We start from the raw sequence: 72,089 nt of genomic DNA on the forward strand, positions 1-72,089 counted from the left end.
TTTCTAGATAAGAATGAAATTTCATTCAATTATGTTGTATTGTTGTATTGTTCTAATACCTGGAATTTTGACAGACACAGATAATTATAACAAAATTCTGTGAATAATGATTGCAATTATGTAGCATGGCTTAAACACTGAACCTGAGAGCTGGGGAAGTTTTCTCCCATTGAGATCTGCACGTTTTTACATTATACAAATATTTTTGTTGTGTTCTGATGTACAGCACTGCAAGGCGATGTCTGAAGTTGTTTATTTTTGAACTGCAAATATCTGTGTGCATATAGAACCACATGCGACCACATGTTTCAGATTAGACAAAGCTATAATTCAATAACATTTTGTTGACTTTTCATTCTACCTTCACTTTTTAAAAGTAGCATAGATATTTACCTGACTGTTCATGATTGTATTAAAGCCTAACTCACATTTCACTTTTTGTGACACTGTTACTTTCAAGGACTAAAGGTTTTGGAGGGAAAAAAAATGGCTGTGGATGATAAAGATTTAAGGCATACCCTGTTCCTATTCACCTACCCTTTAAAGAGGAGCCAGGAGGTAAGGCCTAACAGGACATTCTGCAGCCTAGCATGTATGTGACAAGAAGGGGAAGAAAACCAGCCTACAAGTGATGGGGTCATTTTAGTATCACAGAATCACAGAATCACAGAATTGTAGGGGTTGGAAGGGACCTCTAGAGATCATCGAGTCCAACCCCCCTGCCAAAGCAGGTTCCCTACACCAGGTCGCACAGGTAGGCGTCCAGGCGAGACTTGAATATCTCCAGAGAAGAAGACTCCACAACCTCCCTGGGCAGCCTGTTCCAGTGCTCCGTCACCCTCACCGTGAAGAAGTTCTTACGCACATTCGTGCGAAACTTCCTATGCTGCAGCTTATGTCCGTTTCCCCTCGTCCTGTCTCCACGTACCACTGAAAAGAGACTGGCCTCACCGCTATGGCCGCCACACCTCAGATATTTATAAACCTGGATCAGGTCCCCTCTCAGTCTTCTCAAGGCTAAACAGACCCAGTTCACTTAGCCTTTCTTCATAGGGGAGATGCTCCAGGCCCTTCACCATCTTTGTGGCCCTCCGCTGGACTCCTTCCAAGAGATCCCTGTCTTTTTTGTACTGGGGAGCCCAGAACTGGACACAGTACTCCAGATGAGGCCTTACCGGGGCAGAGTAGAGGGGGAGGATCACCTCCCTCGACCTGCTGGACACGCTCTTCTTAATGCACCCCAGAATGCCATTGGCCTTTTTGGCCACGAGGGCACACTGCTGGCTCATGGCCAACCTGTCGTCCACCAGGACGCCCAGGTCCCTCTCTGCAGAGCTCCTCTCCAGCAGCTCATCCCCCAGCCTGTATTGGTGCATGCAATTATTCCTCCCTAGGTGTAAGACCCTGCACTTGCTTTTGTTGAACCTCATCCGGTTTCTCACTGCCCAGCTCTCCAGCCTGTCCAGGTCTCGCTGAATGGCAGCACAGCCTTCAGGCGTGTCAGCCAGTCCTCCCACCCTTTCACCCTATCACCCTTTAATCTATGTGCATATTTGCACTGGCAAAAATGTGTACTAACTACGGTCCTGGTGTCAAGTGCAAGGTGGGATAATGACATGGTATTGGTAGGACAACTCAATTCACTCTTGGGATATGTTGCCAGTGGGCGGCAGCTTCAACTGTGGGCATAGCCAATACATGAAAACTGCTCCTTTGTGGTTTATCCCATGTCACAGAACCATAGAATCATAGAATCATTTATGTTAAAAAAAGCCTTTAGAATCAAGTCCAGTGATCCACTTAACACTATAAGTCCACCACTAAACCATGTAGCTAAGAACCATGCCCACGCATCGTTTAAACATGTCCAAGGATGGCAACTCCACCATATCCCTCGGTGATCCCTTGCAGTCCTAACTACCTTTCAATGAGGAAATTCTTCCTGATAACAGCCTATATCTCTCCTATTGCAACATGAGGATGCTGCCTAACATTCTATAACTTGTTACCTGAGAAAAGAGACCGGTACATTCTTTCCTGCTTTCTCCTTTAAGGTAGCTACAGAGAGTGATGCCATCTCTCCTCAGCCTCCTTGTCTCCAGACTAAGCAGCTCCAATTCCCTCTGCCACTTCTCATATTTTTGTGTTCTAATCCCTTCACCAGCTTCACTGCTCTTCTCTAGATATACTCAAGCAATTCAATGTCCTTCTTGTAGGGACTCAAATTTGAGGTGCAGTGTCACCAGTGCCTCATACAAGGGAGCAATCACTCCCCTAGCCCTGCTGGCCACAATATTTCTGATGCAGGCCAGGCTGCCTTTGGCCTTCTTAGTCACCTGGGCACACTACTGGCTCATGTTTGGCTGACTGTTGATCAGCATTCCCATGTCCCTTCTGCTTGGTAACTTTACAGGTGCTCTTTCCCAAGTCTATATCGCTGCATGCCAGTGCTTGCTTACGAGTCACCATCGGCTCTTCCCAGATTCAGTGTGGTGCAGTAGAGATAATATGTGAGTAAGAGTACCCATGGCATCTCCACCACTCTACAGACACACTCTGGAAGGAAATGAGTGGTGTGAAACTTCCCCAGGCTCAGGGGGAAGCCCTTGGGAAGCTGAGTTCTCTGCAGCATAGGGCACACCATAATTCTGAATCACACTCTTTAACTGTCAAAAAAAGTATGATCTAGACCTTTCCTAGCCTCTCAGCTGGACAGAGGCAGTTTAGCTCTCAGTAATATACTCACACAGGCATTCATGTTCTCTTGCAGGACCCGGAAGGCACTAATAACGTACAGCTTTTCACTTTCTATTCCAAGATGACTGAAAACATTTTTCATGTAGAATGAGAGGAGCTGATCTCGAACATTACAATTTGTCTGAAAACAAAGCAGGTAAGGAGTTGACAAATGAAAATCTCACAAGTCAAATTTTCTCTGAAATGTTACGTTTGTAAAAATGCATGTGGTTAGAAAGCATGTAACCAATAGAATTATTTCAAAGACTTCAGTATCCCATTAGATTGCATCCTTTTTTTTCAAACATCTCAGTATACCCCTGAAGTTTCTGAAGATAGGTCATGAGGATATTGCACTGACACAGCAAGGAGTATCAGTAAGATAAGCCATGAACAGAAGAGACAGCAACAAGTCTATTTAATGCATAAGGAATAAACAGAAGATCAATAGGGGAGTTAAGCCAGATAATCTTAGCCACACTGTAGGGGTGATTGTGGGTGTTATTGTCTGATTCCTCCACACCAGTGTCCCATGCCATACAAGATGCTTTAAAGGAATCCCTCCCAGCCCCAGCTGCTTCTCCAGAAGAGACCACCTTATGTAATACCTTACTTATCTATGGGATATCTTGGACACCCAAAGGTATTTCAAATGGCTGTATGCCTATTTTTAAGAAACCAAACCAAGTATTGGGTGCAAAATTAAGCCATTGAAATGCAGGTGTCCATGTAGAATGAGAGGAGCTGATCTCGAACATTACTTGGGCAAGTAAGGATCCTTCAATCCCGGATCCACTCACTGAGATCCCCAGAAGTTCAAAGGCTAGTAGGTCTCTACTAACTGACTCCACTGAGTCAGTCTGCCCTACTGACTAAATCTCTGCATAAAAGATGCTAAAACCACTCACACATCTGTAGTCACCTATGAACAGACCCCATAAATTCAGAGTCTCACTTCCATGCCAAATCATATTTGGGGAATTGAATCTCCCTCTTCTAGGGCGCCTGCAGAGGTCTAAGCCCAAAGCAGCTGTTGGCTGGCCAGTCTTCAAAATCCCTGGACTATCTGCAGTATGCATAGCCTCACAGAAGGTGGCTCAACTGTCAGAATGGTGGATTTGGCGTCAGCCCTCATGAGAATGAGATGGTAGCTGAAAAGCATTACTGAGGAGGATCACACGTGTAAAGTATTCAAGGGAGGAGCAAGGGCTACCACAAACATGTTCCTTCACAATGCAGTAGACACTGCCACCCCAATGCTCCAAAGGAGAGCTCCACTGCAACCAGGTAGTAGCAAATGCCTCTATCCAGGCTTTCCACAACCACCTCTTTCTCCTCATACCACAATCACTTCTTTCCTCAAGTCCAATAGGAAAATCGGTTTTTGTGGTGCAGATGTAACACTTCCTCTAAGCAGAGAATTCCATTAGAGTTATGGCTCTAGTAAACATTGCCTACTTGACAATTAAACACAACTAACTTTTGTGTCAGCTGTCATTCCTTCCTATCTCTGCAGACCAAAGGAAAATCAAAACAAAAAGTGTGGAAAAACAGTAATATAAATCTTACCATAAACAGCATTTTTGTTGTCTTTTTTAGAAGTCTTGTATTCTTGATGAGATCCTTCTGTAAAATACAATGTGTTAGTATTAATTAATCTAAGAAAAGGAAGGGAGAAAGAGCTTTTAGTCTAATTCGTACAAAACTCTGTACAGTAGTGTTTCCTACCAAGGTGTATTCTAGTCACAGTAGTAATAATAATCTTATTCAGATGTAGGATGATGTCCTTGTAAATCTGTGTTCCAATTCCAGCCTGTCTGCCGATGAACTTGTTCCATGACCTTGGCAAACTCATCCCACCTCTCCATACATCCTCTTTTTTTCCCCATCTTTACGAAAGGAGTAGAAGCATTATCCTTTCTCTCAAGAACATAGAGATACGTTCAGCTTACTGAAGCATCCAGGTGATGAATAGCAAAGCTGTCAAAGAAGCATCCATAAATAGAATAATCTTCATCTAATGGGATCAACTTACAGGAACAGATGATTTTAAACTAGTTGCCTTGGTATATAGGTTCTCTGTCACTTGGGAGAGTAGTCCTTTCCGGCAGGTACGCTTTCCTGTAGGTGACTTTTTGCCTTCTACAGTGAAAAGACAAAGTAGAACTAACAAATACCCAGATCTGAAAATAGAATACGCTTTCATCTTCACTTCCAAATCTTCGTGCTCTATAGTCACAGCAGCGTATGTGATACAGCAAGACTGGTTAGATGACAGAGGTTAACCTAATTTTGTTAACCCTCAACACAGCTTCTGCACTGAGATGCTCATGTAGATAACCTAATGCTCATGTGCTGGCTCATTAGTATTGTTGCTGTGCTTTTTTATACATGTTGCTCCACTTTCAACAAGTTTTACCACAATCATCTGTGACGTTTTCTAAACGATATCTCCATATTTACTGGCAGCAGGGTCAAGGTTTCCAAGAAAGTAGAACTTCCCTCTCAGAGAAGTCTTTCTTTTAAGTGGTGGTCATTTGAAGGAAAAGTATTTGAGCTGGTTAGTTCGGTTTCGTAACAAATTATACCAAACGTGAATTTTCTAAAATTATTTTTCCACAAAACCTTATGGCAGCAATTTTCTAACACGTAGTGGCCCGGAGACAGAAAAATTTTTGCTAATTTACACTAAAACATTTTTGAAAACCCATTATGTATAAGAAGTTAGATCTTTTAATTCTTCACTGTCCAGTCCATTGTGAAGTGTTTTTTCAGGTATCCAGCAGATAGTATCAAAGGATTTTGCTGCTTATTTTAATGGCTCTAATGAATCTTTCGCTGGGGCAAGATTTGAACCTGTAGTAGCAGCAGGTTGTGCAACACGAAAAGCAGGGCTCCAGTCGGAGCTCTCCTCATGCATCAGGGCATGTCTGGCTACCAAGCTTCCTTAAGAGCACACCAAGTACCAAAGGTCAGGAAATGGCAGGAGAGGTCCCAACCTACCCACCAGGAAGGTTGTAAAATTAAAACTGTAGAGTCTGATGCTTGCTTTTCTACACTCATGCCCAGACAGAGATTGGGCAATCTGTATCTCTGGCCTGCTTTTGTTGCTGGGAGCAACAGAGCTGTCCATCCCAGTTGGATGACTGGGATAAATTCATCTCAGGTACCACTCCATTCAAACAAGGAACATCACACCAAGGATGGACTTAGAAATCCTGAAGTGATACCATCAGTGTGAGGCTATAAAGTAATGAACTGGTGAAGTCAGCCATCAAGACCCCAATGACCTGTATGACCCCCATTTCTATGTATAATAGAAATAGGAGAAAGCAGCTTTTGGTCCAGCATACCAACTCTTCCACCTACAGTGACAGCAGGTTTGGGAGAAAGGATGAGATAAGCTAGATAGTAAATTGACCCCAGCATTGATCCCACTGTCTATTTATGGAATCAAATATGCCTGCATTCTCAGTCAAGATGGACTCACATTCAGCTCCAGGGATCTCACTTGTAACATCTCCTGGAAAGGAGTTTTACTACATGACCAATCCACATATTCCAGTAGCTTCACTCTATGCTCCTGGGGCTCAGGACCAAAGAATTGACAAGAGGAGGAGAGTTAAGACCTTTGGTTACGTGGAGATGATGGAGACCTGAGGCCCTGTATGCCCTTCAGTGTTCGTTTGATCTCCGGTCTGTGTTTAAGCTCTCTAAATGCTGTCAGATTTGTTTGATGAGATACACTAAAGACCATCATTCAAGGCATGTGGACAGCAGATTAAACACTTTCTTTTAGTTTGCTCCCAGAGAAGGATCTCAGGCAATACCAGTAGCAGAGTCAGAATGCATAACTGTCTTACTTTCCCCAAGTTGTGGTACTCTCTGGTCAATAGATTTACTCTAGATGGAATAAATGTGTCATGTAGCCAGACTGTAATGGCTTTTCACAAGAAAATCAATAGTTTTAAACATCTCTGAAAACTCCTGTTGTTGCTGGAAAACCCTTGAACCCACAAGTTTCATTTTGTCTGTTCTGCAAGCTCCTACCACTGTGCTATAGTAGTTACACTGATGCATTAGGCTTTAGAAAGCTTCCTTGGTGACTCAGCACACGTCTTGCTGAATCCGGCTGGCTTTTCCGTAGAGTTGTGTAAATGGATGCAGGTGGATGTAAATGTATGGTCTCCATATTAAAAAATAATATAGGATGTAGGGTTTCCTTATCTTTCCTATCATAGGAGGATGGTGCTTACTATCAGATCCTGTAAAGTCAGTTAACATTTTGTTACCTGTTCAGAACAAAGATTTTTTTTTTTTTTTTTTTGGTGGAGTGCCTCATTTAGTGCTCTGTACACTGCAGTTTAGTACCACTTTGGCACTCAGTTGTAGTAATGTTATAAATAATATAGAACACAAAAGAACTGATATTATTCAGTATTTTAAAGTTGTATGAAGTAGAGGAAGAAAGACTTTCAGACACGGATCTTTTAGAAATGAACATCGAAAAGTGCTGCAAAGCTTTGTGTGCGTGGTAGAACTGATACATCCTGAGCTATCCTGAAGACAGCAGCAAAACACACCACAAATCATGCTGACTTCCAGACGTGAGTTGAGAATCATAGGAATATAAGGAAATCACCTCAGTGCAAATGTGTTCTCACAGTACAGACAAATCTAGACGCATATCATCGCGAATACTTAAGGAACAGTACAATACTGATAGAACATGAAACTTACTTTCATTCATTACTTTAATACAAATTCTGTAAAGTGTGAATGAAAGAGAAAGAGAACCACTAAGAATAAGAAAAAACTAACAGGATGACCAACATATTAGAGAAGAAAATCTTGCCAAATTTGCCCTGGCTAGGGACTTAGTTTCAAAGAGGGCTGTGTGTAATTTACAAGTGCAAAAATCCACGTCAACGCAGGCTCAGTGCACAGGAACATCACCATGGAGAGAATTTTTTCTTCACTATCTTGTTGTGAATCATGGAACTGACTCGATCTATATGAGTTAACTAGACATTATTAATATTAAATTCTCTTGGTCTGTATAAAGCAAATGGATACATCTACCACTGCTACGAAGTTCTTAGTCAATTTAAGGTAACAAACATACTATTATTTTGCAGCTTAGTTGGTTTTTTTATCTGCATCCATAAAATACCCCATCTAATTTCTTACTTCTGAATCTTCTAATCTTTCACATTTTCTGTTGATTTTATTTCCTGTTAGTGTAACTAGAACTAGAACTAAATTAGCTCTATGCTTCCTATAGACAATTTTTTTCAGTTAATTTTAGTCTCCTGAAAAATAGTATTCTACATGAAGAACAGCAGTATTTATGCACCAAAATATGTTTGGATGAGTAATGATGAAGTTTATTGAGATTTTCCCAAAACGGATGGTTTTGATACCTATCAAAAAATAAAATAAAATAAAATAAAATAAAATAAAATAAAAATCCTAATACCTCCATAGACAGAAGTTTGGGAAGGAGCATCTCTTAGCATCCAAAGAAGATTCTGCAGTTTTTGGAACATGGTTGTAATGAATATAGTCATATAGATAGACACAAAATACCCATCGGCACTTGAGAACTGCTCCTTTTAACCTTCTTCACTGTCTGAAGTAATAAGAGACTTTGGAGCTGGTACAGATTTTTGACAATTACTAAACATTTATGTGCCGACTTTTCAGACATGAGGGCCTAGACTATCCGTGCAAACTCAGCACATGGGCACCCAGTGATTCACTAACACATCTTCAACAGTCAGCAGAGCAGCTCTTGCTTAAATATTGTATGCGCACTGCTATGGTTTGGGGAAAAAAAAAAAAGAAAGAAAAAAAAGAAAAGAAAAGAAATCCACCTTGAAACTGGGATAGTCTAAGAAAGGTTGCAAACATTTGATGCCTAACATGGGATGTCAGTCTGGTGCCTTTCCCACCCCTATGACTACAATTGTTCCCATGATGCACTCACAGTGTATGGTGCCTGCATGGATGCTCCTCAACTACCTTTGTTGAATATGTTCAAGAAGCATAGAATGTCTCTGGATGGCCAGGCCCTCTGGATCCATCTACTCCAACCTCTGCCCAGCACAGGGTGCCCAGAGCCATGTTCAGTCAGCTTTGAAAGATTTCCAGGGAGGAGATTCCAAAACCTCTCTAGGCAGCTTATGCAAGTGCTCTGTCACCCACACAGCACAGAAGTGCTGCTTGGTGTTCAGAGGCAATCTCCTGTGTTGCATAATATACCCATTCCCTCTCTCCATTCTCTTTCACTCTCCTTTCAGATATTTCTGTACACTGATAAGATCCCCCTTGAGCCTTCTCTTCTCCAAACTGAACAGTCTCAGCTCTCTCAGACTGCCCTTGATGCTCCAGGTTCTTAATCATCTTTGCGTCCATGCACCAGCAAGACCATGTGTCCAGACAGAACTTATTCACTCTATGCCTTAGATGAATCTAATAAAAATTTTAAGATATTAAGTAAAACAGAAATCATAGTCAAACCTAGGTGAAAAAGAAAAACCAAGCAAAAAAAAAAAAAAAAGAGAGAGAGAAAAAGAAAAAAAAAAATAGAAACCCCAAACCCAATTACATTTCCTCCAGGCATTTGCATCTCTTTGCTCAGTATGAGTAACATCTCATGAAGAAGTCTCAAATGTGAATTGCTATAAAACATACTGATAATGTCCTCTCATCTTCAGGAAAAGACACAGACAGTCTTGTATGATGGGTCTCTCTAGGCTACTGGTCTGGTTCTGTATTTCAGTTTGGTGGCAGCCAGCAGTCTGCCAAGCAATTCTTATTTCAGCCACGTTTAGCATGCTCAGTCTCCCCAGAGACAGTGCACAGAGGGTCCAGTTTGAAATCACCAAGGTACTAAAACTGATCTTTTCTCTCTACACACAGAAAATAAACAGGAGTTTAAGATTTCATAGCAGTAGTGAACCATTGCACCCATTGGTTAGGTACCTTGGAAGAATGCTCAGCACTACCTGAGTATCTCAGGATGCTGTTCAGTATCTGCAACTGTGCAACTAAAAATCACTTCATGGCTAGGTAAAGATTTGCATTTGACATAAAACCTTTATGTAGATAGCCTTTACTAGTCATGCTTTTGTAGTCTGATGGAGATATTGCTATTTGAGAGAATATTGAATATGAGGAAACGTTCAGGTGCATTCACATTGTTCCCATCAACCAGTTAAGTGATCTCACTTAATGACAGATATTCAGTCTCTAACCCCATTATAAAATGTTAGTCTAATGCCATCAAACTCTTATTAGGAAATTTCTGTACAGAAGTATTGTTCCTTGGTTTACAGACATGGTGGGCAGTAACAGACATCTCAGCTTCCCCACACTGGGAGATGTCTATTCCAAAGTCTTTGCTTGCTCTTGCACATATTCAGATGTCTGTGACTTGCTTTCTCTTGCAATGCCATTGCAGCCTTATTAAAAAGTAGTCCTAAACTTGTAAAAGAAAAACCAAATCACATGGAAACCTGAGCATGGTTTTGGGAGAGGAGAATGCCTACATCTGCTAGGCTGGTGGAAATGGGTTGGTTTGTATAGTACCAAATTCACATTGAAAATCTCTCTCATTCTACCTTTATAACTCTTTCTTCAGTTTTCTCTCCTTGTTGTTGCTTGTTTGTTCTTTACTCTTCCTGCTTTGTGTAATTTTTTTTTTTTAACTTGTAAAATTTAGCTTTTAAAGTGGCTCCCCTCTGTTCTCTCTCCCAGTCCATCCCTGATCACCTTGGCAATGCCTATAGATTGTGCTCAGAGGGCTCTCAGAGCCCATGTCAGCTGGGAGCTGGACTAGAAGACTGTGGAGATTGTGGAAAAAAAGAAGGTTGTTGAAGGTGTGAACCCCAGCTACTGTTGGTCCTACTGCCATGGTACTACTGCAAATTTCCCCAACAGTAACACCAGAAAACAACAGCAAAGGAAGCAACAGCACTGTGGGTAACAAAATTATGTTCTAAAGTTTTTTCCATTTGAGGTAGCATCCTCCCTCTGGTGAACTTAAACCTAATGGTAATAGAAGTGATTCCTTCCACTACATTTCCCTTGGGAACCATCTTGGGAGTTCCGTGACCTAAAGTCAGAGATTGTTGCCTTGGCACTCTTCCTCTAGCTTTCATCCAACAGCCCTCAGTGTCCTCAGATTTCTCCAATTCCCACTGTATATCTGCTTTCTATGTGAAATATCGCTTTGAATGAATCTCATCAGTAGGGTCCTTTCTTGAGGGAAATATATTTTTTATATATGACTACATCTGGTGATTTTTTTTTCCAGCAAAAGATATAGGGGCTGAATAATGAATTACTCACACTGGATTTATTTACCAAGGCACATAAAATCTTGCAAGCATAGGTCACATAGATAAGCACAGAGAAGGACCTGGGGGTGGAGTAAAATCTAAATTTCTTGTTGGCAATATTTAAATGAAAGAAAGTTTATTGTAGAAATTCTATAAGTTACAGAAAAAATTATCACAAAATATGAATATCACACAGACAGATGTGCCAAATGTCAAAACATGCATTAAGATTTTGACTTACAATATACTATTACGACAAGTATAACAAAATATAAATCAGTAGCTATTGATTATGACAGTAACTAGATCTAGAAAATCAGGAGACAATGAATTTCACATTTCCTGAACATTTGAAGTAATTTTAGAAATAAAGTAAAACACGGATTATATCTAACTTTGCGTAACTCTCTTCTCTGAACTTTTCTGTTTATTTACTATTAACTTGGTCTGAAGCCCAATATTTTAAATTGCAAAAGGGGTGATTAATTCATTTAAGAAATCAGAAATACTCCAATTTTTATTGTTTGTAGGTTTAGTAAAGCTTTTAGGGAATCCTTATGCACAAAATGACAACTACAGACCTGAGCCCTAAATTTAAAAACCCCATATATTCCATAAACTTTGTACCTGTAACAGAAGTTTGAAGAATCTCAAGTGTTTGTAGGACTGAATTTGAAACCAGTTCTAAAATTTTTGAACTTTCATATGAAAATAATTTCTTTTTTAAAAAATAAAGATCCACCTTTTACTGCAAACCATCATTGAAGACAGATTGGCTTTTTTTTTTCCATTTTTGAAGAGCTACTTCTTCAAAATACTACTTGACTTTTCAGTTTTTTAATTTCCAGGAGAAAATCAACACTTAAGTAGAAAAGCAGCAAAAACATTCATTTCTTCACAAAACCCATCTTCTACCAGTGGAAAATGAAGTAAAATATTTCAATGGAAAAAAAAAAAACAAAAAACTTCCATTATTAATCAAACCTTTAAAAAAGGAAAGAGAAAAGAATTAAAGAGTAATCCTCTGTCATCGTTTTTCTTTTTGTACTCCGATCATGCAAGACCTTGAAAGTATCCCAGGTCTGAAGTATTTGACCAAAATCTGAGTTCTACTGAGGTTTGTTCTTACTATTCTGTCACTTCTGAAAGCAAACATTTAATTTATTGCAGCAAAGAACAGGAGATAATTTGTCAACTTGCAACCTCTCTCTTACCTCAATTCTGATAATGAGGTTACAGCATAAACCCAAGCCTCTCGGCCAAGACTTCAAACTGCATCTCTGAGACATTTTCTGTTTTACTTTTCAGAACTGTAGAAAAGATGAGTTGCTCTATTCTTCCTATTTTCAGAGAAACTTGTACGTTCTTCTAGTCTAAAACATATTCTTTATTATTAAGTATACATTTCCAGCATCACCAGGTTACCAACATAAATCAAATTTCCTAACTGCAAGTAATGATAAAAATGTCACTGGGAAATGGCTAAGAATTGAAAAACAAAATCTAAATTTAATGTCAAATGTTTCCAAAGTAAAATGGCAATACTACTTGTTGCTGGTTCTCTCACTTGCTGGTAGCTTGATCTGGTAGGAACACAATATCCTTCAGTCCATGACTGGGATTTCTCATGGCTGGACACAAACTTTAGGGGTTTGGATCTCTGAATGCATGTTCATCACCAGGGGTTCTTTCTGTGGCTGACAGAAGGGAACATGCCCTCAGAGGACACCTCACTTCATCTGCCTGACATCCTTGCTGCCAAAGGTTCTAGAGATATATGTCTACAGCACTGTCTCTGTGGGGGCCTATGGGCACCAAGATTTTGTTGGCTAGTTTTCTGGCACCCAAGGTGCCAGAGGGGACATGACTAACACAAGGTCACTATGAAAATGGATAAGCCAATTGTACTGGCTTGCTGGATCGGAGGGTTGGTCGCTGCTTTGCTTTTCATTCCCAGTCACTGACTAGAAGTTCTTATCACATAACAGCTGGATCACTGACAGAAGCAAAATGAGAGCATGAAGCCATTGTTGAGCAGATTCCTTTTATGGAGGCCTTATGTCAAGTTAAATCAAACAGTTGGTGGTGATGTGGTTTAACCTGGCATGTGGCTGAGCACCACACAGTCATTTGTTCACTTACCGCATTCCCAGTTTGATGGGGGAGAGAATCAAAAAACCAAGTAGAACTTGTGGGTTGAGATAAAAACTATTTACTACATTAGAGAAAAAGAAAAGGGTAATAATTATGATAAATATATACATATATATACATAAATATAAATGTATGTAACAAGTGATGAACAAGGAATCGCTCACTATCCCCCAACCAAAGCTCAGCAGAAGAGAGCCAGATGAACTCCCACTCCCTTTAAAATTCCTTCCACTTGATGTCATATGGCAATATCCCTTTAGCCAGTTTAAGTCAGCTGTCCTAATTCTGTTCCCTCCCATCTCCTTGGGCCCTTCACTGAAAATGGCCTTGGCTCTATACAATACTGCTTAGCAGTATCTATTGATGTCTGTGTGTTATCATTGTTTTTCTCCTAGAACCAAAACAGAACACCATACCAGACACTGTTGAGAAAAAAATTCCACCCCAGCTTAAACTAAGATGGATGTCTAAGTAGCTGTCTTGCAGTTTCTGAGAAAGGCATAAGTCCCACCAAACCAAAAATGTCTAAACATTAGATAACTTCTGTTATGTGCAGCAGCAATGACCACTGTGATGTAGTTAACAAGCTAATGCTTATAAATGAGACGTATTTTTGCCAAATTCTGTGCATGACAAACAAGTGTTCTCCATTTTTGAGTTACCCGGGGAAGAATGGGTATCAGATTTGATAACCTCTAAATCTGGGATTATCTATCTAAAATATCAGTTATTCATTTCTGCGGGGATAAAACACGAAAAAGAGAGAAAGAATCTGAATCTTCTTCTGCTGTTCAGGACTGGAAGGAAGTACATTTTAAAGAACTACAAACCAGAAATTTTAGAGACATGCTTGATGAGAAGTATTAACCTAAGACAAAGTCTAGATAGTTAAATATATTTAATGTTGTGCCTTAATAAACTTTATAACCAAGAAAACATTTACATTTAGGTCTAATGAGTCAATTTGTTGAAGTTGATTATTTTTCAGTTTTCTCTTAGAGAAGGAAAGATGCAAGAATACTTTCCTTTCTAAATCTTTAATCTGTATATTACAAATGAAAAGGCAGATATCAATATATTTGTGAATTTGGTCAGGGATCTGAAATTTAAAACTTAAGCAGAGAGCAACTTTCTAGACTTCAGAATAAAACTTTTCACATACATCTTAGTTTAGCACTTTTTCTAGTGGTGAAATTCATACAGTTTATCTGATAAGATCTGGTTATGTGTTATCTCAGAAAAAGTTGCTGCAAATAGATACAATTTTAGAGCCACATGTGGCCCCAGAAATATCATCAGTCTCAACACATTTTGTATTTAACCATTTCTCTCTTCCAAATATATCTTGCTAACAAATTCTTGAACAACACGGAATTGTGATCATGAGAGTCTGCATTACTTTCTAATCCAAATATCTTCGTTTATGTACCATGTCATTGGGTAGCTGCCTCCCAAATATCCCCAGAGTCCCACAGAACCATGATTAGGTTTTCCTTCTTTACAATGGTCTTTATCTTCTTCATCAGTAACAGTAATCAGCAACACCAGTGATGAGCCTGAGATCGACTTCAATGTCTCTGCCAACCCTGCTTCACAGTAATAGGCCAGTTCTGCTCCAGATCACACTCATTTAACAAACATCTATTGGCTACTGATTATGGTTATGAATGAAAGGATTACCAGGCATTTATGGCTGTTCAATGGAATCCATATGCTCTTCAAAGCAGAGTTTAATTAGCTGTGCTTTAAAGCACAGGCTGCTGGGTAACCATTGGGATAGCTTCAGCTCTGCATTCTCTAGAATATAATTCCAGCAGCAAATTGGAAAAATTGACGCTTTCTTATTCTAGGTCACTTGAAGAGTATATATTCAGACGCTGAATATGTAAATCTTGTAACTGAGTAATGCTCAATATTATGTATTTAAGAGAGGTTTCCTGACATGTCACCAATACTTACTGAGCAGGATGTGGAAACTTCTCTGCATTGGGTTCCCTTGTCTTCTCTACACAAAGTTTCAGAGTTAGATAAATGTTTTATAGTTATCTATTTAGCAAAAAAAGTGTCTGTTCCAGTCCCCAAATGTAAGCAACAGGGAGGAAAAGTCAACAAAAAGCAAATTTGGCAGTAGGTAGTTCTGTCCATTTTTTGCCCCATGAGAAGTCCCCCACCATCTACAACAGAGGTGTTCACAGTGAAGGATGTGGAGCAAATACGCTCCCTAACAACATTAGGTCAAGGATCTCTTGGAATTGCAAACTGTCCATGACTTGTCTAGGGTAGGAGTGAGGAGAGGAAAATAGGGCAACGGAAATTAGAATTGTGTGAACAACGGAGTTTCTGTTGGGTAACCCAACTGAAAAATCAAACAAAAAAATTAATTTGGAGTCAGTCCAAAGCGCTCATCCAACTCAAAATGAAACAGCTCATTTTGCTTTCAAATCTCTTTTTATCACTTGAGACAAAATGTAAGTAAAGCTCTAAACCAAAGCACTATTTCCAAGTGCAAAACTATTTTCTTTAGAATCAGAATGAAATATTTCAATTTGATTTCCCTTTTCTGATCTGTAACTATTGACTGAAATGAAACCCAATTTGCTTGACTGAAAATACATCTTTATTTCCTTCTGGTCAGTAACTGCCCCAGACATTTCCCCTGTTGTAAGGGAAATCCTACCCACCATCCTTCACACATCCACAAGCCACATGTATCTTGCAAGAAAAACTTAGTAGGACATTCTGCACGTGCTGCTGTGTGACATTTCCAGGGCTCCAGCTCATTAGGTTTCCATTGTAGAATCTCTTAGCTAGTGGTTTTCAAGATTAGAGAAGTTAATAAATAGATGAATGACTGTCTTTTGCATTTGTGGACAAATGGTTTGTTTAGGTTTAGCCAGAACTTGGAAAGCTCAAGAGATGCATCTGACATTTCTGGATAGGGCAGCTCAAAAAAAGGGCAGCGTAGAAGGGGACTAGAAGAAGTAGAAGAAAGAAGAAAGTTAATCATCCATTGGTAAAGAGATTGTATCAGTGAGCAATAGTACAACTAGTTCTTGGTCTAGTCTTTCTTAATGAGGAAGAAAACAGGTACTTCTAGAACAAAGCCATCTTATTCTCTTAAGAGACATTTCCTACATAAACTTCGAATGGAGTTCAAACAAATCACACCTGGATAATTCCTTTTACCTTCCATCAGCTGTAAAGGGAGCTAGGTGTATCTTTGGGAGAAGGTCATCGATAGACAGTGAGATAAATTCCCTAATTTGTGTTTAGCTTCCCTCTCTTTGCTGTCAGCTGTTGCAAGTTTGAATGATAAGAGAAAGGATGTCAGCCAAGAACTCTTAACAATATAATTCCTTATCCCATCAGTTAGAAAATAAATATCCTATTCAATATAATAAAAGGTTAAATCCCTAAAACTGTCATAATGTAACAAATTGGGTCACTTCTTCCTTGACTGTGAACAGGCATGTAATTCATATGTCATCAGATACAAAGGAGAGTGTGGAGCAAAGCAAACCATGTTGATTGCACCTAGTTTGACAGGTGATGCACATTGTTACCCAGATGGATCATGTATCACTTTAGAATGTGAGTTCCTACAAATGTTATTTCAGCTCTCATAAAATTTTTCCATAGTGGGTATGAACAATTGCTTTTGTCTTGAAATCCCTCTGGATCACAATCAACAAGGCATAATTTAACCTGCTTTAATGTTAATTCATTACAATAGCTGATGTAAGACATTGAGACTACATCTGGTTTAGCTTTGATTTCTCTTTGAGTAATTGAGGAAGCTACACAGGCAGAAATATTTTCCTGCCAGTATTTTTAGCACATAACAATACCCACTCATGAGGAGTCTTTAAGATGCCTCTTTGGCACACATTTTAGAATTTGGATTTCCCTAAGATGCTGTGTTCACAAAACTTCACCTGTACTGCCAACTCAACTGGATCATTTATTTGAGGAAAACTGTGGTGACTTTTTTTCTCCTTCTTTTTCCTTTCTTTTTCTTTTTCTTTTTTTTTTTTTTTTTTTTCCTTTTCTTCAAGATGTGGGCAAGATGCATGCTCTTCTGATGAAGAAATGGTAAAGCCTTGCTCAAGAGGGCTTCACCAGTTTCTGACAATCCACAATTACATATCTCTGACTTTTTCACTATTTGGATGCTTTTTGACATCTGTAACCTTCATGCAGCCACTAATGATCCGGGGTCTACCAGAGCGACTTGTCTGTCTGCCCAGGGGACACTGCTGAAGGAACAGATAATGACACCAAGCAATTCTCTTCTGAAGTGCTCCCAAATCCATGGTGCTGCTGAGCACTCTTTCGTCTTAGCACTATGGGTCAGTGAGTAGCTTTTACTACTTGTCCATTTATCTCCATCTCATCTGACTCAGGGGTGGACAATCTGAAACTTTCTGTTATCAGTTGTTCAAGATAGGACCTTACCTAAGGAGAATTGCTTAGGCAGATTCAATGAACCACACCAAAGACTCTCAGGAGAAGTGCTATTTTTCCAACAACTCCTCACAAGAAAATCTGATCCACACACTCCCCACAAAGCCCTGGCCTATGGTAAGTTGAAATTTCAGATTTGGTGTCCCCAGACTGAGTTTGGATCCTTTCTGAATATAAGAATATAGCCACTCGGCCCAGCAGCCCCCCAGACATGATACATCACCTCCCTTGCCTTTCAGTAAAAGAGAAAAGCTGTATAAGATGGCAGTATTTGAAAACAAATATATTTATTATAATAAATTAAAAAATAAGCCTTTATAAAACAATCCATCTGCATATAAATATTACAGAGATTTTAATTTTACAGTTCACTCTGAAGCCTCTGGTCTCCATAAATACATTCCTGTGGCTATGTTTTAATTAATCTGTATAAATACAAGTACTGTATAATTAATACAAAATTATTACTTTAAAATAAGTTATTATTAAATATGAGCAACAAAACTAATTTCTGAATGTCTAAAGTTCCAGCTTTTCAGGTAAAGGTCAGAAGAGGGCAACATACGCAAGAGAGATTTTGAAGTCAAAGGCTGAAAACTTCCTTGGCTACGGAGCACTGCCTACCTTGGCCAAAACTGACTCAGAGGTGTCAAATCTCAGCCTATGAAATACAGAAAGAGTTGTCTGATTCCAGTGCAGATGAGAAGGATAGGAGCATGCTTTTGAAAGTAATCAGTGTGCAACACTGAAGTGGAGTCACAAACACTGCTCTGCAGTCTTCGTTTTCAAAGAAGGCAGCAATACATATCCATCTGTGCCCAGCTGGTTTGCTATTTCTGGTACAGATTAAAAAATGTACTGCAGCTATGGGCAGGATTTTTTCCACAGTAGTTAATCAATTTGGGTAGTAGTAAGAGCTTTTGGAGACATTCCTTCAAGACTAATCTGTTTTTTTTTCAGTTTTTCTTCTTGTTCCCTCCCTTCTTTGGGGCATCGGTACAAGCATTTTCTATGTAGTCAAACAGTAAATCCAGTTCTCCAATGGCTTTGTTCTTTCCATTCTCTCCCAACTAGAAAAGAGCAGAACACAGGTTTTAAAATCTCTACATTTTTCAAAAGATTTAAATTAGGCACGTTGAAGAAACTGCGTAGAAAACTTACTCTCCTTTCTCATAAGCAGTTCTGTTAAAGTCCTTATATCACAAAATATAAACTAGCTCATTCAGATCCAGTCTAGTATACACAGTGACTTGCAACTCAATTTCTAAGGGCTAATTAATAATTACGCAAAATATGCAGAGAGTTAACACCATAAATGAAGGAACTCTGGAACTGGAAACATCACTAGTCCCCTCTTTAACATCCCTGCAAACTTCACCTCTTACATAAATTCCAGAGCTCGCTTCAAAACTTTGTCAGCTTTAATTTAGCTAAACAACTGGAGTTTTGAATTGCACTTTTTAAAAACGGGAAAAATATACCTCTTTCATTTTGCTCTTCATTTCTTCCAGGTTCTTTTCAATATGCTCTCTGTTTCCTGAGTATTTCTAAAAAAGAGAAAATATCCAGAGGTTATATTGACAGCTGCATGTGACAATATGCTGCTTTTTTTTTTTTTTTCCCCTTTTTCACACGTTTTTATCAACCTCTAGTTTGATATCTTAGATCTGAGGTTTCCTTTCATATCACTGCCTCTTGCCACTGTTTGCAGCTTTCTGAGATTCAAGAGCAATGACAAGAATGACAGTCAGGGGAAAGAAACCCAGTACTACTTACACATCTGCCCAGCTCCGAGGTCAGGGATGCCAGAAACTGTGCCACATCCTCAGCATACGGGTACCTCTCCTTGGCCTCTGTGAGGAGGACGTCCTTCAATATAATCTCTGTAATTCTCTTCATCATGTAGCAACGGTTGTTCTCCTATGCATGCAAGTAAGAGGTCATGTTAAATTGTGGAAAGAGGCCAATGAGTGCTGAAGAGGGACATGGAATCTGTCTCTAGCTGGGAGACTCACCCTGATGTTGACGTAGATTTGCTGACCAATAAATCTATTGTCAGTGTCTTGATCTGAGACTCTGGCCTGAGGGGAAAAAAAGGGAAACGTCAGGTGAGGATTAACAGTGAACCCTGAGGTTTCATCAATAACAGTTCCAGTGACAAAAGAAATGGACACTATAAGCAGGTAGATAAGGTACAGGAAGATAAGCTTGGAAATTTTGGCTGTTTCTCTCCATAACTGCATAAGAATCAAGGTCACAGGAAAGTAAATAAGCAGAAATCTGAATTCCTGTCCCTCTTGTAAACATCAGAGGTCGTAGTGGTTATGATGACTAAACCAGAACCTGCGGGTGGCCATCCACAGCATCTCCCACAGTGCTGCATCATCTCCCACAGTGCTGCATTGTCTCCCACAGTGCAGCCCTCAAAGGTGTATGTGTGGGGGATCCACACATAGTAGAGATGGCCAAGAAACCTGTCCAGTTGGAAAGCCAGACACGTCCAGCTCTGAGAGCAAGAGTAATTAAAGATTATGTCTCGCAACTGTCCCTCTGTAGCAGCAGCCACTCCAGAGGAGCTAAGCAGCTTTCCTCGGCCACACCACCACTGGGCAATGGGACTATTCCTCATATCAACCTCTATCCTACTGCAAATGTCTGTGTTGTTTTTTTTCTGGAGAAGTGCAGAAGAAGGAAAGAGAAACGATGAAAGCAAGAAACCAGGGCACAGAAGGAGGTCCTCACATCTTGCCATGAAGGGAAAGTGGGTTACCATACCATTTCAGCCAAGGTGTAGGTGCGATTCCTGATGTAGGGCCGCTGGAAGTTGATCTTCCTGAGCCTGCAGGCTTGATGGGCACTGGAAACCATCCCTGTCCCTTTTGGAGGCAGGGGACTGGTGAGAAGAAGAGGGAGACAGCAACAGCAGCAGAAAATGACCCATACTGAGAAGCTCCTGGTCATGGTGTGCAGGGTGGCCATGGTTCACGTCCGTCCCAGGAGCTGCAGTTATAGCACTCAGCACTGTTGAGAAAGAGCAGTGTTAGCATCGGAGAGAGCAAGCAAGGGCAAAGGGAGAGAGGCACAAAGGCTGTAAGCCTTACCTTTGCTGTGATTCTAGATCAGATTCTAGTGCTCTGAAGGAGGTGAGGTGCGCCTTATATAGGGCTATCAACATCTCTCTCAGCTTTTTTGGGGGGGAGTATTGGTGGTGAATTAAAAATGACATCAGCAAGTCTCTTACTTTCCTGTATCTTCTTCTGAGAACTTCCTAACCACTACAAAACCCACAAATACAACTTCAAGGCAATAGCAACCTTCAGGTTCTTATAAAGTAAACCAATTTTTAATGCAGGGACAAAGCAGGGGCTTTTACTGGGACTGGGATCTTGAATCCTTTTCTCATAAAAACATCTGAGAAGTTCATAGATTTGTGCCTTCTGTCCTGATTGTGCCACACTAACTCGATTGGCAATTCGATGGCAAATAACATCATATATTTATGTTCATCTTCTATAATATAAGACTAGTGACCCACTGGAGCTGACGGGCGAACACAAATGGTCAGAGATCGCTCCAGACCTTGAGCACTCTGACCAGGTGTGGTTCTCACCCCAAAAAATCCCTTCCCACACTGGGCTGCACTGGAGCCATGGGCTGTCTGCCCATCACTGCATTTCTCTCTGGACATTGGAAACTGTATAGGACCAACACAGAATTTATCACATCCCTTATCCTCACACTCCCATTTTCCAAAAAATGATCCATTTTTCAGATTGTAACCAGGGCTAATAACCAGAGCTGAAGCCATGCACTTACACTTTATCTTCTTCTGACACATTCACATCCTTCAATTCTGCGTGCCTCTGTCACCCCAGTTATCTCCCATCTCATCTCTGCATGGCTCTGCGGCCTTTGGAGCTGCACCTACTCACCCTGAAGCTGCTTCCAGCAGAGCCACCATCACCACGACCTTTTCCATGACTCTCAAGTGTATTCCACCCATTCTCATGCCTGGCCTCCAACAGCAAGCCTGGATTCAGGATGCTGACCACACAGTTCATAAGCCAGGTGTACCAAAAGACTATTCAAGAACATGTTTATAAACTCTTTTCTGTGAATTTGTCATTTGCCAGGTGAATAAGCCCAGTGGGGGAGCAGGTCAATAAGAAGATGGGAGGGTGCATTACAGGTAGACAAAAACGCCAGTGAAGAACAAACTGGGAGAAATACAGGCAGAGACTGTTTCAAAGGATTGGCCTCTGAAGTGCACTCCCATGAACTCCTCTTCAAGGGCTAACACAGTCTGATAACCACCACCTGCTTTGAATTCTAAGCTAGGTTTCTCTCATTTCTCTACCAGCTCATCCAGCAGTTCAGATGTCCCAAACCCAGAACAAAAGCTGTGAACAGGAACTCTGACCCTTTCCAAGGGGAGCAATAGCCCCCTTTCTTGCTCCAGATCCTGTCCTCCTGAACTTCTAGACCCCACCTCACATCCCTCTGATCACTCAATCTCATTTGACATGGTTCCAGTTTTGCCTGACCTCTTCTGGTAGCTCTGATCTCATGGAAAGTGTTTGTGGCCTGTGCAAGCACAAGCTGTAGTACACACATCTGTTCAAATTGCGGTGAGGAGAACCACATGGTCTCAAGATTCCCACAGTGATGGATATCTAAATAACATCAGGCAGATAGATGAGGAATTAGATGCTGAATCTGCCTCCTGCCCTCTTTTATGCAGTGATTACAGGATCTCTTCTATCTGGCTTCTCTAGTATTTGCAAATCATAGACTGGGATGCATATATTTCCAGAGGAAGCATTAAGACATACTTCATGAGCCTCTCTCCCATCAGTGCTGTCAGAAATCTCTCTCAGTCATACATCATTGGCTGTGCCATGCTGTCTTCCTTCTGAGGCTTGCAAAATGTCCTCATTTCATTTGTTTGCTTTATATCTGCTGCTCACCTTTATTTTCCAGACATCGAAAGGAAAATTTAAGTTTTCATTAATTCATACTTCATGAATTTCCTTTTTATGATATTTGTAAAGCCTTTCCATTACTTAATCTTTTGCTTGCCTTTGTGGGTTATAACAACATTGCTTCCCTCTTTCTAGCTTGCTGTGAATATGGCCAAGCCCAAAAATGAATATTCAGAGTCTTTCTGGACACTAATTTTAGCAGTTCACACAGTTCTGCTTGCACATCTGTCCACAGTTGGACGTTTCCTGGCCACTTTTCACCAGGTGACTGCTGGTTCTTGATGTACCTCTGAGTTATGACACAGCCATGGTCATGGCTGCAGTTATTCCTCTTAGTATGTCAAGATAAGATGATCGGGAATGGAGATAGGCCTCCCATATTGCCAGGAGGGTCCATTTTCATTTTCAATTCGTGATTTTCTGTAGGTTTAATGTTATTTTAATATTTTAGGCTACTAGTACTGTTTAAAAAAATTAATAAGATAACATACATGTTATGGTTCTATTTTAATCAAAAAGAACAAAAAAACCCTCTCCTTTTCTATAAAGTATCTTTTGCATTGTATTTCTGAGTGTAATCACTTCAAAAATAATTATGAAATTGTTCACAGAATGCATTTTCTTCTCCATGACGTCCCAAGAACCAAACATGTATCCTACCACTGACCTCACTAATATAATTTTTAAGCGTAATTATGTGGAGTTTCCCTAATTCATTAAGAAACCATAGTGGTTGAATATTCTCGACAATGACTTCTTGACCCATATTGAACACAGAGGATTTTTTGAGGAGGACTGGAACCCTACATCATGTCTACCTCAAAAGCCACAGGCACTTCCTTCTTGCTTTGAATGAGGCCACAGGTGAATAACCAATACTGTACTTCCATGTTGTACTTCAATCTGTGTATCACTAGCACACTGCCATGCAGAAGGTTCTTCCAGCTTTAATACATTTTCAATTAGATGGGTTTGCACTGTATCATTAGAAACATCCTCAGGATCAAGCATTGGACTGGAAACATTGTCAAAAGCAGAGGTGTTGAAGACTCTCTGCATGGTCCTCTTAGGTCTTTCACCTGAAGAATGTAATTCTCGTAAGTATTTGTACAAATATACCATAGATGACAAAGTGCTCAAAACTGAACAGGCAAAACCCCTGAGCACAAGAAAGATGCAGAGCTCTTGGAAGAGGTCCAGAGGAGGGCATCTAAGGTGATCAGAGGGCTGGAGCACCTCTCCTATGAGGAAAGTTTGAGGGAACTGGGCCTGTTTAGCTTGGAGAAGAGCAGGTTCGGGGGAGACCTCATTGTGGCCTTCCAATACTTGAAGGGAGTGTATAAACCGGAGGGAGTATGACTGTTTATATGAGTGGATAGTGATAGGACAAGGGGAATGTTTTTAAACTAAGACAGGAGAGGTTTAGGTTAGATATTAGGAGGAATTTTTTCACACAGAGGATGGTGACACACTGGAACAGTTCGTCCAATGAGGTTGTGGATGCCCCATCCCTGGAGGCATTCAAGGCCAGGCTGGATGTGGCTCTGGGCAGCCTGGTCTGGTGGTTGGTGAATCTGCACATAGCAGGGGGGTTGAAACTAAATGATGACGTTTGGGGTCTTTCTCAACCCAGGCCATTCTATGATTCTGTGAATCTATCTGAAAACATCTCCAATTTTCAGGTCACTCTCATCCCCTTCACTTAGCTTCACAAGTAATTGATTATTTACTTAATCAATTTTGGATTACATTTTATTTTATTATGATAAATACTTTTAAAATGCATTATCTCATGACTGAGCTAATTCACTGCACTTTATGCAAGCTCTTCTAAGTAAGATTTTTCTTAGTCTTCCAAGGTTGGAAAACAGTAAAGCAGACTCTGAAAATATTTCAGATCACAGCAACAGAGTGGCTGAGGTTGGCCAGGCCCTCTGAGTCCATCTGCTCCATTCTTCTTACAGAGTACATACAATATTTGAAATGCATATTTTTGCCTGTCTTCATCAAAGGCCTAATGATGAATTAGACAGAGAGAATTTGTGGGAAGGAGGATTATATTATTAAAATTGCGTTGCCTGGGAACATTAGTTGAATCTGGAAAAGACCTCCGTATGGGGACACGCCAGTTCTCAGAGCAGATACCACTGACTCAGGTATTTTCCAGAGGATGTGCGATTTATATACCTCCCATGACCATGACACTTTTATACAGTGAGTAACATATTTCCTCTGTCAGTAACACTTTTGCTTGTATATCTCATATTTCATCAAACACTTTTTCTGATCTTCACTCAATTCTGCTACATAATCTCTGGATCTCTTACATAAAGAATTTTATACAATAAAAATTGTAAAATTGGTATTTCATCTTATATAAAGTCTAAGTGGATGAGAACTAATAATTCACTGTGGTCTCAATTTTCAATTACATTCTACAACAGACAATCCTTCATGGCATGAAAGCCTTTATTGTCACCTCAGAAACAGTGACATAGCGGAGCTCCAAGATAAAGCCACTCAAAGCCACAGTGAGATGACATTATGAAGCTGCTTCTGATAGTACTACTGCTACCCCAGGATCACTGATGCTATAACTTCCACTGCAGTGTCAGGAGGATTCCGTGGTGAGAAAGAAAACAGTAATTAACAGAGCCAGTGGAAGTGCAATAGATGTTAGCCCAATGGCTCTGCTTCTGCACAACTGTTGTTGACATCGATAAAACATAAAGAAAATTTTAGTTGGACTTCCCAGTGGATCCATCATTTAGCCTACATGGATGGGAGAAAAGAGAACTGAATCCATCTCAGTGCACACAGCTTCATGCCTCCATAGGTATCACTACTCACCCTTCCACCAAACAGTTCTCCTAGTTCAGAGTGTAAAATCAAGCACATACTCTGTCACTTTGTATAGTGACCTACATATCCAACTGTGTCTCGCAAAGAGTCAGATCAGGTGAACTGAAACTTCTGTGCTTCCTGTTAATGTGGTGTGCTTGCACAGCAGTGACTCAGTGGCATGGCAAAGTGGAATTACTGACATAGTGCACATTGAAGAAAACCACTCTAACTAGGAACAGAATTATGCAAGCTGGCTTATAATCTGAAATTCATGGTACATGGTTCATTAGGTTAAGAAATAACCTCAGCATCATGCATCTTGATTTACCAAGTAAAGACTTATCACGTAACAATTCCACATCATTTTCAGTAATTAAAGATGTTTTAAAGGGAAGCAACAAATTCAAGGTGAAGTACTTCTACCCAGACACTGCCCATACATCAGCACTTTCCATTGAGGCTCCTGGAGAAGACCTCAGCTGCTCAGTTACAGGGTGCTGGAGAAAGTCACAGCTCCTATCTCCTTAACAGTGGCCTTCTAGCTAGCATCTGTCCCTAGGAAGCCACAAGCCCGTGCCCCAGCCCTTTTCCATCCCAAAGTGATGCAATTATCCATCCTCAGGAGAATAACACAGCCAGCGAGCTTCCTGTTGGAGTGGGACTATTGTCAAGATCATAAGATTTATGGAGCCAAAAGGAGTCCCAAAGAAAACAACTTGCTGCCTAGCACTTAGGATGCTGTTTTCCTGGGTTATCTGTTTTTAGCTGCATATCGTGTAAGCTAAAACAGATAAACCGGCCAGAGCCAGCTTCCCCTGGAAGCATACTGCACACTCCTCATGACAGCACTCCTCAGGGAGCACGCAGCCCCATATGGCCTGGCAGGACACAAGCAAGGCTTGTCAGGACAGGAGCAATCTGCTCATCCCCCATCTCCACCACAGAGCTGGACACGCAACGCCCTGGGACGGGAAGCAGGCTCCTGTGCGTGTGTGATGAGCCCAGTGACTGGAAAGGGACCAGAGACAGGACTATCCCAGAACGATGAGTTTTCTGGATCCTGTCAGCCATTACCATTCAGCTTCAATTGGCTGGAGACACCCCAGGACACAAACACAAACCTTGAGCAAGAAGTGTTAATATATACATATGTACACACCTATAATACTCGTACACCTCAGACATAAATACAGTTAAAAGGAAAAGCATTGGGGCCCATTCAAGAATCTGCATACTTTATGACTTTAGTTACCGCAGGAAAGGTAAGTTAGCAGAAACCTAATTAGTCACATTTACAAGGCAAATGAGTGCTTTGTTGTATTTTTATTCCAGCCCCACGCCCTCTCTACAGCTTCTGCTCCCAGTGGGATTGCTGCCACATGAGATAACACCTTCCTACTGGGTTTCAAAGCCAGATGGGATCCGCACCAAAGTGCTGGCTGTGCCCAGTGGATTAATGGCAACTCCACAGCCTTCCCTGCTCCTCAGCAGATCTATAAAAGTCTGAGCAGTGGCTGGAGCCGGGGTGTTTATTTAGGTCGCTTCAAATGAAAGCTGTTGTTTGAAACAATTTGTTGGTTGCCGTGGTTTTCTTAATTGGTAAAACAACTTACATACTAATTAGAACTTTGTGTTCTCTCTCATTTCTCTGCCTAAAGGAAGTATTTTGCTTCAGGCTCTGCTAAAAGTCAGTTGAATAGCGCATAGCAGAGCTCCCACTTGCAACAGATGGCAACGGAGCTCTTTGCTGACAAAATGTACCACACAGTAAGAGCTGCTCTGACAGCAGAGCATCAGTTGCCTGCCCAGCCTTGCAGAACAGGCAGCTGTAATGAGGCGCTATGGCATTATGCAAATAAGAGCACACTAGATTTTTCAAAGAAGTTCTGCTTCTTACTGCATCTTCAAATACTATAAAGTAGTTCACTGGCTGTTTTGGATAGCAGTAGAGGAAAAAAGAAACTCCCAGTGCTATCTGTCAGGAACGATATTGGGTTTCAGGTAAAGAAAATATCTTAGTACATGGGTTTGAGTTTGAACGAAGGATAAAATGGATGACTGGTGGCTTCACATCCCTTGACCCTTCCGCAACATAGGCATGTTTTCAGCCTTAGGCCCAAGGAAAACTCAGACTGCTTGCAAGTATCAGTGAAAGCAAAACCATTTTCAGGAGGCTATTACCCACTGCACAAAGATCCAGATAAGTAATACAGAAACACAAGTCTATTTAACTACTTATTGGCATGAATCATAGAGTGGCTTGGGTTGGAAGAGACCTCAAAGATTACCTAGTTCCAACCTCTCTGCAGCAGGCAGAGCTGCCAACCACTTGATTTAAGTGCTAGATTAGGTTGCTCAGGTAAGAGAATACCAGGTAATGAAAGGCCTTTTCCCTGCTAGCAGTGGTCCATGAGAAGCTGGCTTATCTACTTCTACAGATAGTGGAGAGCTGTGAATCCACAGCAGTGAGATTCACAAAACACAGGAGCTGAAATTGTGCAATTCAACAGTTATTGCCTGGGTCCATTGTTAGGGCGCTGTATTTGTAGATCTTGTCCTTGGCAAGCTTGCAAAGCTGTTTATTCCTCAGATATATCACTTATTAGCATCTGCCTTCCTCCTTTATCTTTTTGGTCTCTCCACTTCAAGGCTTCTACGATTTCCTTGTCAGAAAACAATACACATTCACTGTATAGCACGCATTTGTAATTATTAATAAAGTGTGCACTTTTGAACTGGAAATCATAACAGGAAACATATCTGAAGGTTGGACTGAGACAGTAAGGATAACAAAAAAAAAAAAAACAAACAATTGAAATAACTAGACAAACAATAGTAGAAAGCAGGCATAAAGAATTTTGTGCTTGCCTCAAAGGCTTCAGAAGCTTTACACCAGCACTATTTTAAAGGGATATTTTGTCTATATTTCTCCTAAACACTTCTGTCCAAAAATAAATTCACTTAGAGCATTTGAAGCAAAGGCTAAAATCTGTTCACATGAGAAATGCCATGATGACATGTAGCATGCCACAGGCTTCCATTTTCATCCCTAAAGTGGTTTTTACACTCATGCAACAAAAACATCTTCCTCCTTTACCATTTTCATCGTCTTCTTGCCATCCATCACTGGACTCACAGTGCAACACTGTAAGCAAAATTGGCACATAAGCTGTTAAAACATTTTTTACTTCCAGGCTTCAATTGTATTTTATTTTTTAAAGAGGACAGTTAACAAAACTCAGATTACAGGTATCACAGAGAAGTAATGGGAGATAGGAGTTCTTGGCTTTTACGTACATTGAACTGTATGTAGAACATGGACAGAAGACTGACAAATTAACCCTGCCATAATGCATTGCAGTAACACTTCCATCTTAACAAAATTTTTTCCAGTTTTAGACATTACATTTTCCACTGTAAAACCATTATTTTACAGGAAAACTGACAGTTTTCATAAAAGTTGCTTCACAAGAAAATAAAGTCTCATTTTCAGTAGGAACCTTCTGACCAATTATAACTTAAGTATAAGTGTATCCCAAAGAATAAGCACAGAAGTCTTTGAGATGAAATAAAATATCTTGATTGGTTTGAAACAACTCTACTGGTAGGAAAATATTCCAGTGCAGAACATCTGGAAGATGTGGACAGTGATTTCTAACATAATCAAAGCTGAATATCATCCTGTTTGTAAGCCAACAGCTCATTTGTTGGGAGGCTGGCCCTTTGGGCACTGCAACCCTTCAGCTCGTGCAGCACTCATCTGCTCCAAATATGAACATACCTGGTTTAGTAAATTATTCTTTCTAAAGACTAGTTATTAGGAAACTTCTTGTCTTTCAGAAGTCCACTGACATTCCACCTGAACAGCTGTTCCACTAAATAGAGAAGTACCAACTTAACAGACTCTAACAATTTATCTTGTGTAACTCTAAAAGAAACAAAGCCAACAAAACCAATTTGACCTTTTTTATTTTAAGTAATACATGGACATTAATTGAGTAGAAAATCAAAATGTATACAAACTTGTACAAAATTCAAATTGTTACTGTACAAAATTTTCAAATTCAATAATATTAAAAATTGAAGCCAGCAAAGAAGAACCAAACCACTGAAAGAATTGGCTGCTAGCCATCCATTTCTTCTATTTCATGTTGACTTGTCTGCATCACATACAATGGAAAAACAAGCTATCAGCACAAATCACAAATATTTTTGCTCTGACAATTGTAACAGTATTCCAGTTTCCCATAAACAGGTAACTGGAAAGAGAGGTAATTAAAACATCAACATCAAGAAAATATTCTTCAGAGTTTACTTAAAGGTATCGATTACTCCTAAGTACCTGAGGTTGAACAATGCTGGGACAGACCACAGTTCAAATGGTTAAGGTTGCTTTTTCTAGAGAAGCTGACATTAAAACTAACTATGGATCTTGCCCACAAAACATCAGTACATCTGATAGGCTGCAGAACCGTATGCATTGACCTTTAATAGTCATTCTGGCCAAAAACAAAAAAAAAAACAAAAAAACGTGGGCAATCAACAAGCCCTGAAGCTTAGCATCCTTTTCTCAAATTTTTTTATGTGCCATGTCAGCTTTCTTAAGTAGTAATAAGGAGTTTTTGGTAACAGCTTAAAAGTAGTAAGTAGCAAAAGCAACGGATTTTGTTACAGCGCTGTATTGTACTCAAATTCATGAAGTAGCATAATGAAATGTACCACGGTTGCCTTTAAGATACCTGGTTAAAAAAATCAAGCAGCTGAGATGTTTTGTGAGTGATAATGCTGCCCCTGAATACTGCCCCAGGTCATACTGCCTCACTGCAGCAGAACATCTTGATAATAAAGACACAGGTTACACAAAAATAATTGTCTCAGTTTCAAGAGGTTGCATTAAAAAACAAACAAACAAACAACAAAAAAAAAAAACTCCATCTTCTGTAACATAATTCTCAAACATAAAGATCTGCATTTTCAACACTGGTTTAAATATTGAAATTTTAAATTGGGATGGCAAGTTCTAAAGAGGAACTGTAGTAGTAACAAGTAAAAGGATGCTACATGATATCTACAATTTTTAAAAATGTACAACCTATAAAAATAAATCATTTTACAGAACAATTTGTAGAAAACAGGTGAGAGAGATTATGTCTTGCCCCAGAAATCCTCCTTCCTCTTCTGAGCTCGTTCCAGTATCTGAGATGCAAGTGAGCTAGAGGCTGCTGAGCGAGCAGAAATCTGAGACAGCCTGTCATCTGGAGGAAGAGTAACAAGGGAAAAATAAAGAAAAATTAAATATGCATTTAAAACACAGTTACATTCATGGCAGGTTTGGAAAGCACAAACTCCAGAATTGAGATCTGCAGCCTCACCTGGGGAATTTTGACACCAATACCCAATTCTCCAAGGCATCTTTACATACAGTCTCCTTTGCAGGAGATCTCAACATCATCCCTCTGCCACTGATCTTTGTACAGACTCTTAAGAAAAACATACTCATGAAAGCAACTCACCACTTCAAGCAAACAGGACAACCCTAGAATGCTACAACTAAAATAGCAGATCCTACCCTGTCAAAATGTCCTTTTGTGCCAAAACTTATCTGTGTGCAACAAGCTGCTGAAAGCAATGTGTCTTCTGAAGAAAACAGGAAGTTTAACACAACAGTAAGCAAGCTTTACAAATGTACTTTTGAAAGGTCTTCTTTTTCAATACAAGATTCATTTCACACCCAACAGAACTTGTAAAATTAAGCAGCCTGGACCATGCTTCTCTGGCAAAGCATGACATTATATTCCTATAACAAAATTTTTAAAAGGTTGCCATAGCTCTGTAAAGATGCTCTCTACAAAAGAAAAAAAAATCTCAATTACATTAATTCTCTTGCAATGGATTAAAAAAATTGTAGCACTGCTTCTCAGCCCTGTCACCAGAAAACAACAAAGATTCCACAACTAACAGGCCGTTCTTTGTCAGAGTGCCAATAATTTTTCAGTGGCATTTGTTAATCTTTGAAATCCAGTGAAAACAGCCCATAACAGACTTAAACACTATGCATACAACTATATTCCCAAGTATGAGAAAACTGCTAACTGTACTTTTGCAATCAGGCACACCATTAGAGTAACTTCTGGGTTTGTACGCTGGTATTTGTTGATGTACATACAAAATATCTGGCACACTGCAACATTTCTGAAAGCTCGGACATCATTGCTCAGATCGTAGTAAAAGAAGTTAAAAAAACCAAAGGTATTTACAGCACTTAAACTGTGAACAGAAAAGCTTGTGGGAAGCTGCAGAGTACTATAGGATATTGCATGCTTTATGTAGATACACAGATGCTTGGCTGAACCATCTGCACAACCCACACATTTTCCAGCCAAATGCAATGACTAAAATAGAGAATCAGCCCGAACCTTGGTTAAAACCAAGGACAGAACCAACGTAAGGGGTATAAGAAAGAGTGCGTGTTTATTCTGGGGTATACTTATAAATAGCTTACTGTCAGATATAATCTCACTCTGCCCATGCTCTGAACCAAAGGCAGGTGATTGCAAGTAGCACAGCACCAAACCAGTGTACACCAAACGCCCTGCTATGAAATGATGTGAAGTGGCCCACACTATTGAAGCTACAGAGCCTTTGGTTGATTCATAATACTACAAGAGTTTATTTGGGGCTGCTCACAGAAGGGCCAACAAGATGCACTGGTGGCCCACACACATACCATCTGCTCCTCAGAGTAACTTTATAGTAAATGCAAAAAAAAGGCCGAAACAGCAATCAGAGTAGGAGGATGCCATAAGTATCCCTAATGCGAGGAGCAGAGGAATAGGTGTGAAAATCAGAGGAATAGGTGTGAAGTCAGATGAATCATTTTATGTGTGCCACATACTTGCTGGTAAAGTTTCAAGCCCATGTGGTACCTTTTAAGTTGCACACATAATTAGTGAAGCTGCAACCTGAGCTGTGATCATTTTGAAGTTTGCTGCCAACACAAAGATTTAAAAAAAAAATTGTGGGGAGGAAATGATTTAGGTATGGAATTGAGCAAGCTATATTAAGCAAACTGAACCGCAATGGTTTGTTTGATTTTCAGCTGTGTTCATAGTGTTTGTTTATGCTGGAACATAACTTCATGCTCTTACTTCACATTACTGGGATGAACATTTTTATTTTTCTTTCTGTGAAGCCAAGAGGTATTTATGCACTACCAGTATATTATAACTACCCATGTAACAAACCAGTATTAGACCTCCCACATTAGTGCAAAAGTTAAAGTCAGTCCGGATAACAGAGACATGATATGCAATAATATTTTGTGATGATAAATACCTTCATTGTTGTAGTTTCTTTCCTGAAGAGGTAGCTGGAAAGATCTCATTTTTGGATTCCCAATATTTCCTAAGAGCAAAAAGTCAAGTTGCTTTTTAGAATAATTTCTAAGTAGGCAAAGGATTTCATTTCAGAACATTTTAAAATGTCAGAATATTATTACTGTCATCAACATCAGTCTTCCAAATAACAAATATGCCCAAAACTCCATGAAACCCCTTTACTTGAGGCTGAGGTAAAATTTATTCCATTGTGTTCTCCTCACCTGTCTTTCATAGACACTGTAACAGTTACTTGGTGAGCAGCACTCCAGGTGCACAGATAGAACACAGCACCAGTTCTAACTCTTTGCAGGGAAATTCTCTGGATTCCACCAATCCACTTAACCTGACCAGTTCTTGCTCCATTCTAGAATGGAAATTTTACCTTAGTCCAACAAATCTTTATAACGCAAGGCCCAAGAATTGTGGGACTACTGTGATCAGCTATTGAAAGCCTTACCACAAGGGCAGTGTAAGCAGGTAAGCTTTATTCTGACTAAGGGGTAAAGGACTCTGCTTTATCAGATGTGACTTCAATAGTTGCTAAAAATCTCTGAAATGCTCCAGCACAAATTCCTCCTAAGCAAAGAATTTTCACTGAAGAGTCAAAAATACACTTTACATGATTTTCCTCAATACCCAATAACTTTTTAATAATTGTTTTGTTTTCTTTCCAACTTCTGTAGAAATAGTTAAGGAGCTTATTTCTCAGAAATTCATCTCCCCCACAATATAACGACATGCTCTAAAGGTCTTGTTCCATATCTCTGTTGGTTGCTCCAGCTGGATGGACTTACACATCACTGTAGCCTAACGATTAAATATTACAACTGTCTGTGGTAAACCAAATAGTTCTCGTAGTAAGTGGGTACTTACTGATATTAACAGAAGAGAATTAGACAACAAACCACAGAATAGAATTATATTAGTGGAATCTGAAACTAAAGTGGATAGATAGTCATGCACACCTTTCCTTCAGATCCTCAACAGGACTAAACATACTAGTATAATTTTTTGTTTATAAACTTTTCTTTTAAAGTTAGTAAGACAGCAAGCTCAGCACTCCCTTGGCCTGAATACTGCAAGGTAGCTATTTCCATCTTGTGACATTCTTTAACACAGCCAGTTAATAAACAATACGCACCATTATGCTGGAACTCAGGATCCTTGAGAGTCCCTTGAATACGAGGAGAGGGACACCAACAAGGCACAGGGTGGTTTTTGGTTGACTTCAGCACAGGAGGTGTAGAGGACTGCTCTTGATATGCTGAATTAATAGCAACTGTCTCACCAGAAACACCATTAGGATGCCACTGATCTTGCCTAAGTGGCAGAAGATCCACAGTTCCCAGCCCAGCAGGTGGAGAGGTAAGGAGTGAAACAGCTTTCACTTCTGCTTCAGGCTAGAACACAAAAGAGAAGGAATCACAGAATAGCTTGGGTTGGAAGAGACTCAAGGATCCTCAAGTTGCAAACAGAATTGGGGAAAAAAAAAAAAAAAAGCATTTCATGTATACTAACAGTCTTCCAATACAGTCTCTCACTATTTCATGTATACTAACAGCCTTCCAATACAGTCCCTCACATATGCAGCTAATGTTTTAAATGGGAAAATGAACAACTCCTGATTACTTTTTTTTGCCCATACATTTAGTAGAAATAACCAAAATGGAGCTCATCTAATCTCACTCCTTTGTTTGATAAAAAAATATGTTTTTTTTTTTTTAATTCAGACATCAGCCCTTTTAGGTCACAGATGCTGAAAATTTTACAATAGCAAATGACAACTCAAGAAAAAGAATTATTAAGTTATTATTCAGAATTGCTTTAGAAGCATATTCCTAAAAAGCATTACACTAAGTTCCTTTTCTCACTCACCTGGAAGGACTTTCTTTGTGAAGCCTCTCTTGCACCTTGCTTCGCTGAGGAAGGATCTGTTCCTAAACTTCTCATTCTCTGCCGTGAAGATGAAGACTTGAATTTAGGAGGAGACACTAGAACTGCACCCCCTATTGTAGTGGAGAAGATAAAAAATGCAAACTTGCTAAACTAATTCATACATATCTGTTTTTCTTTAGTTCTTGATTTTGTATTCAAAAGCCTCTATTACCAACAGCAGGGGTTGTGAGATCATGATGAGTTCTCTGGACTCGGCCAAGTGCTCTCAGCTTTGGGGTAGGAAGTCTGCCTCCAGGCTCCGAGGATACAGAAGAAGAATCTGACACAGCTGCAGGAGAATTCAGCAGGCAGGTATTTTCACTGCAAAAATGAGAAATTATTCCAGGATTAATTAAGGCGTTGGGCACCCTGCATTCAAACGTTTTGTTACTAATACATTCCTACAACGAAGGCAAGTCAGATAGGACCATAAAACACCAACATCCTGTAGCTAGAATATCTGTATGCAATGGGGAATCCTGAATTCCAGCCTCTGAGCCTCAGTTTCTGTTGTGCTGTTTTTTTTTTTTTCTTAATGTAACACATAAACAGTCTCAAGCTCCAAATTCAGGCTCCCTGTTTCCCACTATACTTTGAATACTTTGCTGTGCAGTAGCACAGAGCTCACCCAGAATAACTTTGAACCTGACTGCTAATAGTCACCTCAGAAGTCGGAATGTGGGTTTACCTTTTCAGTTAATGTTATGGAATCGAAGCCAAAATGTTTACAAAAGTTGCACAGTAGAAAGCCAGAGATGTCAATAACTACATATATTAAGGATCTTTCAACAGACAAATACAGTAATACACACTGTACTATGCACACAGAATTGACCTCTTTTTTTTCTAAATTCCCCTACATATCTTGTCTATTTGGGCTCACTGGTGATTTCTGGATGCTAGTAAATTCTTTTTTCCCAAGTCCTTTATCTTTGCCCATGAGTTTTCTTCAGAAAAAGCAGATACCTAAGAACAAGATTAGAACGGACTCCATCCTTTCAGCACTACATTGTCAATCTGAAGCAAACTGGGCTTTGATTTTCACTACACTTCGCTATTGTGCAATGAACAGACCCTTCTGATAGGTCTAGACTGCAAACTTTAAAGCTTTTGGAAAAATTCATTCCAATTTTTCACACTTCTACACAAATTATTACTTAAGTCTTGCAAGCTAGAAATCCAGTATTCCTAATGATGGATCCATTTCCATCATCCAACTCAGTGTTCTGAGGTTTCCTATCCATTATCAAACTATTAAAAACCAAACCAGAGTCACACTGAATTATACTCGCTTAAGCAAACCTGCTTTCAAAACAAAAATAACTTAATTTACACATTTCTGAGATGTTAGAGGAAAAAAATATATATGCCACAAGAATGTTCAGTTTTACCCTTCAACTTTGTTATCTTCATTTATACCCTTATTGTCTTTTTCTAAATTCTGTGTCACAACTGCAGCTTGCTCGTTTTCTTTTTCTTCTTCTTCTGTTGATTGTTGACTCTCTTTTTCTTCAGTGCCTTCTTGTTCACCCCAAACTAAACGTCTTTTGACTGGAACAGTTGGCACATCCGACAAGTCTTTCTTCTCAGTGTCATCCTGGTGAGACTCTTCTCTGGAGCCAGGTTGCTGCAGCACTTTTGGCTTTGGTGCTGTCTCCTTTTCAGAAACTCTAGGTAAAAAAGAAAGCACTGTTTTATACCACTGATTTGCATAACATATATGCATCTATATAGAGCACATTCATCCACTTCAGTCCTTCGTAATAAATACAGCTCAGATGCTAAAAAGTAGTAGAGTTAACATAATGTATATGTACTGAGACTTTAACTGATGATTAAACTATCTATTTTTAAACTAGACTGAAATCTCTCAACTACCACTTCAAAAAAATGGACTGTAAAATTAGTGCACTATTTCCAAACTGAAAAGAATAAAATTATCATAACACACTTCATTTGGATAATAGCTGTCTGTACATTTCAGTAAAATACTATTTCTGAATTTTCCTCGCAAAATATTTATTAATCTACCTGGTATTCAAAGAACGGATCATTCCAGCTTATAAACTGGAATCTCAGAAGTAAGAGAAGTAGGAGTCTAAGATTCAACTATGAGATTATTAATTAATCTCAACAAGAATAATGACAAAATCTGAGCGGGCAAAATATACTTCATATCACTCCAATTGAAAGAGGAAACATTACTTCAGTATGATTCAAAGATAAATTTCTCCATACTTGACAAGACTAAAATTGCCACACTAAATATGCATTTGTGGTTAACCATAAAGGAGTAACGTTTCTCTTCTTCTAGAAAACAGAACCATTCCTCATTTTAAATTGGAGCATGTATCAACCGATGCATCTGTGGAACAGTAAATGCCCACATCTGTTCCAGAAAATTTACATTTAGTCTAACAAGCAAGATCTCAAAGCGATGCTAAGGCAATCTAAAGCATTTTGCTCTGCGTTCAGAGCTGCAGAACAAAATGTAGGACTGACTACCTTACCCAGCAAGATCTAGTGCTCTGATGTCATTACTGATGCCTTCTTCTGAACTGGAACTTGAGGATACATCCCACAGACTGTTATTATCAGACAGGAGCTGGTTGAGATGGTATCGAGAGAAGTGTGTTCCCTCTATTCGTTGCCTGTAAGCCTTTGCTCTTGCTCGAAGTTCTCTCACCTGCACAGCAAGGCTACGTAAGCTGCATGCCAATTGAAAGTTCACTTACATATTACTACTAAGTACTTGCATTAGCTAATGGCAGCTAGAAGAGAAAGGCAAGTTACTCGTAACACAGTCACCCACAGAGCAAACACTGCATGCTGCAGTAAGTGCAACAAAAGAAAAGCAAGAACAACAGAAGTTTGTGTTTAGCAAGCATATTTGAGTCATTAAGCCAAAGCAAAATTATCAATTACTCATTCAGTGAGCACAAGAAATTATGCAGCAGCTATGAATAAGCTTAGTACGGGATTCTAGTTTTTCCATCAGTGTTCAGGCACAACACAGTGCTCCAAACTTTAGAACAAGAACTTAGATGCAACAAACCTCCATATACCACATGGAATTTAGGGAGTTTTGTGATGCCTAAAGAAAGGAATACAGAATTAATTCAAAATTCCTTAATTTTCTCTCAACACTATATTACCACTGTAAATTGATCAGAATCTAAGTAACAAACCAAGTACACAGCTCTATGCTGCCTCCCTGAGATTCAGTAAAAAGCTGTAAAACAAACACATCAACACTGCCATTACACCAGTTTTCACTGAGCTTGAGGGAACTACATTTCTAGGCCTTAACATGTAAAAATACATTTACTTTATATTAATTTGTATTTCAAATCAACAGACCTATATGCATGTGTAATACCAAGATCATAAACTGTGAACATTGCACCTGTCTCTTGCTACACTAATTGCATGTCATGACATGAGATCTCTTGGTACGATTGTATATAAGTCATAACATCAAAATCATTCCTTCTAGGCTAGCACTAACTATATGAATGAGATGTAAAACTGTTAAAATGTCAGCTTTGGTTTCAAAAGGTAAAAATTGCAAGCCCTCTCTTCAGATATGATACTGTTGAAATTATATTGGTTAAATACTGTTTGAACACTCCCTTTCTTCCATCTTTCAAACACAATTTAAAGAGCAAGAATACAAAACAGCAATAAAAGTTTACTTTTATTTTGAAATGATTCAGAGGAAGTTCTTGATATTGTAAGAATTATGCCTCACTACAAATGGTTCACAGGAACTATGCATTTTATCAAAAAGAAGGGAAGCAATACTAACGCTTCCTTTAGTACATTTTCTTTTATTTATTTGTTTATTTTAATTTCACAACAGGTTTAAAGTTCTTCCTGCAAGGAAGGGGAGTAAGCGGGCCAAATTCCACAAATCCCACTAAAAAGCAATTGGATGCAGAAGATGAATATCCACACAGCCTGCGCCAGCTAATATCCCAAAAGTTGACCCATTAAACTCCCAAAGAATAGCCCATTAAAAATATATACTTGTCATTTTACAAAGAGAATTTAAAGGTGCAAGTGATTTACTGGATTATTCACTTTCAATAGAAAAGGATAAATTAATTATGATAGCGACAACAGAAGGAATACAAAACCAGAGCACCAGGACACTGCAGGGGGAGGAAGAATACTATGTCTCCAATGAATTGTGAAGAAGTACAAAGGACAACCGACTCCTTCAGCGACTCAGCAGGCAGCGTTATCTCAGCAGGGCACTGGCCCCAGAGAGTCCTAATGTGATTATGAATTGTCCGCATTAATTTTTCAAAAGCATAATTCAAAGAGATCTTTTCATTCTACTGCTGAAAAGCAGCCCTTAATAATATATTACAGCGTAGCAGTTTAGCAATAATCACTACAGCTAAGGTCACACCAGGACTCTGTTGCATTCCTTGCCTGTTTGAGCTCAAAACTTCAGTCTATTTTTTGGACCCAAAGTTAATTCTCAACTGGGAAAGCAGACTGAAGCAGCCAGAGCTCATCAATAATCACACTGCAGAGAAATGTTTTGTAGGCACCTTCAGCAGGGATGAGCCTCGAAGAGCAATTAGAGATAATGGTTAAGATGGAGCTCTGCAGAACAGTCCTTTCAGTGCATTAGTATGGGAGTGGGTACGGAATCATTCAGAAACCAAAGCAACTGTTAAGAAACTGGTAGGGTAGCCTGTGCTGTGAATAACCAAAGTACTTCTGCTGCCTTCAGTAAAAGTGATTCGCTTAGCAGTTTTTCCAAGTTTTACATTCCTGGAACAGCCTGCAGTAATATGCTTCTCAAACAGCTAAATTCTTTCCTGCGTCTCAACAGTGAAGGAAATATTTTATTCAGTTCTACTAATTCAGACATGCTGGATTTCATCCTGTAATGAACTCATTCAAAGGAATTAAAAATAATAATAATAATAAAGCATGGCAAAGGATCTACCAGAACTTTTCTTCTTGTATTAATAGAGGTTTTAATAATTAACCTTGGTTTTCTCCCAGCCTATCTGTACAACCAGAAAATTCCAAGCTTTAAGCTTGTTGTTTGCTTCCACTGTGCCGAAAAAACCCTTCTTTTTGAGAGTGACAGACCCAGGAGATTTATATAGAAATGCTAACAAGGCAGTAACAATTTAAAAAAAAAAAAAAAGATTACATAGAAAATCCCACCAAGTAACACATTTGCACAAGCTAAACACTGTTGTTTGTCTCCCAGACAAACTAGTGTGATATGCCCACACCCACGTGAATCAAAGTGTAACAGAGGAAAAATTCAGGTAATTCCAATTCTAAAAGTCTCTGCTATATGAAGTCATACTGAGATGTAATGTAGGTATGCATATATAAAAAATGTCTACATTATATCTACTTGTAATCAATAAAGCATTTGTTATTATCATCTTAAACTTTGGTTCTTCCAGCTACCCAGCACAACTCCTTCACTTAGAAGGTCACAAAAATCCAAATTCTTCATGTGGTGACTGTTTTCCTGTATTTCTTGTCAGCAAGAAAATCTCCATCAACAAGTCAGATACATCCAAAACACACATCCTTAAATGTGTGAAATTCTTCATTTCCAGCGCACTCTAATTAAATGTTATGTATTTATATATAAAAAGGATCCTGCCTGGTAGAGCATAACACCCAAAGCTGGTAACAGCTCCACTTTCAAAAATTACTGACACAACATCCAGTCTCCAGACAAAAGCCCTAGATGCCAGAAAAATTATATATTATACAGAAACATCCTGCATGCTGCTTTACAGTCAGGCTGCATGCAGGAGCTTGGCTTATTCTACAGCCTTAGTGATGGTTAGTGTTAATCTAACACACACATCAGTGTTCATCAAAATTAAAATATTTCCTGGTTTTAGTTCTCCAACATCTTACACGGCTGTTTTTGCATAATGGATTATCTGATGACATACATAATAACTGCTTCTCATTAAATATTCAATATATATAAATTTTTTGCCTAAGAAGAAATGACTTGCTTGATCAAGTCTAGTAAGACAACATGGAATTGAAAGCTACCACACTATTGCTTTTTCTAGAGAATGCTACTTGCTAAAGCTCAAAGCCCAACACTCCAGAGTGATTCCCTCCAATTCTGCCTTCCGTGTCAGCTTGGTCCTTACAAGACAATTCACATTTTACAAGTATTTTCCATATATTTAGCAGCACATCGTATCTCAAGAAGACTCCCTCTATCAGATAAGAAAAGCTTAAGTCAATTTACTGAAATCTGACAGTTGCAGAACTAGCTCTAACAGTTTCTTACATACTGCTAAAGGTTTTGTGAGGAGTGGCTGAGGGAGCTGGGACTGTTCAGTCTGGAGAAGAGGAGGCTCTGGGGAGACCCTACCACTCTCCACAACTGACTGAAAGGAGGCTGTGGCGAGGTGGGGGTTGGTGTCCTCTCCCAGGTAACAGTGAGAGAATGAGAAGTAATGGCCTTAAGTCGTGCCAGAAGAGGTTCAGGTTGGATATCAGGAAAAATGTCTTCTCAGAAAGGGCAGTGAGACATTGGCACAGGCTGCCCAGGGAGGTGATGGAGTCACTGTCCCTGGAGGTGTTCAAGAAATGTGGAGACATAGCACTGAGGAACGTGGTTAGTGGGCATGGCAGCGATGGGTTGGTGGTTGGATGAGGTGATCTTAATGGTCTTTTCCAACCTTAATGACTTTATTCTGTTCTATATTCAGTAAAACTGCTAAGAAATACTATGCTCCTGAAGCTGCTGAGCATTTTCAGACTGTCAAATGAGTTACCATGGGGTATAATACTGATTGTAGTTGCTGAATTAACTAAAAGAAAATACTTAGATACAGTGAAACTTGCCAGAGAAATTTGTATTTTATATTGCATATGACTGAATTTAGCCAACTGCTTTGAATAAATTCATCTTGGCAGGCGACAGAGTTCAACTGTCAAACAGACACAGGCTGATATATGTATTGATCTTTTCTTTTTATTCTCTTGAAAACTGCTACCACCTAATTCAACATTTTTTAAAATTCTGCTAGGTTGAACATCTGCAATTATCAGTTGAAAAGGCCCTGTTCTGAGCGATTCTGATTTGTAAGGGAAACATTTTCTCCTGTCCTTTCCACATCATGTTAATTAATTTATTCTTTAAATCACACTGTCACTTATTTTTTCTTACTACTGTCTTGCTCAGAATCTAACCTTCTTTGCAGTCACCTGGGGGAGCTTGAGTTGTTAGCATTACAATGTCAAACCACAGTTCTTTTACATACAAAAAGCATACTACAAACCATACTCAGGCCTCTGATTTTTTTTAAAAACACTCACCTGATTGGGAACTTTATTCCTAATACGAGACCAAGCTCCATCTTTGTAGAAATACTGGGCTGGGGACAAAAATTTTGACCTGTATTCAGTGTTCATCTTCCTAAGACATCAAAAATAAAGAGGAGAAAATAGAAAGAATTATCCTCAATATCCAGAAGATGTCTTTTTATAAGTTCCATCAACAATAAAAAGCATTCTTGCACTTAAATCCCAGGGCTCAGATGTGAAAACTCTTTTGAAACATAGTTCAACGCAACCAAGAAAGACATGAGAAGTTCCTTCAGTTGGCAGTTATTCCTGATTTGTTTTTCCTACCAGCACTTCTGTCCTCTCAGCAAATCAGCAGAACACAATAACACACACACAAGGCTCAGTTACTTTGATATAAAATGAAATACCTTGCTTTACATCATAGATGAAGGTGCATTTAAGTAAAATGCCTGGTTTGGCACTAACACAGCCAGGATACTTCCTTCTATGAATGCTGCTGTAAAGGCAAAACACTGCATATGAGTGGGGTGTGCTTTTGAAGCAGCTCCATCTGACTACCAGAACAATGTTCAGTATTAATTCATCTATTTCTTCCTGTTTGGGATTTTCAGAAGCATTCAGTGTTCCTAAAGACAGTCATTTTCCTTTCTGACACACACACAGAGAAAAATGAGCATCATCTAACCTAAAGCAATACTAGCAGTCCTTTAACCACTGAACTGTGGATTGATTAGCTCAAATCTCAAGTTTTTTTTCTTTCTAATCTTGCTTTAGAACATTGCTAACTTTATTTTCATATACTCAATATCAAGTGAATAAGAACTTTTTTCAGTCCTTCAGAAATAGGTCACAGATCATCAGAGAATAAAATGCACCTTGTGAAAATAAAAGTATCAGGGGAAAAAAAATATATACAGAACTTCTTTCTGTACGTCTCCTTTTTGTAACTCACAGAATTTCTTGTTTTATTCACAAAACTAATTGATTAGCTCAAAAACACATTGATGCTGTGCCTTAGTCCCAGTAGTTCTGTATCACAGGCAGGTCACGCAACGCAGGTTGCATACAAAATGCAAGTCTTGTCTGCATGCTGAGAACTTGCACATTTTCCACAATTGTTTGCCCAGTCATTCTTTTGGAAACTTGTGTTTTGTTTTACCACACTGAAAGCGTAAGAGGCAGAAATCTGTCTTTAAATGGGCAGAGAATGATCAAGAATTTTTCACAGAATTTTACACTTAAGAAAAGTCAACTAAATGATCTAAAATTTCAAGGAACCACAAAATCCAAAGAATTTAAGGTTTCAACTGCATTATATCCACATGCTTTTTCACAAAGTGATATTACCCCACAGTATCTGTAGTGATCATTTTGCCCACCTCCAACCTAATGTTTTGACATTGCCAGAAAATTATACGAATGAAAGCAATCACAGGGAGATACATGAAGCACGAGGATAGAATAGATTTCTGCATTTTCAAACTTGCATCCATTCCGGGCTTTTATTTCTCTGATAGATCTCAAATGCATGGAAAATGGAAATAGGATTTCTGTTTTTACAGTGAAGGCATGTGACAGAAGAAAAAGATGCTTAGATATCTCTCAGCAATATCCAACACTGTTTACTTCCAGTGCTTGTCACATCACCCGGTACAGGACAAATTTCTTTATTGCCTTTTACTTCATGTGTTTACTTGCACTCCTCTATGGGACAGATGGTGGTATGGAACAGAAAAAGAAGACATCAAGTACAATCAAAACAGTTTTAAGGCGTGTAGAGCAAGCACAAGAGAGCTGTTTGCAAGCTGACTACAACTTCCAAAGCACTCACTGAAAGCGCAGTAGCAGCACTACAGCCATTTAATTTCACTCATGTTAAATTTATTTATAATCGTATTATTCTTGTACCAGGAGGCTTAACTGAAGCACCGTGTTTAAAAGCATTCCACTTCCACCGCCTGGAGAAAAAGATGCAAATTCACACCAGGATTTTATGTACCACAGGAAGCTCAGCCCCAGTGCTGCAGGGGAAAGACACCACATTTGATCTTGTGACAACAGAATTGCACAGTTAAAGGTCATCATCCACCATTCTAAACAGGCAGTTGCACACCTACTCACAAGGCAGGTTTTCTCATTTTATACATACCCACGATTTGTATGTAAAGAAAGGGGCTTTTGACTGATATGCTGCTTATTTTTTCGTTTAGGATGTTTCTGCTCTGATTTCCCTTGTTTTGATGCATCTTCTGCTGGCTTTTGTAACAGTTCTTCCCTCTTAGTCTGAGGCAAAGATAATTTTAAAAATAGTGTATTAGCTAACAAACTGAAAACCCTCCTATACCTCTGACACCAAACTTTTGCAAACAGTTGATTGTTATTTTAAAATATTAACTGTTTTACATATTTAAAAGAAGATAGCATATTACATTCCTCTGTTAACACCAAAATAAATCACTAGAATGCTAAAGCTACGATTCTGAGTGCAACATTCTCTTAATTACACGATGTATTTTGCACACGTCACAAAATGAATTTAACATGAAACAGAAATAAAAAGAGTAGCATACCTCTGCATTCAAACTGCAGTTAACATGTGAATTTCTGGAATGTATAATTTAAATAAATAACTCAATGATGCTCTCAGTCTTATAGTGAAGCAATGGAAACCATTTTATAATAAACAAAAATGAGAACTTTTCATTTGCTGCCATTTTTTGGAAGGGTCAGACCGATTCGTTCAGCTTTCACAGCAAAGACTTTTTTCTTCCTGCTTATGTTACGCCCTTGGAAATCTCAAGTATTCTTTCTGATTCTACTGGAGATCTTTACAGAAATTCTTCAAATTCAAGAAAACCCGAATGAAAAGAAAGGGGAAAAAAAACCCAAAAGCATCACAAAATCTCTTTTTTTTTCCTCTAAGATATTCATCAAAGAGAATACGTGGGTATAAACCAAGTGCTTTGAGCACTTTTGCCAAACATCATCCCCTCGTGTCTTCTATTCTTTTTCTGACACTTTCACTTTATCAGTTCTCCAGGGAAAACAAAACTTGAATTTCCGATACTAGAAGCAAAGAAACACTTCCTGAAATCTTCCTGCCCTTCAGGCTGTCTTCACATCTGCTACAAGAGGCAAAAGAGCACATAATGTCTGTCCCTCTCAAATGAGATTTAAAGCACCAGAAAAGCCTAGGTTCTAAATGATAAAGCCTCCAAGCTGACAATCATCTTTAAGTACCTCAAGAGTACCAACAACTTAAACTGAGCCAAGGCACTCCATGTCAAACACATTTTGCTTGGCAACAGTCCTAGTGAGCATTTTGTTTTACAAAGACTCTCTTTTATTGAGGTCACAGATGTGTGCTGAAGAGACTCACAGGTGGCCCTTCTACCTGATACATAACGTCCCATTACAGCCCTCTATTTGCCTTTCAACTCACAATCAAAGAATCACTGAATCGCTTGGGTTGGAAGGGATCTCAAAGATCACCAAGCTCCAACTCCCCTGCCACAGGCAGGGCCACCAACCTTCAGATCTGGTATTAGACCAGGCTGCCCAGTGCTCCATCTGACCTGGCCTTGAACACCTCCAGGGACGAAGCATCCACAGCCAGCTGTGGGCAGCCTGTGCCAGCACCTCACCACTCTCTGCATATCTCTGGAAAGAACTTCCCGACATTCAAAAAGATGGTAGCAAAGATAAACGAATGATAACTCTTCCTCCATCTTCCTTTACACTACAGCTGTTATCTAAAAGTTCCACCTGTGTTTACACATTATTTCTTTGTTTTTAATCCACACACTATCTGATCTACCCCAAAAGTCCCAGATCTTCTCCCACTCAGCCCTGCTGAAAACTAAGAGACTACACTGGTAGCAGCGAGAGAATGAACAGGAGAATTAGAAAGTTTCAATTTAAAAAAATTTTTTTTTTTTTAAATCATAATCAAATTAAGGTGGCAGTTCAAGGAGGAAAAAAAAAAAAAAAAAGGAATTTGTAAACAGAACAAATGAATTACAGAAACTGCTACTGCAAAGAGAGCTGTACCAGTGTTACTCCCAGTCCTCCACAGCAAAATCACTATTGACTGAGACCACAGTCATTAACAACAGCTATAAAATGTAACTTTAGAAAATGTTTTAAAACCCATTCCCATATTACTGAAAAGAACTATCAAAACTATTAAAGAATATGTATGTCTTTCTTTTAGGGAAATATTTATTTGCTCACAAACCAGAAATTCTTTCTCTTCTGTAGATTTCTCTTGAGGACCCTTAGCAGCAGGAGAACCTTTAAAATTTCTCACATTTTCAGTTTCAGAAGTAATTGCAGGAGATTTAAATGGAGGTACAGGTTTACTCACATTGTAAAGAGCCTTCAGGAGAGGGGAAAAAAAACAGTAATATCAGCATTGTGATTTGCTTCAACTTAAGCTAAATTTTCAAAATCAGTTAACCAATTCACACAAATGTACTCACAAATCAGCAGAGAGGCAGCCATGCTTAAATATACAACGTGTGCAGACTAACTTCTAGGACAAACTGAAGAGAAATTCATTTTCAAAAACATACATACATCTCCATACAGGAGATGGAATCAGGTTAGGTTAGACCTGTGCTCAAATACTATTCTTACTGAACTCCACTAACAGAAGTTAACAGAAGTTATTTTCATTTGGGAAAGCAGTGGGGGAATGTTGCAGTTCAGACTTTTATAAAGGATCTTTTCTTTTTCAAATAGAAATGCCAGAGAACTTCCTAGGAGTCCTGAGTACATGCTCTGTCCTAAGTAACAACCATTCTTCAGTTTAGAACTGGACGCTTAGGGCTTGGTGGTTTTATCTAGGCAGTTTTCCAACCACTACTGCATTTATTGTAAGGCAAGGTACAGAGTTGGCCCAATGCGTCTTCTGGCGTCGTTTCTCCACAGGGTGATGAGAGTTAAAAGATGATGCCACATGTCACATGTGGCACACATTTTCCTCAGCTTTACTATGTGTGTATAGGTCAGACTTCTAACCTAACTTGGATAACTTGGTCATTTCCACAGAACTTTCTTCGAGAGATAATACTGTCATTATTCAATATCCAGGTGTGCTTTCCATCATCTCAACAGCAGTCAGAAGAAAAACAGATTGTTAATACTTTCATTTTTAATCATGACATTGTAGCCTTAAGCTCAGAAGCTGCAGTTACATATATTTAGATTTTCTCTATTTATCTAAGCATTTACAGTACTTACAAACTTATTCTTAGGGTTTCCTATTCTCTATAATCTGCGTGGAAAAAAGTTTGCTATTTTAGTTTTTACGTTCTTTCCTCTGAAATAGCACAGTATTCACAAGCATCAAACTGACATTCTGGGACCAGACTCTTCCTCAACCAGTAAATACTATTCCCATGCTTATCAGTGAATTTTCCTCACGAGGGACTGCTGAGAAACAGATATCTCAAAGCATGCCCACCTGCTTGGCACCGCAACAAGAAAAAGACAGGAACGGGTTTTGGAGGAATTATTCTCTAGTTATCATTAATTGCCTTTGAAAGCTGCTACTAAGCAAATCTGCAACCTGTAGATAAGACCAGAGATAGCACTATCTGTAGTAATCCTATTAATGCATATGCTTCTTGTGAGGAAACAGAAGACAGGATAGAAATTCTCTTTTTCAGCAAAGTTTAAAAATCCAAATTCTGCAGGAGAGCCTACACTGTAAGAGGGCCAACAGACAGACTGGATCTCCACAGTTCTGACCTCAGTAACAATACACAGAAAACCCAAAGCAGTCTTGCACTCAGAATTATTCTTTATGGCCAGATAAGAAATAGCAGTATTTCCAATCCTACAAAGTCCTACAAAACGGATGAGGTGCATCGAAACGCCACGAGGGTCTTTTATAATCAGGAGATTCTACTTCTAAATATAAGCAGTTCTCCTGAAAGAAAACTACAGCTGAGTTACTACAGAGTTGCCTTTTGGGGCCTAGGAGCATATGTGCACAGAGACTGAGAGTAAGAAACTGTGGTAACCCATAAAAGATCATGAGAATAAATACTGAAACCTGCATGATTTCAGTGGCAAGACGTTATTATAACATAGAACACCTGAACATTCCTATGCTGACTAGCTATATACTAAACATAAAAATTATGAAAATAAAAAGTAATACTTAGAGCACCTAAAGTTAATTCATGAAAATTGAAGAAAATGGTCTTTGAAAGAGCTGAATATAACCAGGAAGGAGATGATCAAGTAGTAGACCTGGCTACAATGAAGAATCATGGGGAAACATATCTAACCATATTGCACATCTGTATATGATAAAGGAGGTGAAAAAAAATATACATAAAGCATGCCAGTTTATGAAAGGAAAGAGGAAGAAGAAAGAGGGAGAAGAAAAAAGGAAAGAGGGGAAAATAAGCAATTTTCCTTATAACATGAAAGAAATTATTCATCTACTTTTTGAAACTTTTTCGAGTTACCTGTTCAGCTGCAAGTATTGGTGACTTTTCCTGAGGACTCTTCCAAACAAACTGACTTTGATATTCAGAATTTCTAGGGAAAGTACTTAAACGGGGAATATTCATGCCTGTTTTCCTCTGAAGGACTCTGTGAAGCTGACAACATAAAAAAGCAGAAAATTGTATACACCAACTGCTCCCTTTCCTACCATGTTTTCCAAGTCAGAAATCTTTTCAGTGCACATCTTGAAACCAATTTCTGTTGTTATTATATGAATTAACGAATGCAAACTACATTCTCTCATTTTAGTGAACAATTCCAAAAAGTCTGTAAGTCATTGGCTAAGTCCTTGTTTAACTGAAATCAATCCAAACTGCACGTGAACGGAAGAAGCCCTATTGATCTACATAGAACCAAAATCTGGTCTCAAAAGTAGTTCTCCCAACAGAGAAGCTAGAATACAGGAACATCAAAATACAGAAGTAAGGAGAGTTAAACAACAGAGGCTGGTGTTAAAGTGTATTAAATTACTGTAAATATCAGATGAGTAATTTTTATATCGGTCGATTAAAAAAAGTCTTCTCTTACCCCATTGTTCACCTTTTCTGCTTCTTTTTTTGGAGGTACAAACGCTTCCTTTTGATTGGGTGGAGCTACTGGTGGTGATTTCTTCATACTACTTTCTGCAAGGGCAAGAGCAGTTTCGACTCCAGAAGCTGAAGAATGTGATGGAACTTTTGGGGGGAGCCTTGGTCCTTCTGGTGTTTCAGCGTTTTTCTGATTCACATCATTACCGTGGTCTGCATGTGACTCTGCAGTCTTGAGAGCCTCTGTTTCAACTGGGTCATCTAGATCACAATCCCCTGTCCATTCGAATGACTTTGAAATCTGTGGGTTATGGTAAGGTACTCTTCTCTTTGAAATGAAGTTTGGCTCTCTTGTGATTCCTTAAAAAACAACATACTAAGTTTAACGTAAGACATAATCTTGAATATATAATATTACTGTATTACAAGAAGAAACTGGAAGTTTATCATCCAGTAGAGAAAAACTATTTTCTTTGAGCAACAAGAGCCTATGAATTACGGGCACAACTGTAAAATCATGGCTTCTTTCACATCTGTAAATGCCTTTCCTTTCCACTAAAGAGGGACCGTAACGTGGCACTCCAGGACCACAAGGATAAAACCTATAAATAAAATACAACCAACAATCTTCTCCAAGTTGATTCTGAGAATAGAAAAACAGAGGTGATGGTTAATGCAGATACAGAATGACCAGTCTGCAGCAATGAAGTATCTCACAAGCATTTCTACCTACACCAGCATTACATACCTGCTAGGCAGGTACTCACAGTGCAGGGACCATGACAGACCCTTAATACAACCGTAGACTATTAAAGAAGAGATACCTGAGTTCATTTCCATCCTTAAACATCTTGCAGGGTTGACTTAAAATTTTTATCTCAGACCGCTGGTAACTTTTTACAGCACAAACATAAAGTAGTTTTCAAAATTCTAAAAACATCACATAGAAAGACAAGGTATCAAGTTACTTTAAAGTTTCTGACTTTTACGCATGCAGATGAAAATAAAAATACCCTGACATTTTAGGACAAAGATTGAATGGCTGAACTCATTTAAAGCAGGAAATGGCAATCCAGCTGTGAAGTGTGAAACTATAGTGGAAAAATAATTGGAGGATTATAACTGGTTGAAAGAAACAGTTTCTTGGAGGGAGTGAAACTCCTGTTTTATGGAAAATAAATAAATAAATAAATGAAAATCAGAATAAAACCAGACAATAGCCTGCAGTGAGAAGTATACAAAACGTCCAACAGGATACAAATGTTCAACAGGACATTCTATCCAATTCTGCCCAACTTCCAACTGCACACAGGTACTTGGAAATAAGTCCAGTGGAGAAACGCTGGAAAAGTTGCAAGAAAAAAACCTCAGAGCATCTGCACCTATTTTTCTGGTAGTGTTCCAAGTTATTCTTAAAACTGTCAACTATGCATTTCAACAAAAACAGCAAATGAATTAAGAGCAATCTGCACAGATGGTAAAGTCCTACAAGGTGTCAAGAGAGACATTCAAAGATGCACACTGTTAAGTGGCCAGAAAAAAGGTGGGAGTAAAAATGAATCAAAAAATGTAAGAAAACTAAAGGAGGAGAAACTGCTGTATTGCTAACTCATAACTTTATTGTTAAGGCTTGTAATATTTGCAATAAGTATAAAGTTTCACCAGCCCACACGACTGGAGGTGATTCACAACTTACAGTTTTCAATAGAGGTTAATGAATTTAAATGTTCTCACATTTCAAGATTTGTGGAAATTGCTCTCTTAAATACAGGTACCCATGCATACAACCAGGTGTTAAGGAAAACAAGGCTAAAGAAATACATATTCTGCAGTAAGTGGAAAAAAGTAGTTTTATACATAAAATAAATTTTTTTGCAAAGTTAGTTATTGGAATGCCTAGTACCTCAGTCAAAAAAAACCTGTACATCCAGCAGCTAGTTCTTAATTACTAGGTCATAATTTAGAGCACTTACCATAACACAAAATGAATACACTGGAATCTAATTACACATACTGCATAGCACAGCCACACTGAATTGCACAACTTTGTTTATTTTGTGATTTTGCTGCTCCTTTTCAAAGCACTGCAGTTGTGGTCACTCTACAGATCACTCCTATTCCTCTACTCTCTATGGGTCTTTCAACTCAGATACAATTTCATTTGTTTCCTACGTTCCAATCCCACATTTTCCTGCCATAATAGCATCTGTGTATAAGGCTGAATCCTAGACTCTAGCATCACAAGCTTCGTCCTTCGATACCCATCTTTTTTTTATTCTCCCACTTAGCAGCCCTGGGAGCCTTCCTAACAGTTTTAATTTATATTTAACTTTGACCCAAGTTAGTCTCTTCTTTAATACAAAGTTTTACTTGCTGTTTTTGTGCACCACAGGTAACCCAGTGCCTCCTTCTACACACTCTGTATGGGCTAATGCATTTGTGCTTCACACTTGGGATTTAGTTGATGATGCCACATGTCAGAAACCACGTTTTTCTGGTTTTATGTAAGTAGCACTAGCACTAAAACCATTCAAAAAACATATTCCACTTTATGTTAATTAAGAATATACTTTTAATTCAGTAAAGTGTCCAAACTGTGTTCATACATTCGAAGGGGAACCTCTCTGAACCCCTTGCAGCTGTGGTTTACAATCACAGTACTGCAGGGTTGGAAGTAACTTCTGGAGATCATCCAGTCCAACGCTCTGCTAGAGCAGGTTCCCTAGACTGGGTTACCCAGGAAAGTGTCCAGGCACTCCAAAGGAGACTCCACAGCCCCTCTAGGCAGCCTGTTCCAGTGCTCTGACACCTTGAAAGTTCTCATGTTCAGACAGAAATTCCTGCGTTCCATTTTGTGCCCATTGCCCCCTGTCTTGCTGTTGGGCACCGCTGAAAAAAAGTGTGACCCCATCACTTGACTCCTACCCTTCAGATATTTATAAGCACTGATAAGTTCCCCCTTACTCGTTCTCCTCTCCGGGCTGAACAGCCCCAGGTCTCTCAGTCTTTTCTTCATAAGGGAGATGGATGCTCCAGGCCTATCATCATCTCTGTGACTCTCCACTGGACTCTCTCAAGAAGTTCCCTGTCCTTCTTGTACTAGGGAGTTCAGAACTGGACACAGGACTCCACATAACATCAAGGAGGCAGTTTGGAGGTGCTTACCCAACTGATCCGACCGCAGGCCTGCCCACGGGGACTTCTGCTCTTGGGATGGGAGACACAGCTCGGGGGTTTTCCACCTGAAGTTTCTCTTATATTCGCTCAAGCCCTGCAGCAAAGAGAGATGCCTGTCAAGCAACTGACGGCTGTCCAGCTCCTCTGCACCTACAGGTAACTCATCGCCAAGGGGAAATACAGAAGGCCACTGCAGGAGTCACTTAAACTCAGAAGGCGCTCTTCATCCTCAAAACCAAATCCCATCCAAGGCATAAACCAACGTATTACTCTCCAAATAGCAGAAAAAAAAAAAAAAAGAAAAAAAAAAGTAAAAAAGAGCACACAAAATATTTAAACGGAGCTTTAAAAGACCTCTTCCGTGAGCACGACTGAGCTCTGTCTCCCTGTACGAGCTCCTTAGCACAAGGGTCTCCCACCCCCGTAAAGCCAGCGGCACTCGCGATCAGCTGCTGCCGCGCTCCCCGCCGGGCCGGAACCGCTGCCGCCGCCTCCACCCGCCCAACGCCCCTCCGGCCCGGCTCGGTTCAGTTCAGCCCGGCCAACCCGCACTCCCTGCCGGGCCCCGGGGCCTCACCCTGAAGCGCACCGGCATGGTGGCCCGCAGGGCGCAGGCCCGCGGCCCTCAGCACCGCCGTTCCCTTGGCAAAGCCGCCGGCCCGAACGAGCCTGCGCGGCGCTGCGAAGCGGGGCGGGCCGCCCGCCTCCCTTACAGCGCTGACGCGGGGCCATGTTCGCCGCGTTCTTAGCAGGCTGCCTTCGCTGCCCCCTCAGCCAGGCTCCTCATCCGCCTCCTCGGGCTGGTCCTCCCGCGGGGACCCTCAGTCCCTGTTAGAGTGCATGGAGTTAAAAAAAAAAACAGAGAGGGTGTTAAAAAAAAAAAAATTATGATTTATTTATTGATCAAACTTGAGATTCTTGGGTTCACTGAATAAACCAGTTGCTGTGTTATTGCAGTGACTTATTTGTGATGTTTGCTCGGGTCTAGCTCAGTACGTTTTCTGTAGTAACACAGAGTTGTTACAGACCATGCAAAGACAGCTGGCGTTCTCCTTGTTCAGTACACAGATTCCGGGTTTGCCAGAAATGTTTCTTCTTTGATATGTGGGGAAACGTGGCCAAACATAATTTCAGTGTATTTTTGGAGTGTTTTGCAATTAGCCAAACGGTAATATTTATAGATGGTTTGGGGCTGTCTGTTTTCAGAGATTGATTCTGTAATGCAAATCCATAACATGACACCACACCATCCTGAAATACTGGGTATTATATTTCTTAACTACGTCCTCTCTATTTTCGTAAGATAAAGCAAAATAAATTATCCTGAATCAGTGAAATACATATTCCTCTGTATGCACTGATTGCCTTAAATTGTATTTTAACTCTCCTCCTTTCAGCTAAGAATTGTCACTACCTGACGTGAAGGAAGCACCTCAATAAATACGTTGGGATCCTTACCTGATGCTCCTTAACACTGCTGATGCAGTGACGCTTTTAATTCAGTGCATATACATTAATTAATTCACAATTGTTCGAGGTTATGTAATGTAAGAATGCTAAAATGCTTAAGCAGGTAAGAATATTTTCATATGTGCTGAATAAATAATGCAATCATCAAAATGAATCCATGTGTAGAAAAAGTCACAACATATTCACGAACTTATGGCACAGAAAAGAAGGAAAATATTGTGTCCCAAAACCTATGAAGAGGTTTCTGGAAAATAAATGAGCTGGGACTGATGTAAATGTACATCCCTTGGTAATTGGTCTCTGTTATTTATTGAATCCCATTGTTAAAAAAATAGCATTAAAACTAGTGTTTCTACATAACACGTTCAAATAGTTTTCAGTGCAATTCAAGTCACTTCAGATTTCCTCAACACTTGGGAGGATGATCATCGTCCTCCTTTGTTTCCTATGAAGCACATATCAGTATTTCATCTTGCCTTAAGTGATTTTTATTCCAGATTTTGATGTTGTTGCTATTCTTCAAATGAATTAACAGATGTATTTTCATCTTCTAAATCACACAATTCTCTTTTTTTTACATGTGTAATTTCAAATAGAGAATTTATGACTCATTTATTTTTATTTTCAATTTGATTGTTTGCCTATTTGCTTCACTACCCCTCACTGCATATCATGATCTTTATCTTTGACCTTCCCTGTCTCTTGGCCTCAGCACTCTTGAGAACTGACTTCAAGTGCATGATTAAATTAGATTTTCCATGAGCACCTTTTACTTGAACATTAGCCTGTGAATAGCTCTCTACTCCTTGTAAGTAAATGGAGACCTCCTTATGACCTGTTGCTCATGCTCCTTGCAAACCTGTATACTACAAGCAACGCCTTAAAGAATCAGTAACCAGTAATCAGTCTTCTTCCTTTCTTTTGCTGTAGCACTGATGGTCTGTCCTGCCAAAACACAACATACAATATGTCAGTAATCCTCCCTCCAGCCAAGGGTGGCTAGACACAGCTTGCTGTGGAGCCCATCAACTCAGTGTGTTAGCCCCAGGGAATCAAATGAGAGCAGTGAAACGAGTTCTCTCCTCCAGTGTCTGTAGCCCCTGGCACCTATTGGTACTTGAGTAAAGAAGGAAAGCACAGCTGGCCTGCCTCAAGTCCCATAGTTTTACACTTGATAGCAAATATTTCTAGTGCGAACTTGTTCCAGCTTATTTTACAACTCGTTTAGAAACTGCAGTGTCAAAACTACTTTAACTTTACTACTCATTTCAATCCTATTTTCAACTCACAGAGCTGATCCAGCTGTCGTTAAAGGGCAGCATTTTTTTGCTTACAAGGATCTGGATTCAAAGATATCCTGGCTTTGTGCCACAGTAATGGTTCTTGGGCTTGGCAAATACATCAGATATTACCTTAAACTGGCCTGTCAGTTGGATACAATTTCATTCTGAATTGCTGAAAAGCCTACATAGTTCATCGTCCTAACAGAAAAAGAAGTAAAAAAAATATAAAATGTGGACAGAAGGTTCGTCTCTTTGCCCACCATCCATTTTTTTTTGTACACTGTGAGCTCTCTTAGGACAAATCACTGTTGAAAGTGACTGCTGCCTTTGAGAACTTCATTTCTTAGCCACTTGAGGCCAGGCCCGTGCTGCAGCACTTCCGTAACCAAGAGCTACCAGCCTGCATGTCAGCCCTGGGTGATCCTGAACCTCTGGAGTGTTTCAGATCAGATCCCTTCTGAAATCAGCATCTTTAGGCTTTCTGAAATTCTCCCTTCTCTTAAGTGAGAACAACATGAGATTTGTAGCCATGATTTGATATTTACTAATTGTGAGCTTGTTTTGATTATAAAAGCACAAGATTTTTAAGAAGGATAGAAGTTCAGAAGCAGAACAGTCTCAAATGTGTTGCTGATGCAAGGGTGACAACGGTTAACTTCATTTCTTGCTTCAGAAGAAAGAGCAAAGTAGTATGGCATGTGTCGTTTTGATCTAATTTTGTTCTAACATTTGCCTGAGAGCAGAATAAAACCACAGCTGCTTATCCTTTAATGAAGAAGCGTATGCCCAACTTATAGCTGTAAACAAGTGATCTCTATTTCTATAGGAAGCTTTGTCGTATTTTTGTGGCTGCACACACTCAGTCATTCCCAGTCTACGTGACTGTTCATAATGCAGTAATAATCTCCGTTCTGTTTTTAAAAGCGCAAAAGATTTACACACCACAGTAGCAAAATTGTGCAATGCTGGCATGAATAATGTGTTATGACAACCCCTCGGGGAGTAACTCCTGTTGGCAGTGTGTGTGTGTAATCCCTGGATAGCCTGATGCACTGGTAACGGCCCCGTAACAATGGGAACACAAGCGTGGCCTCGGGTGTCTCAAGCCTGGGCTTGGTGGACTCAGCTGTGTTGGCAAGGTAATGCAGTTCAACCTCAGAGGGGAAGGAGAAGTGGCTAACAGTCACTGCAGAGGGCCATCTACTAGGTGGCCAAAACTATCTGATATATTAAGAAAAAGTTTTATAAAAGACTTGCTTAACTTTTTGTTTAATGAAATTTTGTCATTTCTCAATTGGCTCTGTATGCTCTCTGTAACAATGATCTGCTGTCATATTATTGGCACTATGTACAAGTACTAATAACAAATCACTTCCATGGCACTAAGTTCAACAGCCACATAACCACTTAAAAAGGAAAGCTCATTAGGGGAGTGGAAATTAACCAAACTGTACAGAGGACATTGCCCTTTACGTTTTGGAATCCAAACGTGTACAACTCTGCCTCTCCCCAGATACCAACTCTGCCTCTCCCCAGACACCCCCAGTGATGTTCTTGAGGAAATGGAATGATGAGTCTATTCTAAAACCTCAGAGAACAGTGTGAAAATGTTCAAACTCTGTTTTTGTATACCTAAACCAACACAGAGGCAGATATTTTTCGTCTGGCAGCACCAGGACAAAGAAACTTGTACAAATTGTTCTTGCTTTGGTAGTAACCAAATCAGCGGCTGTCATGTGTGCTAAAATCTGCATCTTATCTTTTATCTATAATACAATGATAATGAATAGAGATAATGTCCTGAGTAAAATGTACGTAAAACTGTTTTTTATAATGTAAATATTGAAAGAGATGGCACTAATAGCTTGAAATACACTGTGCCAGTAGCTTTAGCGGTGTTTTTGCAGCCCAGACTAAGAGCTGCTGTTGCTAGCTGTGGCCACCACTACTGCTGCTAGCAGTTGTCTCTGCCACCAGTGTCCCTGCCCTTGGCTTTAAAAGTCTGTAAAAGTCAGATTTATAAACTTGTTTCCCCTCAAAGAGCAAACAGAGTGACTAGGGCATCTGAAAAAGCCCAGTTCTAGCCACCTTCCAAATTCAACTCAAACCTGCAAGTAGTAAGGGTCTTGTAGATCAGGGCTAGCACAAACCTGAACAGCTCTTTTTTTGCACCAGGTACATGCAGGAGATCATGTACGTGTCTCAGCTTTATTTAGCTATCGAAAAGAATCCTGTTTACTGTGTGCCTGTTGTTGATGGGTTCTTCACAAGGTCAAGAGCTTTTGAACTCTACATAAGCTTTTCGTTTCTGCAGCTCAGCATTTCAGTTGGGATTAAGTTAGGCAACACATAAGAATGTTTTAGAGCACTTAATACAGCAGGTACAAAACACTGCAAGTGCAAAGTGCTGCAAGTGATTTGATGGCACTAAAAAAAGTCTGTGCTTGTATTGGTTTGAGTATATTCTGCACATACCACTCCAGTTTTATGTCAGACTAGGTATTGTCAGCTCTCCACAGACAATGTAAAGTATAAATACCACGTTGTGTACTCTAGATAATTCAGCAGCAGCACAGTCTTGTGCTCTTGCCCAGTCCTGGACTGCTAGGTGATAATAGTACCACGCTAATCAAAGCTTAATGGTCTTGTCAGCATGTCCTCCCTAAAACTGAGATTTCTTAATTGTCTCAGCCTCTCTTCTGTCTGGCACACGAGAGCACAAAGAAATTGAATATTTACTAGCACAACTGTATTCTACCTCCTTTCCTACCTGTATCCTCCCCAGGACACCATTCTAGTAGAGTTCAGTGTAAACTGCATTTGGCAGAAATCCTGAAGTACCTTCAGAGGCAGACATGACATCACTGCGACATGTCATCTTGAATTTCTTAAGAAAATTATTTCTTCAAGGTAATATTCACTAGAGAAATCGAGCAAGTTGAGGGTGTTCCTGAAGGGCCTCATCTATGATGGTATCATCCCCAGGCCCTGACAGCTTGGCCTTCTGGTGGGGGATGTTCTCAGGGCCTTCACAAAATGAGCAGAGTGGGCTTTGCCATGTTGACAAATGGTTTGAACAAGCAGAGAGCTTTATAGCATTTTTTTTTGTAGCAAAATCTAAAGCTCCCATTCACTGCTGGAAAGTGTCACCCAACTAGCAATCTGGTCCTTATCACATCTACTCAGTCCTGATGCCCAAAAGTCCAGTTTCAATCAACTTAATCTTGCATGCTTTTTCAATTTCAGACACATCAGTACTTTCAGTACGTCTGAGAAAATAAGTGCCACTAAATATGATAGTTTGGATTCCTTTCAAAATACTTGACTTGCAGAAGCACACATCCAAAGATAATTTCATTAGGGTTTTTCTTTCTATAACAGTACCTGGAAGCAAGTCCTGCAATTTCCTTCTCTTACATAGCTCTCAGTAAAATCAATGGAGCGAACTCAGAGGCACAGTCTGCTGAAGGTATCTCTTCTTTCCACAGACCACATTAGCTGCTTTGCATGCCAGATCTAGCCATAGCGTCATTGACTCATCATCTCTGCTAAGAGGCCTAAAAAGAATTATGTATAATAACCTCTTATCCTCTAGTCACCTAGTGTTTGGGGCTGAATAGTAGTAAAATATTTAGCTATCTATCTGTCCATATATAGTCTCTGGTATGGTATTAACCTCTCACAAAGTCTGGTAGATACAATACTGTGTGAAAATAACTGGAAGTTAAATATTTCATGTGCAATCATCTGATGAGAAAATCATAATTTTTCAATGCAATAGCTTCAGATTTTTCAAAAACCTTACTTTGTGTTGAGGAAGAAAAAAAAGAAAAGAAAGAGGAAAGTCTTCATCTGCCCTGTTCTTACCAGAAATTGGACTTAGCAGAAATATCAAAAAGTGTTCAAAGATCATTGGACATGTTAATTGAGCAGTAGCAACAGGATCCAATAAGGCAATCCAGCTTGATTCCATTATCACATCTGCTGTATTAGTCTCACACGAAAATGAGCATTTTTGGTTTTCTCAGCATTTTGAGTCTCTCCTCTAAGCACTGGTCTTGCTGGCAGTCTCTGTGAAATCGATGCCTTTTCAAGTTTAAAAAATTATTTGAATGTCAATGTGTTTGGTATCTTTTTCTGCTCACAGCCTTATCTCCCTCCCAGACAGTCATCCTCACATAAACAATTTGCTCTTGGAGATGTTACATTAGTTCCTGTTGTAACATGCTGCATCTGTTCTAACTATGACTTTACAATACAACTGTAATGCAGCAGCTCTTCCAAGTGATTTTCGTCCTACTCTTTCCACGTCTACTTACTCCACTCTTGACATGTACTCAACACTGAAAGCGTGGTATTAAGACAGCTTAAAGAAGATATGTTTCTCACGTTTCTTCTGTCTATACAATGCTTAATCCTCAATAAACGATGCTTTTCTAATCCATTTTTTACATTCATTGAGAGCTGCGGCTCATCTCTCAGGCATACTTTTTGTTGTGTTTTGAATTGGATCATTTAAGAAGTACAGAGAAAATGCCTGAAAACCTTATTGGCATAGTGTCAGACACAGAAGTGGTGTTTGTTTCCTGGGCACTTGGTTAATCCTCGCAGCAGAAGCCCTGCTTATAAGGATGAGGCCAGGGCCTGCACATCCCATAGGGAGTAGGAGCAACTGCTGATGTGATAGAGTGAGGGTTGGGTCCAGCAAGACCTTTTATCAGCAGTTTCTGCCAGAATAAATCATAGGGGATCCGAGTTTTAATTTAAAGCTCATCTAATATTTTCCAGAACAGAGTAGAAGCAACACCATGTCCTCCTGTCGTCCCTTCCCCCCCCCAAGGCCTGGCTTCTGCAGCACCTGGGTTGTGGCATGGCTCCTGCCTGGCACCAGGCAGGGCAAATCTTCAGTCTCTGAGTGGGGACAATGCAGATTTTGTGGCATGGCAGTTTCTCTGAAGATTTGAGTGCTGACTTTCTTTTCAGGCTTGGCCTGAATCCATTAAACTGTGCATGAATGTACAATATGAGAAATTTTCCACTGCAGTCTATTCGTTAAAGCTGTAGTCTGTACTCTGGCTTGTTCAATGCAAAATGATTGAAGTCAACAGTTTCTTCTGTTGTGTTTTGGTCAATAAATGTCCTGATGCAGATTCTTTCCTGGTGTAACTCCAATGACACAGCGTGGATAGATACTTTTTTCTCGCTCTCTGGGTAAAATCACAAAACAAAAAGGTGGCAAACCTTCAAAAGCACTCTGCTGCCAGTGTCACTGAACAAAGATAGATGGTAAAAAGGCAATTTAGAATTTGCTGAAGGTTTGCTGACAGCCAGTTGTTAAGCAGATCTAGTAGGAGTGAAGTTTAGACAATAATCATAAATGGATGTGAAATACAAAATCAGTTAAATAAAACTGTTTAGAAACATTTATCTTCAAACTGTACCTTCCAGGGTTTCCAGGCAATGTATGGACCATTCACAGCTATATTATGACTTGGTCAAAGGTAGAGAGCTGCAGAAGTGGCACTGGAGGACTGCACGAGTCTGTATTCTGCTTTGTTACAAGCAAGTAGCCTCTGGCTGCAAGAGCCAGGCAGGGGCTGCCTGCAGTGGGCAGGCAAAGCTGCAGATGTCAGCACTTGCCTCTGGCATTTGCTTTCAACGGGGTATTTATTATCTACAGACTTCTGAGGGCTAACGTGCAGTTTGGAGGCAAACTTACGTGAGCATACAGGGTACGAAACAGTAACATACGACACTGCGGCTCGGCAATTGCAAGCACGCTGGTTACTGCTGTTTCTCAGGAAGAGGTTGGCCAGGATGCGGCATGATGTCGCTGTCTCCACTAGGTGGCACGACGTGCTGCAGCAGGCAGCGCTGCTGGGACTCGGCATCCAGCACGGGGAAGGGATCACTGCCTCATCAGCCATCAGCGGGTAGAAAAAAACCCTCTCTATTCCGATTTGCAAACCGGTTTTAAAGATGAAGGAGGGAGGCGTAATACCTTTGTAGCAGAGCATAAAAACTCGTTGTGGTAATTTTTTTCTGTATTCCAGCAACCAGGTAAAGAATGCACTTTTTCCCTCTTGGAGTTGCAGTGACAGGCAAGGCTCAGGATGCCCGTACAACCAAGGCCAGCACACTGGCACTGTTGTCCCACTGCCCGGCAATAGCTGCTCACTGGTGCAGCCCTGCTTTCAGGCCCCGGGGCCTGAACTCAAAGCTCACAGCACTGCTTGGTTTTCCCAGCCAGCACTGCAAGATGGGGAAGAGCTGTTCTCTGGGGCAGGTGTCCTCTGGCACAATGTCAGCCTGCAAGCCTGGGATGGTCATCCACCTCAGTAGGACAGATCTGCTTGCTCAAGTAAGTGGTCTATATCTATAGAGATATGCACTCTCACATACAACTCATTTTTAATTCAGATTTGGTGATATCTGACCCATCTGGACATGTACACTCTTTGCTGGCTGAAGAACTGGCTGGAGAGCTGGGCCCACAGGGTGATGGCAAATGGAGTTAAATCCAGCTGGAGACTGATCATGAGTAGTGTTCATTTCATAGAATCATAGAATGGCCTGGGTTGAAAAGGACCTCGATGATCATCTAGTTTCAACCCCGTGCTGTGGGAAGGGTCATCAACCACTAGACCAGGCTGCCCAGAGCCACATCCAGCCTCGCTTTGGATGCCTCCAGGGGTGGAGCATCCCAGAGGTTGATACTGGGGCCTGTCCTTTAATATCTTTATTGATGACCTGGACAAGGGCATTGGGAGCACCCTCAGTAAGTTTGCAGATGACACCAAGTTGGGAGGAAGTGTCAATCTGCCTGAGGGTAGAAAAGCCTTTCAGAGGGATCTGGACAGGCTGTATCTCTGGGCTGAGGCCAGTGGGATGAGGTTCAACAAGACCAGGTGCAGGGTCCTGCACTTTGGTCACAACAATTCCAGGCAATGCTACAGGCTTGGGGCAGAGTAGCTGGAAAGCTGCAAGGAGGAAAAGGATCTGGGGTTGTTACAATAGTCAGTCTCTGAAAATTCAGGAAATCTGGCCTCACTGCTTATGACACAGGAAACTGAAAATTACAGAAATATGTTCTAGTTAGGCTCACAACTGTTAATTAAGCTTTTGTAACAAAAATTTATGTCTTTAACATCACAAACATGGAAAGCACAGTAAAGAAAGACAACATGGCAGGACCTTTTCTGAAATAATTCCTTTAAATGTGGTATCATATATGCTATGCAGAAGGTACTTGAAAGAAAGCAAATGGAAGGTCCTCACACTAAAGCACCTATACTCTTAAATGACATTAAGTGCAGGATAAAATGACAATAAGCAAAGGGCTAGATGAAAGGCTGGCAATGGTGAACAGCCAGACTTAATAATAAGACCATATCTTATTTCCTCTAGATTTTTTTAATACAGTAAATTTATTGTAATAGGATTTCTGGACGGCATCCACTTTGAAAGCCTGCATAGAGGTTAGCAATGGAAGATTGGCTGAAGAAAAAAAAGAAACTGAATCACACTGAAGGATTTTAAGGGAGTCCGAGGTTGCAGGAAGCAAAAGATCAGAGGCTATTTCTTTGAAAACACTTTTAACAATTCCCATTTCTTATACAAAGAGCATGTTTTAGTACATTACTCTTATGTAAGTTCCTGAGTCACTGGTGTCAGATGTGAATTTGGTTTGGTTTCCTGGAAGTGTGATGCTGCATTCAGACACTGAAGTGATGAATGTTGTATACATGAAGGCAGTCTGAAATTGGACACACAGATAAGAAAGAGTTTCCTTACAGGAAACTTGATTTTTGGCAGAAAACTAGCAATGTTCTCAATTTTGGTTGAGGAATTAAAAAGAGAGAGAGAAAGAGAGGGAAAGAAAATACTTTTTTTTTTTTTTTTTCCCCATATCACAGAGGGAACTAAGCTATTCCTAAGAAAATTTTCATTTTGCCCCAAAGTGGACCTGCACGACCTGTGTAAAAGTTTGCATCATGTAACCAAAACTCCATGAATTGAAAATATCATCTGCTCATGCTCTTCCTTTCTAAAGTGAATCACTGGCTGTTGCAGCCAGAGCCTGAAAAGCGCAGCCCTGAACTTCTTTATAAATTCTGCTTTGCCCCTTTCCAGACCAGCTCTGCCTCCACTCAAAGTGCAAAAAGGTGCAGCATTTCTTTCCTGCACAAATTTACCAAGCTAAATGGCTTCCTTATTATTGATGATCTGATTAGATTCTGTGCTATAATAAAAGGAACTAATTTTGACCAGTTCTTAGGAGAATCTCCCTGCTTATTAGATTTTTTTCTCTAATTCCTCTTCCTTCTAAAAATAAATCCAAATCAGCAACTGAAAATCTACTGTCCTACTAGAAACCCTTGTATTATTAGTACATTATTTTCCTGAAAGTGTTTTCTTATGTCAAAACATTGCATGGGAGTGTTGTCTGAGGTGCTACACAAAATATTCATGCTTGTTTCCATTAACCACTTGCAAGCCAGATCAATACTCAAACAAGTGCCTGAAAATTCTCTATAAAAACTGTGTGGTTAATGTGAGCCAGGCATTTTTAAAATAGATCATCCAGCCCACCCATGATTATAAGCCTGAGCATAAGGGAGCATGTTTTACAAGGTCAGTTCCATTTAAAGCTCCTCTCCCAACCCAAATATCTGTAATCTCCGAAGACTACTTGTATGCATCATTTCACTTATGTAAGTCTGTTTTCTGTTTACTTCCAATTACTTCCCTGCCCACATAGCTCTCTCACCTCCATCCACCACAGTTACAAATACAGAAAGATGAAGCCAGCCCCAGCTTACTACAGCTGCTTTCCTAGGGAGCTCTTTGTAGGGCAGTGCTCTCGCAGTGATTTAATACTTTGCAACAAGCAGGCAAGTGGGGGGAGGGGGAGAACTGCTCAGATGATGATGATACTTGGTATCATGCACCAGATAACTGCTACTAGCTTGGTTACTTGTTTGATTTTTTACTATGCAGTTTATATACAGGCATGATGCTGCAAAGATGCTGAAAAAGAGCAGGGAGGAAGGTTTTTTAACAACAGACCTAGAATGGAATATTAGTTTGTCAGAATCAAAACTTCTGGCCTAAACTGGAGGGAGGATCAAATGTCAAGGGCAGATTTTGATCTTGCTTCTCTAAAGTGGTGCCACACTTTGTCAACTGCACTGTGTTGTTGGAAACCTCGCTGAGAGCACAGTTCCAATCCAAGCGTGTGCATTCGGTCTTTGGAGTTCTCATTCTGTTATGTGACAGAGACACACCTGGGATCTCCGGCACAACCCCAGACCGAGAATGGGCATTTGTTCCTGCTCTTTTTAATTAAGAATGCGTGTTAAAAATGCTAACAACACGAAGCTTAATTGGAACCCAGAACATTGTATTATTTGAACAGAGCAGAAAGATATCTTTCTACAAATTCTACCATAACATTCTGATGTCTTTCTTGCTTTTCAACGGGCATAAAAAACGATGGGCTTCTGCAATTCCTTAATCTTGCTAAGAAGAGTGACTCTTTCTCATCCAGCAGTGCCTCATACCACCCCACTAGCGCCAAGGGAGAAGGCAGACAGTCTCTTGGGCTGGCTGCATATCCCGTGGGGAGGGGGAAGGACAGCAAGGAGGTGGCCACCTGCGGTCCTCAGCCTCAACAGTGTGGAGCAGCCTCCAGGCTGCAACTGTCTTTTCTGATACAGCTCAGCCCAGCCAGAAAATCAGTCCCATGGAGTCCCACCAGCACACATGAGGGCAAATTAGAGCCCTAGCTCCTTTGTTTCATTGTTTTCTGTTTTGATGATGCAGTATGACTAATTTGTTAGGAATAATAGTGCTGCACTCAGATATACCTCTTACAGAAGGTGCTTCCCCATAGCATCATTAAAAATAACCTTTAAAAAAATAATAAATGCATGTGCCTCAGCTCCAGAAAGCAGAATGGCTCTTTCAATTTCTTATATTCATATACACTCCTTTCAAACTGTGCCATCTTCCTGATGGATTAAACAAATGAATTAAGAGGTGCTGTGCTTTGTTTGGATGGTGTTTCCTGGAAGTGTGATGCTGCATTCGGTTCTTTCTCCATCCCTAAAAAAAAAAATAAAAAAAAAAAAAAAAGTACACCTAAAAAAGTATTTTTTTTAATGCCAAGCTTTCTTTTCTATCATACTTTCATTCTGATACCAAGACTACGGAGGGCACGGTGTACTTGTAGTGCCAAGACCTTTCATCTCAGCTAAAGAAAGCTGCTATTTAACTGAAAGGAGACCTCAAAGATGCACAAAACAAAACATTTCTGACCAGTGCCCATAAATACAACTGATGATGATAAGGGAATCCTGCCTTTGAACTCATTGTTCCTATTGGATTTGTTTTTAATTGAGTTCAGAGAGTTGAGTTGTAAATAGTTTTTAGAAAGGAAGCAGTAGTGTGTAGAAAATATCAGTGTTTGTGCAGTTCCAGTTGGGAGCAGTGGGGAATTTTGATATTGTTTTTCTACTTCTCTCTCATTATTGTGTAAAGTATGAGAATTTCTAATGTATTTTTATTTCTTTGGAGTAGGAAGGTAAGAATGTCTATGCTAGTGGGCCTCACTTATCCTTATACACTAATGTCCTCCTACAAGTTTGCTCTCCATGATTTCTACAGTTCTGACAAATCTAACCATGGGTTTTAAGTGTGGGTTTCCTAGGAACGCTGGTGATTCGATGAAGATGAATAAAAATGGCATAAAATGGAAAGCATTCTGGTACAATATCAGCCTCAAGATAAAAGGAATTTCCTTTGGACGTGGAAATATTTTGGGAACGCCTGAGGGATTTTCCATTGCCCTTACAGCTCTTCATCTCTAATCTTTGCCTCATTGCTTCCCACTGTATTTCAATTTGAAAGACTTATAAGGTCATAGTAGAAGACAAGAGGTACAAGGAAAGATGTCATATTAAATTAGTGTATTTCTTGTACATACCTACACAATGAGTTTAGGCTTGGAGGAGAAAAAGAAGAGATATATACTTTTGAACAAAGCAATATAGTGTATTCATCAGCCAAGTTTACTGCATTGAGCACGTATTTTCTACTTTTTTTCTTCCAGATCTGATTTATTCTTTTTTTCTTCCAGATCTGATTTTTTTTTTTTTTTTTTAGAATTTAGTACAATAAGTGTATTGTATAGCAAACTGTACCTGAAACATTATTTACAATAATCACATTTGATTAGAGAGTGCACTTGTGCTTACTTTCCACAGGAGTTCACCACATTCTGAGAAGTCAGGAGTCATACCAGTTTTCACTAAGGTAGGCCTTTGGAGCAGATGTTGTATTGATCAGATTTCTAGGACACACATCTCTGTAGCGTCCAAGTCACCTTAGGCAGCATATTTCAAAGCTATGTATAAGGAATATTGATTTTTGGCCACCTATTTCTAAATGCAGCAAATGCAACATCTGCATCTTTCTTCTCCCTGAATTTGCACCTGGTATTTTAATTCTTTCTGTGCAGAAAGGCTGTGAAATGCTGTCTTGTGTCATTCCCTCTGCACATTTCTAATACCTAATCCCACTGAAGTCAACAGCAGCCATCTTCATGTGGACAAGAACAAACCTTGCTGATGTAGATTAAGATCAAGGTGAAGGATAGAGATACAGCAACTTCTGCTTCATAGTTTCATATTGAATATCTCATTCCATTGGTATATTTTATAGTAAAATACTTTATCTAGGTAAAAATTCTTTGAAGAGTACCTGCAGTTAGAAAATATTGGCCAGCAAGCTTCTGTACGTCACTCTTTACTCCTACCAGCCCATTCTCGACTGATTTCCAGGCTAAGAATTGGGACATCATCATAGGAACAGAGAACATGATGAAACAAAATAACGATCTTGTGAGAAGAGAGGAGACACATTTCACATCCCAAACGCTTAGTTCCAAAGGCAGAAGCAAAGGGTTGCATTGTTACTGATGTCCTCATGACTTTAACCACCAAAATGCAATAAGGCCAGCCTGAAAATTACTTTCTTAACACTTTTTTGCAAGTACAGCTTGCGGATGCAAGCCTTGTTCACAGTTGTGTAGAGCAGGCCACCATCCAGTTATTTGAGCAACATTGGTGTGGCCCTGTCTTAATAAGCAGACATCCAAAGAGTAGGCCTAGTTCACCCCTAGGAGACATGCAGCATATTTGCACCTCAAATTTTAATCCAGTGTTTTAGACCAATTGTTCTTGTAACTTATACTGATAGATACAGGAGTCTTGTCTAAAAGTGTTGACTTCAGGGACAAATACAGGCTTTTTAAAATGTCTTCCTTTAGTAGCACTGTAGTTAGATGATGTATGAACAAGTCAAGTGATTATGGAGAGATAGTCCTTATACTAATTGATTGGTTGTGTTCTCTATCAATGTAGAGAGCTCATCCACTATGGTTCAGCTACACATATGGAAAGTTTTCTAAGTGCCTTTGCTAATATGAAATATACTTCCACATAGAATTTCTTCAGAAAATATAGCCCTGTTTATCATACTGAGGTTAGGAAGTCAGTAGGGATTATTTTCCTGAATTAAAGTGCAGAAGTTTGCCCAACTTTTGAAATACTGCCTGTACGATTGCTGCTGCATTTGTCTTTATTCTTAACTAAAAGCAAGTTATTTTCTGTGGGAATTTGAATTATGTTTTCTGTTCCATTTACATGTGCTGAAAGAAGCAATGATGTATACTATAGGAACCAGTATGACACTGTAGCAGATGAAAGCTATTAAAACATATACATGCTGAACTCATTAACTAAATTTATCTTGTATTATTTTTAGTAAAAGTCCAGATGACTCTATATCCCCATTACATCTCCCTGAGCTTGTAAATGATCTATTTGTAAAAGAGAGAGAGAAAGAGAGAGAGGGAAGGCTTAATAGTAATCTATCAAATTATCTTTCTATCTATTCATCACAAAAGCTGCCCCTGTGGCTCAGGAATTGCATCAGTAGGCAGACCTACGTTGCATCTCACCCTCCCCAACTGAATTAAGTGCCTTTAATGAAGGCACAGTTATTCTGTCTATAAGGGAGCTTCTGCAGTGAAATAAGCTGAAACCTGGTGCCTTGCTTATCTCCAGCAGAGGAGATGTGGAGCCAAGCATCCTCACGCCAGGGAAGACATTCACCTTGCTATCACCACATCTTAGATATGTTTCACTCCAAGAGAAGAAAAGCAAGAGAGACAACTCAGCAAGAAACCCTGAGCAGAGATGCTTGCCCCACAGAGTCCCTTAGGAGGACAGACTCCTCGGTCGCACTGGTTTTTATCACTCTCTGGCTCTGTGCCTTATTCTCCCCTAGCCCTGCGCAATGCCATGCTTCTAAGAGGTGGCAGATAATAGTTTGCAGGGCATTTCATCCTGATTTTTCTGTACAGCAGTGAAAGTCAAAACTCAGCTGTGACAGAGAACACTGCTGCTTTCTACCCACACCTCCCACCTGAACAAAACCCTCTGCACCAGCATTTGCTCTACTCCCACATCACCTCCACACTCATCTTCTCTACCACTGGAGTCTGCAGCATGCTCAGGATGCCAGCAAGCCATCTTCCTCTAGCACTCCTTCCTCTTCACACATGCTGTTCGCTATTCATCATTCAAAAGCACAAAAGCAGGCAGGGAGATCACCCTGGCTAATTGCGCTCTGCCCCACTGGCTCTTGACATCTTTACTTTTGGCAAACAATGAGATGCTGACTGTGGTGGGGGGACCAGGCCCTGCTGCGGGAGTTATACGGCAATTATATCTATGTCAGAATAATTCAGGCACACTTCATTACTTCTGGTGCACCATCGATTTTACTGCAATTAAATCCTGAAGCTTTCAGACTTGGTTGAAATGTCAAATATCATTTTAAAATAAAAAAAAATAAGAAACCTCTAACATTCACAAAATGAATAATTTCTAGAGATGAGTTAGCAACACTTCACTCCTCCCTCCCATTTTGATCATCAGCTCCAATAAACTTCAAATATGAAACTTCATCTGATATTGTTAAAATGTTGGCCAAAGTAGCTGCGAATCATGAATGCTTCAACCTTACTAACTCAATTCCTGCATACTAGTCAAGGAGAAATAGATACCCAGGTGCCATTGCAGGCTCAAGGATAGCACGTAAATGAGAAAAACATTGCTGTCATGTGGGAGCCAACACAAGGTAAAATTAAAATAAATAATGGGGGAAGGCAGGCAAATTTTGACGGGACAATATAACACAGTGGAGCTGATGCACTACTATCCATTCTAACCACATCTGGTGTCCTGTGAATGTCCTCATGTGAGCTCTGCTCCTGGTGGCAGGACCAGCTGTGTTAGACAGAGTTTGTCTGTGACTCAATGCATAAGACCATGTTGGTTTATGCCAATGCCAGGCTCTGGAGGTTCTGGAGGCTGGAGGTTCTCGAAGCCCTTCTTCTGCCATCCTGACTTCCCTGTGCTGGGTGGCCACGTCTTCCAGGCTCCTCACTGTGAACACAGCAGCTCATCTTGTTTACTTACCCAAGAAGAGCTGATTACACCAATACCCCTATCATACTGATGCAGGAGTATTCATGTTTGTTTCCAGTGCATACATACTGTAAATCCCCATTGTACCTTACCCTTACCTAGGAACTGCCCCCCATCTTCCTCTGCTGCTGCAGTGGAAAAAGGGAGAGAGAAGCTACATTTTCATAAAGGAAATGATAAACATCATTCATTACACTTGAAAGATCTGGAGGATGAGATGAGCTTTTAAAATATGATGCTCGTTTTGTTAGACACAGTTTGAAAATATTATAGATGGGGATTAATGGAAACCAATAGCTCGCTACTTGTGTTTATTGTTTTCTCATTTAATTACAGACTTAGCTCCATGTTCCAGTGTCAGCAGAGCCAGCAAATATTTAAATGAGGTTGGGATGCTCATTCCTTCATTGCATTGCTTCAGAGGAGGGGGTCACTGTGTTCTCTAGTATTTTATTATGAAGAAACAAAGTTTTTTCCATCATACACATTGTGTGTTGAAGATAGAGGTGAAGAACACAAGATGCCACTGCGTCGGAGGCTAAAACACCTTATACAGGAACAGCTGGGTTATGGCAGATTGCTGCCCTAGGCAAAATATAGTATGGAGCTCCTGGTGCTTCCTCCACACTCCCAAGTACACACTGTATCTCCACCACAGGGGACTTTGCTTCCCTGGCAGGCAGAGGCAGGCATTTCCCTTCCAGCCACTCCTGCCAGCAGCCGGGGAACATCTGGTGGCATTTCCTTGCACTTGTGACTGGGTATGTCACACTTCTCCTATACCACCTCCAAGCTGGGATGTGGTCACTCCTAGCTTGCAGGATTTGCACTCTGATCTCATGCCTTGGGCCAGTCTCCAGGTACCAGCAGGTTCAGGCACCCCCGCATCATCAAACACTCCCTCAAGAGTTTCCCCCTGAGCACAAGATCTATAAACAGGTATAACCTTATGTTCAGATGCAGTCATGCAACTCCTGGGCAGTGGCACTGCTGCAGATTTCTTCACTCACGCCAGCATTCCCTTGGCACACTGAAAGACTGGGAATGGAAGACAGCTTCAACTGAGAAAGCAGCATCCATTTGTATTTAATAGCTAGCATTGATTTCCAATTTCATATTTGCTGAACAGTAGCCACCAGCCACATTAAAATTCATCATCATCTTCACTGCACCCTCCAGTTCAGACTCTACCATCACCTTTAATGAATCAATCCATGTCCACGTACCATGTGTGTGTTTTTGAACAATTCTTGGTGACATTACACAGTGAATTCAATTGGACTCTGAGCAGCATGGTTTCAGTCCTCAGTGCTACAGGAATGGTTTAGATATAAAACACTCAAGCAGTTAGAGATGCATGGTCAGTCTTTATTGAAGAAGTAAGCATCATACTGCTCTCTGTTCTTAACACACACATTTAACACAATAATAGCGTTTATCCATCGTCGTGAAGATTTACTGCTCTTTAAAGAAACACAGAAGACACCAGATCAGCTGTGTTATCCTCTGCCAGCACCAAAACACAGCTCTCTCCATGACTTACTCCACGTGCACACCAGCAAAGCCATTCTGGGGTTGAGTATTTTTCAGTGCAGGCTGCTGTTGTCTTTGTTGCACGTGACCCGGAACCACCCCAGTTTTTCACCTTATTACAGAGCAGCAACGAAGCGTATGTCAGTGTGTGGCCTTCTCAAAGGCCTGCGCAGCCCTCTGTCAGGAAAAGGCCCATATATTTAGTGTAAAGTCCTGTGAAACGCTCTGACAGCTGACAGCAGCAAGCTCATATCATTGCTTGGTGCCACATACAAGTGGGGCTTTTGTTTTGGGAAGGGCAGTTCTGCTCGTATCACATTCTCCTTCAAGAGATTAGCTCTCTCTAGACCTAATGTTAGCACAGTGAGTCCACACGTATTGCTCATCAATTAAAAATTCTATAAAAATAAGCTGTCATTAACATAATCCTTCTTACTGGGAGATGTGGAGGCGAGAGCTTTACCATCCTGGCCTGTGACAAAAGCCCCAAAGACGGCCGGCTGTGGTGTTAATTGATTGGTGTCATTTATAACTAATCTAACAGTGCTGAATAATTTATTTGGGAGTGACATGCGATGAAAATATACAGCTGCACAGACGTGCACAGCTTTGGAAGACGTGGTGTTAAGCAGGGCGTCAGGTAGCGATTAAGATGCAGTGATCTCCTTGGGAACACTTCCACATGTGCTCTGCTCGATGGTGCTTTTATTACGGCAGAGGCGTATAGATCTGCCAACAGGAGAGTATAGATTGGGTGGCCAAGATACACGGCCTCAATATTCTCCTTTACAGCAGATTACCTGAAATGAATTTTAAAAGCACGTAACGTGCATGCCTACCAGGAAACGTGC

General features: G+C 40.0%; 3 protein-coding genes across 6 annotated transcripts in view; all 3 read right to left on the bottom strand.

Annotated features, from left to right (window-relative positions):
• IL26 (interleukin 26) overlaps positions 1-5,017 on the bottom strand; it is an 8,351-nt gene extending 3,334 nt beyond the window's left edge. The window contains exons 1-3 of the mRNA XM_010707928.3: positions 4,772-5,017; positions 4,306-4,362; positions 2,747-2,878 (exon numbers count right to left, since the gene is read on the bottom strand). Coding sequence (XP_010706230.1) covers positions 2,747-2,878; positions 4,306-4,362; positions 4,772-4,942 — 360 coding nt within the window. The 5' untranslated portion in view covers positions 4,943-5,017. The remainder of the gene's footprint in view (positions 1-2,746; positions 2,879-4,305; positions 4,363-4,771) is intronic.
• A 13,001-nt stretch (positions 5,018-18,018) lies between these two features.
• Positions 18,019-20,847, bottom strand: IL22 (interleukin 22). The gene is made up of 6 exons (XM_003202049.4): positions 20,801-20,847; positions 20,475-20,720; positions 19,715-19,780; positions 19,476-19,619; positions 19,181-19,246; positions 18,019-18,769 (listed from the first exon to the last, which is right to left on the bottom strand). The coding sequence occupies exons 2-6, from the start codon at positions 20,676-20,678 to the stop codon at positions 18,656-18,658; spliced, it is 594 nt and encodes a 197-aa protein (XP_003202097.1). The 5' UTR covers positions 20,679-20,720; positions 20,801-20,847; the 3' UTR covers positions 18,019-18,655.
• An 8,629-nt stretch (positions 20,848-29,476) lies between these two features.
• SAXO6 (stabilizer of axonemal microtubules 6) lies at positions 29,477-53,126 on the bottom strand. 4 transcript variants are annotated; one of them, XM_085220892.1, is made up of 15 exons: positions 52,984-53,126; positions 52,383-52,488; positions 49,219-49,577; positions 48,651-48,785; positions 46,406-46,546; positions 44,318-44,451; positions 42,178-42,277; positions 37,895-37,933; positions 37,350-37,525; positions 36,231-36,509; positions 35,012-35,160; positions 34,780-34,910; positions 34,046-34,304; positions 32,861-32,929; positions 29,477-30,780 (listed from the first exon to the last, which is right to left on the bottom strand). In XM_085220892.1, exons 1-15 carry the CDS (start codon positions 52,987-52,989, stop codon positions 30,671-30,673), a joined length of 2,193 nt encoding a protein of 730 aa, XP_085077018.1. In that variant the 5' UTR covers positions 52,990-53,126; the 3' UTR covers positions 29,477-30,670. The 4 variants fall into 4 exon arrangements, with proteins under 4 accessions (XP_085077018.1, XP_085077010.1, XP_085077029.1 ...); XM_085220884.1 differs by having other exon boundaries at positions 52,972-53,121; XM_085220903.1 differs by lacking the exon at positions 46,406-46,546 and having other exon boundaries at positions 52,972-53,121.
• Between the last annotated feature and the right edge of the window lie 18,963 nt (positions 53,127-72,089).

Source organism: Meleagris gallopavo, chromosome 1 (assembly GCF_905368555.1).
Source record: "Meleagris gallopavo chromosome 1, MGAL_WU_HG_1.1, whole genome shotgun sequence".
NCBI lineage: Eukaryota > Metazoa > Chordata > Aves > Galliformes > Phasianidae > Meleagris > Meleagris gallopavo.

Excerpts from the sequence above, each read along its gene's own strand:
- SAXO6 (XM_085220884.1), bottom strand. Across the intron at positions 44,452-46,405 it reads CAGAAGAGAAAGAATTTCTG|ACTAAGAGGGAAGAACTGTT; the intron begins GTTTGTGAGCAA and ends TCTTTGCCTCAG. Across the intron at positions 37,934-42,177 it reads GGAATAAAGTTCCCAATCAG|GCATCACAAAACTCCCTAAA; the intron begins GTGAGTGTTTTT and ends TCCTTTCTTTAG.
- IL22 (XM_003202049.4), bottom strand. The coding sequence starts at position 20,678 with ATGGCCACCCTGCACACCATGACCAGGAGCTTCTCAGTATGGGTCATT. Across the intron at positions 19,781-20,474 it reads CCTACACCTTGGCTGAAATG|GCCAGAGTCTCAGATCAAGA; the intron begins GTATGGTAACCC and ends TTTTCCCCTCAG. Across the intron at positions 18,770-19,180 it reads TGAAGAGCAAAATGAAAGAG|TTGGGAGAGAATGGAAAGAA; the intron begins GTATATTTTTCC and ends GCTCTTTTCTAG.